This window comes from Panthera onca, chromosome A1, assembly GCF_046562875.1.
Source record: "Panthera onca isolate mPanOnc1 chromosome A1, mPanOnc1 haplotype 2, whole genome shotgun sequence".
In the NCBI taxonomy this organism is placed as follows: domain Eukaryota; kingdom Metazoa; phylum Chordata; class Mammalia; order Carnivora; family Felidae; genus Panthera; species Panthera onca.
In genome coordinates, this window is record NC_138339.1 from 81,160,186 (window position 1) to 81,232,274 (window position 72,089).

General features: G+C 37.7%; 1 protein-coding gene and 1 pseudogene across 1 annotated transcript; one reads left to right on the top strand and one right to left on the bottom strand.

Moving 5' to 3' along the window:
- Positions 1–12,886: 12,886 nt before the first annotated feature.
- On the top strand, positions 12,887–57,049 carry PCSK1 (proprotein convertase subtilisin/kexin type 1). Its single transcript, XM_060635338.2, has 14 exons — positions 12,887–13,305; positions 16,174–16,278; positions 19,630–19,740; positions 21,696–21,842; positions 23,137–23,213; positions 28,651–28,739; positions 31,675–31,847; positions 32,881–33,093; positions 35,597–35,697; positions 45,175–45,408; positions 48,137–48,294; positions 49,610–49,743; positions 51,281–51,442; positions 53,934–57,049. The coding sequence occupies exons 1-14, from the start codon at positions 13,126–13,128 to the stop codon at positions 54,309–54,311; spliced, it is 2,262 nt and encodes a 753-aa protein (XP_060491321.2). The 5' UTR covers positions 12,887–13,125; the 3' UTR covers positions 54,312–57,049.
- A 5,491-nt stretch (positions 57,050–62,540) lies between these two features.
- On the bottom strand, positions 62,541–62,638 carry LOC144613181 (U6 spliceosomal RNA; annotated as a pseudogene).
- Between the last annotated feature and the right edge of the window lie 9,451 nt (positions 62,639–72,089).

Here is a 72,089-nt window from a genome sequence, read left to right on the forward strand (position 1 = left end):
TTATAAAAGGTCTTTAAAAATATGGAAAAGCAAGTACCAGAACTCTATTAGAGATCTTTCTCTGTTTCTTTCATGTTTATTATTGAGAGAGAGAGCAAGAGAGAGACAGAGCATGAGCAGGGGAGGGGCAGAGAGAGAGGGAGACACAGAATCTGAAGCAGGCTTCAGGCTCAGAGCTGTCAGGACAGAGCCCCATGTGGGGCTCAAACCCATGAACCATGAGATCATGACCTGAGCCGAAGTCGGACACTCAATCCACTGGGCGACCCAGGCACCCCAAGATATCTTTCTAAATTAAATAAACTTTATGCCTGGCAACAACAATGAAAACTATGTTATATAAGGCTTACAGACAAATCATGATCTCAATGCACCTATTTTTGATGAGAACTTAAAAGGACAAAACCAGAAATACAGACAAGGGCAAAACATACCTTCTTTATATAAATCTCCCTCGCTAATCTTTACAAGCTCTAAAAAGGGTGAGGTGGGGTGAATAAACTCTCAACTCCTGTGACTTCTCCTATGACTACTGTGATTCAGCCAAGAGAAATTATTAACCAACAGACTTCATATTTTTTTTTACCTTCATTCCTTATATTGCTTAGATTAATTTGGAATATTTGTGAGGTTCTATGTGTTATTAGGTGCTAAGAGTATTTTGACAAGATTGAGCATATTCTAGCAAAATAAAATGGAGAACTGAGACAACCAGGAAGAAATTCTAGACCTAATATTTCACTTTCCCTAAAATATGCAGGAACTGAGACTCAAATGTTCTCAAAATTCTCTGCTTTATTTTACTTCTAGTTTTTATCAATGTCTAAACCTTGCAGAGGAGTGCAGAGAGCAGGCAATTTTCAAGTAAATCTGATTATATATATTCACAGTCATGCCTTGGTGCTCAGTAGAATCACCTAGCATGCTCTGTGCCACACCAATTGAATATTAATCTTAGGGTGTGGCATCAGTGCTGTTTAAAATCTACTCAAATGATACTAATGTGCATTAAGAATTGACAACCATCATTGATAATCAAATCTATAATTCAGGCTAAGAAAACACTTTGAAGCCTGTGCTTTGGATTGTCTATTTATATTTCTTCAAAAGCCAGTTATTGCTAGGTATCTACATTTTTTTTTGAAACCATAGATATAACGCCCAAATAGGTGATCATACTTTGTTAGTTTAAGTGGTTTCACATTTGGCAGTTGTCTCTCTTCACTAGTTTCCCAGCGCTTAGCTACAATAAGGTGGGGGTTTGGGTGGGAAGTGGGAACTAATGTTTTTCTTGGAGTCACTGGTTGTCTTCAAGCAAAAGATTAATATATGTAAGTTTTCTGTTGTGTTGTATGAATAATGATCTTCATCTAGTTATGCATCTTTACAGGGAAGACTTTGAAAGTCATTGTCAGGGCAGACCAAATTTGGGTCTAACATTAATAAGCCCTGGAAACAAACATGGGCTATTTTCCTCCTTGTAGGGTTAGAAACCTATAGTGATGTGTGAGCAAATGATCACTTCAACCTAATGATTGTCTTTCTAATTGGTTCCGGGGAATTTATACATATATTTTTTTCTTTGAGTAATTACTCTGTATTTTTCCCCCAGGTTCAGTGGCATTTTCTCTAAAGAGATAATAATAGAGCTATCCTAATAGTGGAAAATAACCTCAGGCAGTCTATTTGAAATGCTAAGAATGGAAGAAAGGAAGGAAGGAAGGAAGGAGAAGCAAAGAGAAGAAAAAAAAAGAAAAAAAAAGAAAAGAGGTTATGATGACATGCCAATTACAAAGAAAAAAGGAGGAGTCGGTTGTGAGGGTATGTATGGGCCAACTCCAGGTAAGGGTCTTTCACATGTGTCTCACGACCTTTCAGGATACGTTTGTTAAAGTCTGCAGATTCCTAGGCTCCACAGTATCTCAAAATCATAATGGAAGGAGGGATGCTTAGGAATTTGCATTTTAAACACGCTGCCCAGGTGAATTTAATGCATTATAAACTGTTTGGAAATTATTAGCCAACAATAGACTGGGTACTAATGCCAAGGAAGCTATTAAGCTTCATCTTCCAAAGCAACAAAGGGCAATAATATTTTAAGATAATATAAATCCAGGGACATAGTGCTTCTGGGATTAATCTCAGAAAATGGGCAGTTCTCTTTGATGCAAAGCCAATAAAGTGACAGAAGAAGACAGACCAGTAATCATGACAGCCTCTACTGAGCACTTACTGTGTGCCAAACCCTGTTCTTAGTGATTTACATGATCTAGCCGCTTTCAGTTCTCATAAACGGTAGTTAGTAGTATTTCCCCAATTGCAGAGAGGAGCATGCTGAAGCTTCAGGGTAACTGAATTATGCTAATTAACATTGCTAGTAAGGGACTGAGAGGACTCACACCCTCAGCTGCTCAAACTATTAAACCTCAAACTATTCCATGCAAATAGACATAGAAGCACTATAGACCTGACTTCTCTAAATTTAGCTGTCAGGTTAATTATGTAAACTCTCTGGTGGCCTCCCTGCCTGAGACTTCCGGTATTTGTCTGTGAAATGAGAGTGGGAAAAATTATGCAGTGAGAATCCAGTAGATGTGAAATCTTTGTGAAAAGTATAATGTACCATATAAATGCCTGTTACTGTTATACTTCTGTAATCATGGCTCATGTGAGCCGGATCTAGACCTTCCCACATGATGTTAGGAAATAAAAATGAGGTAATTGTGTTACTATTCAATCACACAGAATCACAGGCTGGCTCTAATATCAGGAGGATGAGGTGAAGGGATAAGTACAGTTTTTAAAAAGGTTCCCCCTTTTGTGCCTCAAAATCTGATGACCCCTCTTGATGCTGGCTGTTGGACACACTGACTCATGCTGTCACACAATACATTTCCAGGTACTTGACAATATTGAGTCAACATAGTATCTTATTTTTTGTAATGTGCCATTTTTAGAGAATGTGTTTAGAAGGAGCAACTCTCTAGGTCCTTCCATTACCTTTAACTCAGTCACTGTTTATCTTCCACCATGAAATCAAATGCCAAATGTTCCAAGAGGAAGGATCTGTTACCCAAAGTTGGCACTGTAAGCTGTGGGTAAATTACTTCACTCTTTTGCATTTCAGTGAACTGGAGCTAATCAAATCTGTCCTGCTTCTCTCGACAGGCTTATGAGAAAAATCAACTGAGAATATGCAAGACTATGATAGAAAAAACTAAAAGAGGAAGGGGAGCATATTGGAAACTAGTGAGCAGGTAAAGAGGAGAGAGATGTGAGAAGTGACTGCCAGAGCTAGGCAGTTTTAAGCTGAAATCACCTCCCTATCCAGTGTGCTTCCACAACCCCACATCCTCCTCCCCATTTGAAAAAACTTTTATTACAAATAGGTGTTTTCAGGGTGCTATTTTTCTCAGTAAAAATAACTTATTTATTTGCACAAGAAAATATTATAGGAATGTTATATATAATAACTGCATCAAAAAAGTTACTATTACAGCCCTATTTTATAAATGAGGAAACTAAAGCAACGAAAGGTCAAAAACATGTACAAACATCCACAGCTATTAAGTGGCAGAACTGGGATTCAAACCCAGTAAATCTGGCTCCAGAATCTGTTCTTAATTCTGTGCTTTTTTTTTTTTTTTTTTGAAATAGTGTTCATCTAGAGTTGGGGCCCAGTTTGTCAAATGATGTCAATTTTCTAGTCAACTTTCAACTAATCTTGCAAATAAAATTAAAGCCACTGCTTCTGCTATGCCCCACAACAGAGCACAGGAAAAAGATAAAGTGGATCACCATTACTGTACCCTACAAAGCATTTCTCATGCCTATCCACCGCCCCCCCCCCCCCTTCACCAGCTTTCCCAATGCCTAACCACCACATTTCCTCATGCACAGGTATGGAGCCCACCCTAAATCTCTCAGGAGTCTGAACTGGAGAGTCAGAAGAACATAAATAGCTTTAAATTGACCTCTTTGCCTTGTTAGCATCCCTCACACCATACCCCCCCAACCCCAACACACGCACACAAGATACACCTTTCCTAAGTTCATGGGCTAGGAACCAACTCTTGCCACCTGTTAGTTTCTCCCTGAGAACTAACAACCCAGACCTGGTTAATTCATGTTTGCTTAAGATATTGAACCCACTGGTCTTTGTCTCTTTCTTGCTATGTCTAAAGAGCTATGTATACAGCAGGGCCAAGACCGAACAGTATAGGAAAGAGTCTGCAGGTGGTTCTGGGGAAAGGGATGCAAACACAAATGTTCAGAGTAAATAGAAAGATACAATAACTGAATGGAGTAAGTCAGGTTTAAGAGAATATTGTCTTCAAACACTTGGTTCCCTCCACTGTGTTTTGTTTTCCCACTTTCGATAGAATTAAGGATACCTGAACTCAACCATAAGAAGAAAAAGTGGAAGGTAAACATATCTGCAGAAATTGACACTTTAAGAATGGTGGGGATTCCTCTTCCAAAGGAATTCAAACTCATATTTTCCATATTTTTATGAGACATCTCCTGAGTTTATCAGAAACTAACTTAGAATTCTTTAACCAATTCTGCATTCAGGGATTAGTTTTCTCTTTCTGGTAGGTGGTACACAAAGAGGCCCAGAGGGGGAGAGCAGATATGATCAGCTGGGAACTTAGTTGTCTGTGCTGGGGTGGGAAGCAACTGAACTCCCCCCACCAGCTGTGGGATTGCTCATCTTTAGGCTTTCTTTCTAGCAAGGCCACTGAGGAATAAAAACAATGGACTGAACCCGACTTTACTTCTCCTCTCCCTCCAGTGAATGTTAGAATTAATCTGCTTATTGTTTAAACAAATTTCAGTCCTTGAAGGATTGAACTGATGCTGTTGTAAATAGGCAGAAAAAGCAGCCCTCAAACAATTGTCTCTAATTGTGGTTAAAGGAGTGGGCCAATCTTGATCCCAAATATGACAGGCAAGAAATACAATCAGCAAGACTGAAAAGCAATCTCCTGACATGTAGAATAATAAGTAGTTAGGGTCATAAACCCAAATATCTATGGAAGTTAAATTACATTCATTTTATCTAAAAAATATAAATTTGGAAATTCATATACTGTGGTTCTCATCATGACTTCACCAACTATTTTTGCACTGAAATATTCTTTCTCAAATAGTAATTTGATAGTGGAAAATAACCTGGCCAATGCCATCTTGATCAAATAATCAGAGATAGCATCACTATGGGGCACCTGGGTGGCTCAGTTGCTTAAGTATCCAACTCTTAATTTTGGCTCAGGTCATGATCTCATGGTTCCTGAGATTGAGTCCTGTGTTGGGCTCTGCACTGGCATCAGGGAGCCTGCTTGGGATTCTCTCTCTCCCTCTCTTTGCCCCTCACTCACACTGTCTCTCCCTTTCTCTCTCGCTCAAAATAAATAAGCTTTAAAAAAATAAAAAGAGGTAGCATCACTAGTAATTAGCCATATGGATATCTATACCTTCTGATAAAGGGCAGGGAGAATGAGCATAACATCACTTATTGCTAAAAAATGCATAACTCCAATCTAATAATGAGAAAACTTGAAGAAAGATAAAGATTAGTTAATAGTATTCTATCAATATTAATGTCCTTGTTTAGCTAAGTGTACTAAAGGTAAGATGGAAACCTTTGAGGAAGCTTAATAAAAGATATATAAGATCTATGTGTACTATTTTTGCAACTTTCTATAAACCTAAAATTGTGTCAAATTAAAAGTGAGAAAAATTTTTTTCATAACCCTGTCTACTTTAAATAAATTTAAAGAATTTAAGTCTATTATGTTATATTTATATTATTTTATCTAAATTAATTCAAATTGAGATTTACTTTAAAATTTTTGAATGATGCTTAAATGCATGAACTATAGAAGGGATAATATTCAGGATGGAAAAATAAGGATTTACATTGCCTGTTCTTTACTTGCATAGTGATTGTCGTTCATGTTTCTAAACACTTTTATTCTATTATTATAGGGACCTCCACCCTGCCCCTTCTTTGGGGAATTATTCCGTGAAATAATGATGTGTCTTCAAGTTCAGTGCAACTAATGCCATCCTCCCAACTTTCAAAAGTGAGCTTGGCCACATGACCTATATATGGCCAATCACAATATTAAAACTTCTTGGCTAAAGTGATTGGTCCAAAGTGAACATATTGACCACGCCTAGAACCTAGAGTTCTTCTCTGGGATTTACATATTGAGCATGGAAAAGAGATCCTCCTCTTCTCTTTGAATTATGAACTGGATAGCTCCTGATCCCAGAAGTGACAATAGTTACATATTCACCCAGTAGAAGAGCCTTAGAAATGAAAGCTGCAAAGATACAACAACTGAGAAGTGAGGAGGGAGAGAGAGGGAGAGGGAGAGCATGAGAGAGAAACAGAGAGAGAATGGAAAAGTGAAAGATAAGGAGACACTCACTAATGCTATTTAAGTCTCTGGGTTCAGTGTCCTTGGCCAGCTGTTTTTTCATGCTTCAATTACATAAGCCAATACATTTCTTTTTTCTGCTTAAGCTAGATTCAAGTATGATACACCTCTTGGTCTTTTGAAACCAAAGTAATTTTGATTTATACAAGATGACTTTTGTTTTGATAGATGAAAATATTATATGTATCAGATGATACTGTTTATACCATTACCACTTGGGGCTGATTCAAGAGGAGGAGACAGGTAATATGGGTAAATTTCCATTCAAGAATGAATTCATTCTAAAAAGGAGGCACCTGAACCCAGTGCCAGAGATCACTGAGGAATATTAGAAAGCAGAACAAGGATCAGTACTCAAAGACTGGATATGATAAAAAAAAATTCTCTTTCAAGAATAAAAAGAAGGCAAATTACATGAACTAGATCAGTGGATTACCATTAATTTCATAATAAATTATTAAAATTTTGGTTTCTATTACTCACAATATAAATATTGATCACTGGCACCCAGCATTACATAGAGTCAGTCATACTAATGCCAATGAGAGTTATTCCTACAGTCACTAAATATCTGGACTTCAGCATGTCATGTGGCAAGGTCTTTCTGCTATCCTTTTGAACAGTCATCAGTAAGATAAATTATTAACTTTTTCTTTTAAAAAAAAATTTAATGTTTATTTATTTTTGAGAGACAGAATGTGAGCAGGGGAGGGTAAGAGAGAGAGAGGGAGACACATAATCTGAAACAAGCTCCAGGCTCCGAGCTGTCAGCACAGAGCCCGATGAGGGGCTCGAACCCACAAACCGTGAGATCATGACCTGAGCCAAAGTTGGACACTTAACCAATTGAGCCACCTAGCTGCCCCAATTAGTAACTGTTTCTAATGTATAATAATTATTAAGTCAATTAACTTGTAGGGAAGTTTCTGGTGGCTCTATCTTCTGTCCTGTCTTTGCAAATCTTTTTATTAATAGCCTGAATGAAGATACCAGTAGAAAACTGACTACATTTACGTATAGCATAAAGCTAGGAGAGAATAACTGGATAGTAAAGTCAAGATTCACAATATCTTGAGAGGCTGAAATTAGTTTTATACTTAGACCCCTGCCTCCAAACACACAGATAACAAAAACATAAAAACTGTACCAGTCTGGGGGAAAATGTGACTTAGTAGCACATGTGACAACAAATAAAGATTCTAGTGGACTATAAGTTCAATAAGAAAAAAATAAAGCTAACCCAATTTTAGGCTATTGTGGCAGAAGAATAGCTTCCAAAAAGAGGTGAAATTCTTGCCCTAATCAGCACAGGTTTAGCCAAAAATACTACATTTCATTTTACATGCCATGTTTTTAAAAAGTATATGTAAAAAGATTCAGATAAGACCAACCAGGGTGCAAAATCATTAAAAAAAAAAAAAGACTGGGGATGTTTAACTGAGAGTAGAAAAATATTAGGCAAGACATAATAATCTGTCTTCAAAGTTTGAAGAGCTGTCACATATGAAAGAGATTGAGACTTATCAGTGTGGTGCTATAGGGCAAAATTAGCATGCTTGACTGGAAGTAGGTAATGCGAGAAGATTTATGTCATTATAAGGAAGGACTCTGTAACCATTTGAGCCAATCCAAACTAAAGAAAGGACTGTTTTGGGAGACCATGAATTACCTAACTCTTGACAGGAATATTCCCAAGGAATATCATGTATTTGGGGTGGGATCAATGCTTTTCAAACTTGAATTGCATGTGAGTCACCAGGGACTTATTAAAAATTCAGATTCTCATTCAATAGTTCTGGGATGGAGGTTGAGAAACTGAATTTCTCACAAGCTCCAAAGCAATGCCTATCATGCTAATATATGGACCACACTCTGAGAACCAAGGAACTAGATAACTTTTAAGATCACTTTTCACTACTACCATTCTCATAGAAAATGCACTTCTGGAACCTAGAAAGCAGTTCTATCTTGGGCTTTCCATATGAAAGTTTCAGTGGTTGAGAGTATAAAGGAAGCAAAAGCTTGTTTGGAAATGGAACCAGGGATATTCCAAAACTCACTCAGTAATTGCATATTTTAAAAGAACCTACTCTAAAGAAAGAAAAATTGTTAATAAACACTTATATATGACTGTGTTCAATTATCTACTTTTACTATAAATGACCCATCATTTTTAAGAATTGGAATCAATAGCATTTATTTCTTCAATGTTAATAATTCAATTCTGTATTAAAGTCAAGACTTTAAGTGTTTGTCTAGTTTCTTCAACAAAAGTCCTTCATAATTATTCATCCATCTCATAGCCTTCCAGTGTACAGTCTTTGCTCCATTATTTTCTTGCCTCCATTTCTATAGATCAGAACTTTCCAAATGGTGTCATTACAGATGTCCCTCAGGATATTTGGTCTTCTCAACTTTTGGGAAGGCCAGGGAAAAGAGCTCTATCCTGGGCTTCTGAGAACAAGACCCAACTGGATTGGCATTTAGGCAATCATAATTAGCACTCATTGGTCTAGTCTCAAGGCTGTGAGCTCAACCTAGCTATGAGTCTATCACCTTAATATCTATGTTAGCAACTTGCTGCAAGCATGTCCCTTTTCATCATGAAAAAGGGATCTGTGGATTTGCTGAAGGAGTGATTAACTAGCATAGCATACCTACCAAAATTTGGCCACAGGAGGACAGATAATGAGAAAGAAAGTTAAGAGTTCTTGTTAGGTGTATCTTTAGGCGTCTTCCCATACATTAAATACTTTTATCAATTTGTGGTAATGTAGGTGCATAGTAACATCTCTAAGGGACATATATTTTCTAATTTAGAACTTCAATATTAATTTTTCAATACTTGACATATAAATTAAGGTAAAATTTCAATCTATAGCACCCTCATGAAATTCCAAGGGTAAATTTGGAAAAGAAAAAAAAAGAGTTGCTATATTTAAAATAAAGTGTTGAAAAAAATAAATAAAATGTTGAAAAAATTTTAATAGCTATAAAAGTTGCTTCAAAATTTTTATTCTCTACTTGTGCAAGTAAAATTTTTTATAGACAGCAGCTATATATAAACTTGAAAAGATCACTGTTAAAATGTTTTGATTAGAAATGATATATAAGTTTTCAAGCACAAAAACTGAAACAAAAAGTAATATCAATGGAAGTATTTTTATATTTCTAAATTTAAACTTATCTACATTCAATTTTAATATCCTTCCTCAAATATTCTAATTTATTTTCTCATCAAAATTGCATCATATAAAGACAATGTAATGAATCTCTTTACTGTGTCCCATACATATGCTCCCAAATTTCTTTAGTGTACCCCAGTACTCCATATAAATGTTGCTATTTTCTATGTCGGGAAACACTGCAATAGGTAGACTTACTTCCACAATATGTTCTGTTACCAAATATTTTCTACTTTAATTGCAAACAAATTAGTTGCATACTTATCTTAATATACAGTTACTGTTACTCAAAGGAAACAAGTAAGTTTGCATAACAACGGAAAAATGTTAAACCTAAGTTATTTCCTTACTCCTTCTATGCCCCTTGAAAATACTGGGATATTGTTTTGAAGAGCTAGCAATGTTCTTTTTCTTGACCTGAATGGTTACACAGTGTTCACTTTTGATAAATCATAGAGCACATTGTTTTGTGCACTTTAGTGTACATATTTTATTTCACAGTAAAAAAAAACACATTAAAAATTTGTTCTCTAAGACTGAAGAGATATGGTGACTATGGTTCTGAGTATATTTTTACTTCCTGCTTATACTAGCCTTGCTTTTATTACTGTCCAAGAAAAGTTAATAAATGATTAACCATATCAACAGGCAGTTGGGAGCAGTCATGAAAGGCATGACACTCACTGGATAATTCATAATAGACACACAGTTTTCTTTAGTTTCTGAATTATCCTGTTTTCTACATAAATTAATAAGATGAATCAAATGCTATTAAAACCAACTTAAGGGAAATAATTTGGTCTTTTAATTCATGGTATAAAATACAACATTGATAGGCCTGGAGGTTATTAACATGATGCACATAGCCGGATTGGGTTAGCACTTGATATGACAAAGATGAATTCTGCATCTATTTGCATGTTTAGCTTTGGCAAACATTCATTTCTTCTGCATCCCACAAATTGTGGCAAATAAGGTCCATGAGATAAAGTGACACAATTTCAAAATAAATTACTGATTATATATATATATATATATATATATATATATATATATATATATACACACACACACACATAGAGAGAGAGAGAGAGAGAGTTTGGATGGGGATATTCTGTTTTTGCTGTGAGAATTTAATTTACCGTATTAAGTATATCATCAAATGTTTACTTCAGATCTGTACAGTGCTCCATTTAAGACAAATGCCTCATTAATTAGACACTCACTGCCAACACTCTGATTTACTAGATCAATAATAAGAAAGGGGCAAATATGTTCCTGTTCTAACCATACCTACCTTTATTGAATATGTGCCAGGGGTTTCTTTTGCCTTACTAGCACACAGTTAGCATCTGTCTGCTGTGAAAATGAAACACCCTAGAGAGCTTGAGGCCACTCAGGCTGAGATATGAAGGGGGAAAAAAAAGAAAGCTTACCCAGCCATCAACACTCACACATGTGAATTTACAGAACAGGTAGAAGAGCTATTAATCTGAGCCCATTCCACAACATCTTGTGTGAGGGTTACACATTATTATTGTACACTTAACTGGATCACATGGCTTATTAACCTTGGCATTTGGCATTTTTGTTGAGAAGCTTTATGTTTAAAGAAATTATCAACTTAGTCTACATTTTTGCAAACATGAGCAAATGAAGAATTAGCACTACGCAGTCTCATCCTCCACCAAGTCTCATTTGCTTTCTGTATAGAGTATCTCTCACTTCCTTTTTCCTCAATCTCCTATGCCTTCTTTCCAATCTTATCCCTTTTCTTCTCCATAATAAGCTGCGCCCCCCGGTGGTTGGGAGCTAAAAAAAAAAAAAAAAAAAAAAAAAAAAAAAAAAAAAAACCACGAAAGAAAGAACGGAAAAGAAAAAAAATAGAAGAAAAGAGAAGAAAAACCTTTCTCAGACAAGACTTTTAATCCTCCACAATTTTACTTTTGGGTTGAGTTCAACAAGCTTCCCGGAGCTCGACACAAGTAGTCACGATCATGAACCTAACCACGCTTCCCCCCTGCAGTCAATTTCCTATTGTTCTATTTAGAAGAGGGGAAAGATACAGATGAAATGAGAAATAGCTTGATCCTGGCTAGTTGCAAAACGACAGCAGTTTTTGAAGCTCTGAAGGAAGGGTAGCACTGACCACAGACGCGTGTGGCGCTGTCCATTCCTTGGTGCTGAATACTACACACCGGGTCATTTCCAGCCAGCTCAAGCCCTCAATATCAAAATAGGCTCAGCTACGGTAGACTGAATTCATTTCCGGGGGATAGGAGGTGGGGTGGGGTGCGAGGGGGTCATTTAGACTTTTGCTTTTTCTCTTTCCAGGAAAAAAACATTCTTCCACAAAGTGACACTGTGCATTTTATGGAAAAATAATGGCACAGCTTCAGTTCAACACCAAAGTGAAGACCTCTACTGAAGGAAGAAAAAAGGAAAGTTCAGAGTTAATAAACCTGCTTTTTCTCTTCCTGAGTTAACACAACAGGTTTTGGGTTCCTAGACCCCCTTGTTGATGGATAAATGAAATAATTTTCTGTTAAAAAATCATGTCACTAATCATTTTCAGATAAGCACAGTAAAAAAGGGGTGATGCTAGGCTTTGCAATATCTGGAATAGAATTCTAGAATTCTAGATATTGTTTTACTGAGTTGAGAAACAGAGGAGAGGAGGAAGTAAACTTGCTTTTTAAGGTGGTTTCAATGGTTAAAAAAATATTTTTAAAAGTATCGCTTTAACAATGTCTTCCAGACATGCTCATTTTCTTAGGCAATTTAAATCAGAATCTGGGCAATAGGAGCTTTTCTTCTTTCTGCTCTACCAGCCTCTGTCCAATTTCGGATTTAAGACTGCTGTTCTTCCTACCAAGTGCTGATGTCCAGAGGGCTATTATAAGAATCCACCCCTTGCCCTCCTCCCAACCCATGAGATAATTAAGTAAATATCAAGAAAACGGACAGAAGGGAGGGAAAGTGTGCTTAACTCCCAGCCTTTGGTTCTTAGTAGTTACATTTAAATGGGGGCACTTCTCTTTGAGAAGTGAAGGTGTTTCTCATAGCTACAGAATTTACAGTCAGTCAGGGAGCCGACTTAACTGATCCCAGCAAACGGTTCCTTCCTTTTCTTAATCCTTCGCTGCTTATTTTAGCCGCTTCTCCACCCCGCCGGGAATACCATCCAGATCTTAGTCCAGGTAGATCTGACGTCAAGAGATGGCTTTCGTCGATTTGACGTGTAAACACTCATTTCCATTCCGGCTAGGAAGGGCTGGGGCTCCACTCAGCTGGGAGACCAAAGAGCGCTTGCCACCGCCCAGCCTCTACTCGCGCGCCTCCTATCTCCTAGCAGAGCAACCCCGAGCGAGAAGTGGTCTAGAGTCCGAGGGTGAAAAGGGCGAGTCTTTCTGGCTTTTCTTCTTTCTTGCTTCTTGTCTTGCTTCTTTTCCTCGTCTCCTTCGACTTGTGTGAGAGCGAGTGTGTGAGCCATGGAGCGAAGAGCCTGGACTCTGCAGTGTACTGCTTTCGCTCTCTTTTGCGCTTGGTATGCATTGAACAGTGTAAAAGCTAAGAGGCAGTTTGTGAATGAATGGGCAGCGGAGATCCCCGGGGGACCGGAGGCAGCTTCAGCCATAGCCGAGGAGCTGGGCTATGACCTTTTGGGTCAGGTAAGAGTTTGCACTTTCCAGAAACTTTCTGGGGCCCAAGGGGACTGGCGGGACTGAAGCGCGATCTCCCAAGTGGGAGCCCCAAGTCGCACTCTCCTGAACCCATTGGCAAAGAGCCGGAGCTTCTGCAGCTCTCGCCCCTGGCGCGCTTGGAGAAAGAAGGCTTGCATTATTTATTGTTTGGGCTGGAAGCAGCCAGGCAGAACGAAGCCGCTGCAGCTGGGTAGAGCCTATTCTTGCTGCCGTCCGCTTTGGCATTTAAATCCATTCCCGCGTGGTTTGGGAGACAAATCCCTCCACACTTGTTCACCGAACTTGAGATGCACGCGGGCTCTTACCGACCAAGCGCCCCCGGGAGAGGCTTACTGCTCTGCCCCCTGGGACTCAGCTGGTCTGTGCGTCAGGATCCGGCTGTTTCCTTTTTTTCAATATGGCAGCATCAGATCCAAGTCCTGATGCATGGGGTCAAGCAAGCTTGGTGATATCCGCCGGCAGCCTTTCAGGCACGCTCAGGGAGTTGGGAGAGCGCCTGCGGCAGAGACTCGAGACCTAGAGGCTGGGGGCCTGCGGAATAGCCTGGGGAGCCGGTGGGAGAAGAGGTAGGTGAAAGACAGGGGACCAACTCTCCGCGCCTCTACTGGGAGGTCCGAGTCTTCACTGGGAACTTGTAAAGTCCGAGCTTCACAACTTTGCTGGGTCAGTCTCCCTGAAGGGTCAAGCTGCCAAAATGACTGTGGGGAAAGGTTATCTTTTTTTCTTGTTCCTCAGCCAAATGCCTAATAGCTTCCCTGAGGATTTCAGCCTGTGATAAAAACTTGCCTGTCCAAGTGAAAGCTGGTTTAATAGATAGCTGGGGGGAAGGGTAGGGCGTAAAGCATTAAGAGAGTGACAGTTTAGGTGTGGGATTTCCGGGGAATCCCAGGGAGCATGATTTCTAATCTAAGCTTTCATTTTCTTTGGCTTAGAATCAAGCCCTCTCCCCTTGCCTTGGAAGTGTGCTTTCAAAACGGGGGAGGAGGGAGTTGTAAAACATTTTGGCGCGGTTTTTTTTTTTTTTTTTTTTTTTTTTCTGGAGGTGGTTTTAGAGAGGCCGCTGAAGTCACGGATGAGTAATCGTAATCGGTGTAGGCGTTAGCGAATCCATAGATCAAATCTCCTGGGGAATACGACTGTCCTTGCCAGAGGCTTCATTCTCCAATTTTATGAGCTAAATTGTCTTTAAAATGCCCAGCAGAAAAGTCAATACGCAGATTGACTTCTCCATGTCCTAGTAGCAGACTAAGACTTTTTGCTTTTGCCCAGACTCTGTTCTAGGCTAGGCTCCATGTTAGGGGCTGAGGAATAATAGGAAAAGAAACTTTCAAAGAATCAAGAATCTAGAGGAGACCGTTTAGGAACAAATAATTGGAACTGCATGTAACTGATGGAGAAGTTACACCTGGATTCTTAACATTTGTTGATGGAGGGATTGAAGATGGAAAGGAATTGGGGAGGAGTGAAAAAATGACTGCCCAGTGGAGGAAACATTTCTGAACAGAGTTTAGGAAGACTCAAAAGTTGCCAGGAGAACATGTTGAGATCGGAGAGGCACTCAAGGCATAGAAACCAGATTGTGGCAAACCAAGAAGATACAAATAAAGCAGCTTAGAAGAAACTGCAGGGAATTGTTGGCATCTAAAACAGAGTGCAAGCAGTAGCTGGAATTGTACTGGTAGCTACTGTGGACATTATGGAAATCTTGTGCATCCTGTGGTGGGTAGCTGGGGACTTAATCCTATCTACTCTGGGCAGTTAAAGAGCACTGGTAACTGTGTGGAAAGAGATTGAGTAAGAGTAAAAAAACAAAATCCCTTTTTTCTTTACTCACTGTTAGCTCCACACATACATCCTAACCCGGACCGTTCATTATGGGAATTGCTTTCAAAATTATAAATCCCAAAACCAAACAACAACAAATCAGCATTCTTGGTAGGATCTCCAAAGAAAGGATGGAATAGTCACAAGAAGCTTTAAGAAATAGAGGGGGGAAGAAATCTACATTTACATATGATTTGCATATGCTATATTTTCTCTAGCCACTTCCAGATAAAATGGTATTACTAATAAACATTTTAAAAAAATAATTCTTTGTGAAAGACAGTGCTTTCTTGATTCTGTTTATTTCTCCCTTTGTTTACAGTAATTTAGCATCACTATCCTAAGCTCCTGAAGGCCTCAGGGTAAAGCTAGAATTAAAGAGGTGACCAGAAGCAAAACCAGTTGATAGCAGAAAAAGAGCTAAGCATTGGTGACCTTTTTTTATGGCTACTCTTCCCTCTTCCCAACTCCATATATGGAAAGCCTTGAACTAGTGTAAAGTCAAATAGTCTCCAATAGTAGCTTATAACAATTATGGCTATAGATTCAATAGCTATATTTTACAACAACAACAAATCATTTTAGCTGGATGTAACACTGACCATATATAGTACTCAAAGGGTTTACCAGATTTCCACAAATTATTCTTCTCTGACAGGATAAATTTGATAAAATGGGTATTTTTTTTTTAAAGAAATGTCTATCTACACAATATTGTCTCACACCAAAATAAGTGTAGTTCCTCTGAAATCTGTGAAAAAGAAGTATCACCAGTGCCCAAATATACCATGAGCTCAAGCGATAATATTGTGAGCTCCTCTCACTCAACACAATGACAAGAGAGGGAAGGCTTCTATCAGTGTTTTCCTCATAAAGAAAAAAAAAAAGTTAACTTCAAGCACAATGAATGAGCTTAATAAAAATTGCCTGTCTCTAAGTTACTTGGGTTACAAGCTAACCCATATGTACTTATTTTGGAAAGTGAATTTTTATTTTATTTTTCTTTCACAGATTGGATCACTTGAAAATCACTACTTATTCAAACATAAAAACCATCCCCGAAGGTCTCGAAGGAGTGCTTTTCATATTACTAAGAGATTATCTGATGATGATCGTGTAAGTGTTGTGCATTTGTCTTCAAACTGGTAACCTGACTTACCTGTTTTATGATTTCCGACAAGAGCAAAAAGCACTTTGCAAATATGAATATTTTTTATTGTGATCACAAATATTTATCTGTAGTGCTTCTTGTTGTTTCCATAGGGTTATGATTGCACATTATTAAAACTGGATTGGATAGACTGAGTTAAATAAAATTTATGTACTATATATATTTGATATATTAATATATTAAATCGTATTTAATTTTAATTTATTTTAATTTATTTAATTTAATTAATATATATGTTTAAAACACTAACTCACAAATCTAGTCTAAGAGTATGAAAATGAATGGTGAAAATTAGATGGCAGCTCTAATAAAAATGTTTGCCAATACAATCAATTAACAACCTGTTATTATATGCCTATTATGTACCAAGCACTTTGATATCCAATGTGGGGATGCCAAAGAAATGTAATGCATGATCGTTGATTTTAATAACATTTCAGAATAACTGAAAACACATTCTGCCATGTCTTTGATTTCATTATATGGAGAACTAGTGTTTATGAGGGCACTTTAAATCCATGCCTTCATGAGCCAAATGTTTCCACAAGTATTGTATTGTTTCACTGAAAGCATTTGATTTCTTTTTATCCTGGTTTGTATATATATTCAATGATTAGGCAAGAGCAGGAAATGTCTAGAATGAGTCTAGGTAAATAGTGTGAGGATGATTTGAATGTATACCTAATGTACCTAATGATTTTTGAAGTCTGTTTTCAAGGTCAGCAAACATATCAATAGAAATGTTGACTATATCAGGAGCATCAAAATTTGCATACAGTGTTGCATTTTCTCAAGAATGTGCCATACTGGTAGAAATGTAACCTGGATGGCCTGTTTTCTGTTATTATGATATCTGTTGTCTAGGACACTCTAGAGAATTACGGAAGCTTTGTGAGAGATAGAATACATCCTTTCAACTTGCTAGAAAGAAAATATAAGTACAGAAAGGTGATAGAACTGTTGAAAGTACATGGAATTTATAAACCCTGTGAAATAATTTGCTATTTTATTTGTTTTGAAACTGATAGAATTTTAAAAGGAAGAATAAAAAGACAAATTATGAGGGTAAGGAATGACTGGGTCTGGGTTACCAGCAACCACACCTGGGCAAAGAATGCTGTATGAGTACATTGTATAGCGACCCACAGCTCCTATGCACCTAAGGCTAGCCTTTACTAAGGTTAATGGCTAGATGTGTGAGACCAATTCAAAGGCTCAACATTACTTGAAAAGGTTCTTGTCCAGTGAAGTCTTCCTTTTGCCATCCCAGAGCAGGTGACTCATTGTATGGGCTCTGTAAAGTAGGACAACTTCCAAGACTCTGGCTAAGCTTAGTCCTTGAGCATAGCAAGAAAGAGATTTCCCTGTCTGCCTAAATGCATGCCTGACATCAATGCACAAGAAGTCAAACTAACTCCCTTCTCATATTCACAGAAGAAAATTGGACAGAGTGGAGCATACCTGTTATTATTACTGCAAGTGTCTCACTAAAGTGAACAGATAGCCCAGTTCTATTCTTTAGATATTGTTTAATAGTTGTTTTGGAGGGGAATATCTCAGGAATAATGAAGAAAAGCTAAGAATTTAGTCTGCAATATAACTTCATAAAAAAGGGAGTGTATATAATATTATGAAAAATTATCCACAGAATAAATTTATTTTAGGAAAAATCCTAGAACCCATAGAAGCCAGTAGTGGAAAGTTGGACTAGATGATCTTTAATGCTCTTCCCATATCAAAAAGATTATTTATAATTAAGTACATGATACCTATTATGTACATAATAGAAAGACACCACCAATTTCTTCTATTCCATTTGTGCTGTTCTTATAGAGACTAATATGGGATTTGGAGTTAATGACATTAATCATAACACTGTTTCCAACAATTGGATGTTTATCTGATCAGATGGCAGAGTACCTCTTCTTATATTCCATTTTTTAAAAATTGCTTTTGATTTTCATTTTATTGCCTTCTTTTTGATGGAGGATAATATTCTTTCAAATTAGCCCTCTGTAATGCAGCAATAGGCTATCGTTACAAGTCTTTTAATGAAATCTCCAACTGTAAGTGACTCTCTTCATCAAAGACTAGTACTTGTTCCCTAGCAGCCAGCTTCCAAAGACCAACTCAGATGACAGGCAGTATATTCCAAGCATTGAAGTATTTTAAACCAAAACAATTAAGCTTGAACATACAGACTCTTTAAAAATAAATCACAGTGACTAATTTCTAGCTTTCAAGTACCTCCCAATATTTATTATAGGTTTGCAGTAGATTTTTCTAATTACAAATTCAGGACAGTCTTAGTGGATAGTTTTATTCTTTAGCTGCAAATTATGGTTTAGTTTTTATTTTTGATTCTGACTTGTGTCAGATTGTTCTCACATTAAAAACATCCCACCAGACACTGGACTATCATCACGTGTATGACAAAGAGAATGTTTTGGGTAGGAAACAGTCATGTTGCCCAGCGAAATAAGAGCATGGTATTACTTCATAATGAATATAACCATAAGGCAGTCCCTCTCCCTCAGGGTCTCAAGTATAACAGGATTATGCCATAAATGTGGGAAAGGTAATTTTTGTATTGTCAAATCTCTATGCATAATACATGAGACTAAATTAATGGTAAGTGTGCATGGTCAGTAGTACTCATTCATCACCCTCGATCTGTTTCTCATATTAAATACTCTTAAGCAGGAGGCAGAAGCACAGGGGAGCCAGAGTATCAGATTTGCAAAGACAAAGCACCTTTCTTGTCATGCATAACATTTGCAACTTCTACCTTTTGCATGTAAAGAAAAGAGAAATTAAGCTGTAAGAGCACCTTAACAGCAGTCACTGGAATCTCTTAGCCTGTTGACTCATTCCATGAAAATGGACAAATTTTCAGCTACAAAACTCTGAGACCTCAATAAAAAATGGGTATTATGGTCCATTTGCTGATGAAAGCAGTCTGAACTTTTACTTCCACTGGAATCACAGCGTAAATAATTTGAGGGAATCATCACTTCACTGACTCCTTCTGACTCCACTGACTCCACTTCACTGACCTCCCCCTAAAGGTACAGTTTACTGTAATAGAGGAAATGTTCATCTCCTACTGCCCAGTGGGCAATCCCGTCTTCTCACTGAGCTGCCAGTGTTATCTGTAGTCAAATGAAAACATTTTAGAGCTGCCTCACCTCTGATGGGGAGGGTACTGTAACTAGTTAAAGGGAAGATGGTTACACAAAGGTGGGTATCTGAGTGCTGATTTTCTTGCTATGAATATTTATTTTAACTCCTTGTAGGTGTTATGGGCTGAACAACAATATGAAAAAGAGAGAACTAAGCGTTCAGTTCTAAGAGACTCAGCACTAAATCTCTTCAATGATCCGATGTGGAATCAGCAGTGGTACTTGGTAAGTACTTCCAAAAAGACTGTATAGGACCTGGGATACTTATTTTATTAAATCTGCACAATAGATTTTTTTAATGATGGAGAATTCATCAGAAGGCTATATTACCTGGAAATTAGGGCTGATGGGAACTTCCATCATCTGGATCTCCTGTTTTACTAGGTGAAAGTGTCTGAAACACAGATATTTAGCTGCTATGAAAGCTATGATCTTTGAAAGCTGCTATGAAAGAGAAGAAAGGTTGCTACTTTCTTCTCTTAAGCTTATCTGGAGTAAATGCAGAATTGTGTCTTGCAAGTTAAGGGTTCAAAAACAGTAATCGTGGCAAAAATCACATTTGGTCAAAGTTACTCTTGAGAACCTTTAAATCATCCAAAAGGTAGAGTGAACATGATTCATTATATATGGTCCTGAGTGGCAATTCTTACATGCTAACAAGTGAGAATTTCTGAGCTAAGCTAAAGGAAAGAATACAAGGAGACAAAAGACATCTACATGCAGATGTATAGACTTATAAACTGTTTTGCTTTTAAGATGCCAAATCTTCATTGGTATGTGAGTGTTGAGTAGAGAAATTTTAAGTGTTCTTTCTTACCTGCAGAATATTCTCCCTTCTGTTTTAATATTAAGACTCTATGGCAGTCATACATATTGATAGAAGTGTTCTTTTGTTGAGTATTATAAAATATAAGTTTTCATGACAACCATAAGCTAAGGTTACACATCCTTTTTGCATAAAAGTTGGGAGAAGGGATCAATTCTTCTTGACATTCTCTTAACCTAGGTAGTACTTGCTCATTGCATTGAAAGAAACTCATTAACATTTGTGTATTGACTATGCCAAATACTATCCTAAGTGTTTGACATGAATTAACTCCTTTAATTCTCACATTATATTGTAGATACGATGCTTATACCCATTTAGCAGATGAAGAAACAGAGACAAGGGCAAGTTGAGTAACTTGCCAAAATCATATGGTTACCAGTGGTGGGGCCATAATTCATGGCTCCCAAGGCCATACTCTTAACGACCACACTGTATGATTGTTCTTGCAGTTGACACAGAGGTCTTCTTTTCTGGCTTTGTCCAAAAATCTATCTGTAGTTCCAACCTCCTGTGATTCAGCTTTGTATTGGCCTCGTAAGAGTTTTCCCCTACTTCTTTCTGAGGAGCATCAGCCAGGGCACAATTCATTCAGACATTTTTTGACTGTTATTATTTATAAATTTTTTACTGTCCCCTTCACCAGAAACCTGGTACTTTTCTAAAACATCTCCCTTATATGCTTTCCCAAGCTCATATCTCTATTCCCTTGCTGTCCAGCTGTTCTCCCTTATAGTCCCATACACTGTAACGATCAGAAAATTTATCTGAAAAAAGAAAACTCCACATCTCCTCTCATAGATACTCACCCTCTAACTCACTCATACTTGGAAAGAGGCAATTAAATTGCAAGTCCTGGTGAGACAGCAGCCTCCTGGGCATTCCAGGTTCTGCTTTTTCTTTCCGAAAAGTTATTAAAACATCCGTGAATAACTGTCAACCAAACAATGTAAAGTGGGTTCAGTGTGGCAAGGGAAGCTCAGGATTTGGGGAGAGATGGAAATATGGGACATCACATAAAACTTTGGTAGATAAAAAACCTGAGCATATCATTATAAATGAATGAAACTTAGGGATCAACTTCTTAGAAGCCATGTAGCTCAGTGAGAAGGGGCACAGGGTGATTCATCCTTTTGAATGATTTTTCCATTAGAACAATTGGGAAAAGAACAGCACTCTGATGATTCACTTTGCCCTACCATCAACTTTATTTTTTTATTTCACCTAATTGCATTCTTTCTAAAAGTAGAGTGACCCTAGGAAAAAGAAAGATGGGTCTTCGGACTAGAGCTTCAGTTTTCATTTTGCAGTAAGCAAATCATGATTTTACCAATTCTTTGTTTTTCTTTACCAGCAAGATACTAGGATGACTGCAGCCCTGCCCAAGCTGGATCTCCATGTGATACCTGTTTGGCAAAAAGGCATCACAGGCAAAGGAGTTGTTATCACAGTACTGGATGATGGTTTGGAGTGGAATCACACAGACATCTATGCCAATTATGTGAGTCTGGGCCCTCCCATGACTGCAACTTAGGGAGCTGTCTACACAGACACATAGTTAAGGCTTTCCTTTCCTCAAGTGGAAGACTTCTCGGATACTGGCCCTAGGAATTATGGGCCAAGGTTTTGCTATTTCCCTCACCCTCCTGCCAGTACATATGAACTTTTTTTTGTATGAGTAGGCACTTAAAGAATTCAGTGGAGCCAAGGATTGTACAAAAGCTTGTGTGCTGGGGAAGGGGAAGGCACCTATACAAATTAAATTATTAAAAGCCATTCAGACTCTATATCACTCAGTATCTAGGGCATTAAAGCAATCAAAGAAAGAATAATGCCTTAGATCATTTTTCACAGTCTTCTTCCTCACTCACATCCTTTATAGGCGAATATCTCTAACATTGTACAATTATGTGAATGTGATTCCTTCCATGCAAATTCAAATAATGCAAAAATGGCTCTCAGAGAAGAGAAAAGTTTATCTTAAATGGAAAATAAGTAAATGAAAACTATTTACTTAATTGTTAAGTTCTAAGTGATATCTTAGGTCTTTAGATCAGTGTTTCATCTTTAAAATTGTCCCATGTGTTTCTCTCACCCTTTCCATTCATTCAAAATTCTCCAGCTAAAGAGCAAAGGAAAATTAAAGGAAAAGAAAGGAAGAAAAAGATTAGTAGAAAGTAGGAATTATTAAAAGATATGGAAAGTGTAGAGAAGAGGCTATAGTGGTAGTAGAATTCCTCTATGGGAGATGTTTAAGTGTAGCAATCTGATTGGAAAAGGAGGTGGGACCTAGAAGCATGCCTTAAATTTCAAGCACACTTTATTTAAGTTAGATGCTTAGTGTAATTGGGAAGGCTGAAGAGATCACTGTGGACCTGAGCTCCACCCCACGGTCACCTATTTGTACCTGTAATCATAAGAAAGATGAGTATCCAAGTGTTGCTAATTAGCTCTATAGCTTAGTTGTCATGCAACTTCTCTGGGTCTCAGTGTTCTCACTTAAAAAATGAGGCAGTTGAAATAAGTTAACTCTGATTCCTTCCGGTTGTAATATACTATGAGCTTAATGAGCTAAGGTTTGGTGACATTCAGTGCTAATTGTACGCTTGCTCACTCTTCTGTGTATATCATCTCTGCCTAGTTTATGGGTATAATGAATGATCAGAAACTGGGTCAGAACTTCTGAAATGCAGACTTTTGAGCTATCAGCCAGGATGGAAGGGGTAGGGGTAGAAGGCTTGGGCGGTGTTAACTTTTTTTAATGATGCTACAGGATTATTTTTTATTCTCTTTAGGATCCAGAGGCTAGTTATGATTTTAACGATAATGACCATGATCCATTTCCCCGTTATGATCCCACAAATGAGAACAAGTGAGTAAATGTGGATGGGGGGGGGGGGGGTAGGAGGGGGAAAGTACTTTAAAATGCTTTTATCTCATTTGAGAAAATTATACAATAAATATGAACCATATTTCAGCTCTCAGAAAAGTTTTCATGCATACCAATCCATATCATAATATTTTGTTCCTTTTAAAACAGAAACCAATGCTTCTATTTTTATATTTCTTTTGGCTTACAGGACCATAGTTCAATTAAACTTTCTTCTTATGTTGCAAAATGCTCCCCTCAAATGGCACTGAATAGTTATGGCTTTAGAAAGAATGTTTGGGTCATAAAGAGTAAAATCCTCCAGCCCACCCTCCCTAACCCCATCAATGAATGCTTTACTATTTGCAACATGTTTGATGTTAGTTGTGAAAATAAAAATAGAAGACAAAGATAACAATTCCCCATGACTTCTTTTAGTTGCCACAGCCATGCTCGTCAGTTCCCTCAGAAAAGCATATCAGACAACAAAAGCCAGATATCAGACAACAGAAATACACTCTGAGGCCTGGCTCTCAAATCCAACACGTTTTCTGGGGCATTGGACTAGTCAGTAACCTTTCCCAGAGTTTCTGCTGCAGATTCTAAAGCTAAAGGGAAGAGAAAGACAATTACCTTCTGACTCCTAAAATAATTCTCTGTAGCAGTCACAATGTGATGAGGGAGTCCAAGAGCCAGACCTGCCAAAGCAAGAGGCCAGATAAAACCCAGAGCCAGGAGACTTTCTAACCTTTCCTAGCTGCAAAGAAACTACACCCTCTAGCCACGTGGCCTCAAATGTCCATGCCCATGTGAGAACTCATCTTTGCACATGTTATCTTCATAACTTCAGGAAAACTTTCACACTTTCTTCTTCATTTGCTCCACGGAGAAGAGACTTGCACCAAAATAGATCAAAGCCAAGGCAAAATCAGGGCTTGTTGCTACAAATGGGATGGAAAGATGCTACATAAAGTGGTTCTTTTTTCTCTCTGTATGACTTTCTTTCTCTCGGACTATTACCCAACTTGGGTCAATTGAGCTCTCTCTCACTTGCTCTCTTTCTCCCTCTTTCCCTCTTCCTTTAGCTCTTATTCTCACTCAGAATTCCTATGTGGCTGGTGCAGTAATGTTGATCTAAAGTTTTTCTTTGGATGATCCCCTTTCCAGAAGTTCAACAAACACCAGGAAGAGAGCTGAGGCTCATGGACTTGGCCTCAACTTCTGGGTGTATATTTCCTCCTTGGATAAAAGGGGAAACTTGGGGAAGGTTCCAAGATATTGCTTCTTTCAGTACCATTTACTTCCAGAGTTTATTTCTTAAAGATGCTAACTGCAAATAATGCTGAAAAGTTAAAATATTCCCATATCAATACAACAGGAACCACAATGGGTGCCCTCGGAAGAAAGTGAGATATCTCAGGAATTTATGGCAGGGACCCCAGACAAACTCGGAGCTATATTTCTGAGCCAGGACAGTACAGGGCCAGGAGAAATATGTGATCTTTTGGAGCATGATCTTGTAATATTAGCCTGGCTGGTGGTCATTGCTTTGCCAATTATCAGTATAGAAAGTGACCTTTAGGAAATCACTTACCTCTCTCTGCCTCTATTTTGCACTTTTATCTCCCCAAATGGGTGATAATGCACTTGCTCTCCACTCTCCTGAAAGGAACTTCCTGAGGAAATGAACAATAGCTTCTTGGAAGAAAGGGGCACCCTTCTTAGAATGAAGTAAAAATGACAACTCTCCTTCCACCCCCTTGGTCAAGACCAAAAGAGAAATCTTCTCTCAGCCATATGGGTGCAGCTGAGGAAACTGTTAGCTGGAAGTGTCAGCCTTCTTCCTAGGCAGCATATTCTAGGTCTGGCCCCATGATCCAATATGGATGATAAATTGTGTAGTGGCTGCATGATAGCTGAATACTTGGTGAAATGATATTCTCTAGAGTTTCTCTACTCATGAGAAGAGGGACTCAGATTGCCCTTTCCCCTCCCCTACAAAGGAGGAGTCTCATATCCAGCATTTATAATAGCCACATTTCCCCTAATTCATGGAGGTCCAAAGCCTTCAAAGAAGTTGCCCATATGATGGTAATTATTTTATGCCTAAAAACCCGTGAGTTTCTAGAGCATAGCCTGCCATGGACCTCCCACACAGCATAGAGTTAGTGTGACATAGCCAAACAGTTAAGAGCATAGGCTTTGCAGCTGGATTTAGATTAAATATTAGATCTGCCACTTAGTAGTTGGATGGCTTTGAACAAATTACTTAACTTCTTTTGTGCCTCAGTTTTATCATCTATTAAAAAGGGATAATAATAGTATCTACTTTGTTGGGTTATTATGGTGTTTAAATGGGTTTATATAGGTAATTGGCTTGTATAATATCTGGTACATAGAAAAAGTTGTGTTTGTTTTGATGATGATGATCAAGTTTTCTCATTTAGCAACTAAGACCTCCTTCCAGTAAGAAATCAACATGACAAGAATAATATCCAAGAGGAGCAGAAGCAGAGACAAGTCAATTTTCTGAGCCAATTCAGGATCTGCTCTTTGAAAATGACACAATAAGTAACTATCTCTCAGGGTCCTCTTGACTATCAACCAAAAAGGTAGCATCCCTATCATTTATCAAGAGGTATAATAAAAAATAGAGTTACCCTTCTAGCATGTTGTCAGAAATAAATCCCTTAGGTTTAGAAAATGAATGGCTCCATTTTGCCTTGGACTTTATAGCATTTAGAGACCTATTATCTCCCAATTCCAAGGACATTATCTCTCTAAACTATCTGTGTTGCTGCTCTTCTTTATTACTATGTAAATGAGATTAATAGAAGCTGCATTTGAATTCTCCTCTGCAAATCAAAAGAGGAATCACTAAATAATAAAATCCCCAAAGTACAGGTAACTCTTACTATTAAGCTGCCATGAATCTATATTCAGAATTTCAATACCAATTACAGATTATTTTTCTAGTTAAATAACATGTGTGACAAAGATGTTTTAACCAGTATAATATTAGTCTTTAAACTATCTTGTGGAATAATTTTTTAAAAATCAACTTGTTTAAACGCCAGTTACTACCATTGTTCTAAGATAATAAAGGGTTCTTTTATCTCAGAGCCTAATTTAAGGAAAGAAAAAAAAGCTGCAGGTCTACAAAGAATGACATAGTACCACTTTGATAAAGCCTTCCCTTTTTCTAAAAGTGTGGAGGTGGGAAGTGAGGGCAAGAGGAGGGAAAAACATCTACCCTTTTTTGTACCATGATCCTACTGGACCTTTCAAGAAAATAATGTTCAGTACACAAGGAGAGAGAAATAATAGGTGGTGTCACAGTGTATCATTTTTAGGACAGAGGTGCTGTGCTGGGAATGTTTGCCAACAATTGGATTCTATTGGCTCAGGCGAGAGACTTTGCTATCCTGGCCTTATTCCCATTCTGTGTAAATGGAAACACAGGTGGTGGACTTCTAGGAACACACTTGTCAGAAGGTGACAACTCAGTTTCTCCTCCTACAAAAGCAAAGAGGGTTAATCCATCAAAGCATAAGCTTCCTTTTATATGTTCAGTGTGCACACATTTCTCAGAGCATGGGTGGTTGGTCAGGACACTTTCAGTTGCAAGTGAGAGAATCTTAACTCAAAGATTAAGTAAAATGGGCATTTTAGAAAAAAATTACTCAAGGGATGGTCTAGCTTCAGGCATTCCAAGATCTGGGAGCTCAAATAATATGCTGTCAGGACTTCAATCACTGTCTCCATCTCTTAGTCTCTTGCCTCCAATTAGATTCATTCTCAAAAAGTAAAAGAAATCTTGCCTGGCGGCAAGCTCCACATGGCTCACATGGAACTTAAAGCTGAAGAATTTAGAGAAAGACTAGAATTCTCTTCCCTGGAATGTGCAACAATCCTTGAAAGCTGTCTGGGAAGAGGAGCCTCATGAGAGAATCAAAAGGAGTGAGGGAGAGCTCCTTCCCAAAAAGGACAAAATGCTAGGAAAAAAAAAAAAGTAGCAGATATCTGCTACATTAGGAAAGACCTTGAATTAAAGACAACTACAGGGGCACCAGGGTGGCTCAGTCTGTTAAGTGTGGGACTTTGGTTCAGGTCATGATCTCACGGTTTGTGAGTTTGAGCCCCAAGTTGGGCTCTGTGCTGACAGCTCAGAGCCTAGAGCTTGCTTTATATTCAGTGTCTCCCTCTCGTCTCCCTCTCTCTGCACCTTCCCACCTCACATTCTGTCTCTCTCTGTCTCAAAAATAAATAAAAGTTAAAAAAAAAGATAATTATATTGTTCTGACTTAGGATTCCTATCCAGTATTAACATGAAGAAGCAGAAATATCATTTAGTAAAAGGAGACCAAGAAATGAACTTTGGTACTTTAGAATAAAAGATACATGAAAGATAATTATTTTGGATAGTCAATTTCAAATTTTTATATTCCATGCTGAGCAAAATAGATGTCTACTATAATAGTGTCTAAAAGTAGCTAGTTGACAGAGTTGCTCAGACCTAACTCTTCCCCTCTTTTCTGTTAGCTCCTCCAAAGTATCAACAGCCTTTACACTGCTTCCAAAATGCAGTAACATCGTGAAATAAATTCACATTAAAGTTCTCTTGACTTATTGACCCTCCTGAGGTTAGGGTCATGGTGGGAAAGGACGATTATTATCCCCACATTTTCAGAATTGATGTTTTAATGCTAGAATCTGCTCTGTTTTAGAGATTGACATTTCCTTCCAAGTACTCTGAAATCATAAATTACCCTCTTTGCCTGATTACAAAACCAGTCTTCTTCAGGCTTCCAGCCCCAATCAGAGTTACAGGAGAACCCTGGTTTCCCAATTAGCCTGAAGTGTCCTATTAAAATCTCAAACTCCTCTTGGTACCAGAAAACCCTCAGTTGCTTTAGTTTGGTAGTATATGGTTAGAGGAAGGGAAGAGGGCTTAAGAGGAGAATTCTGTTCTACTTACCCTACTAGGACTGGTCAGAATAACCTAATCCAAGGAGGTCACTAGAGATGGAGTGAGGAGCTACTTCACCAAAAAGTATGGAATAGAAACCATGATTTCTAAAAGTGTCAGAATTGCTCACGATAGTATCCATAGCTAACACTTCCTGAATTCTTACATTATACCAGCCACTATTCTAAGTGCTATACATGCAATATCTCACATGTTTGCAACAATACTCTTGAGAACAAATGACTTACCTAAGGTCACACCACTAGTCACTGGTAGAAGCTGGAATTTGAATCACATACTTCAACTCCAGTACCCTTTCATCTGATACCTGCACTTCAACAAATACTGATGGGAAGGAGACCAGCAACAAAGGTTGACAAAAAAGTTAATATGACCATGTACCATGGATTCGTGTGCAAACAACAGTTTGCCCTCACTTATGTTTTATAATATCTATTTTTTAATCTTCAGACATGGGACCAGATGTGCAGGAGAAATTGCCATGCAAGCAAATAATCACAAGTGTGGGGTCGGAGTTGCATACAATTCCAAAGTCGGAGGTAAAGCAGAGGGTTGCTCCTGCAGTTCTGCACTTCAATTTGACTCTTGCATCACTTGGTGTAAATGAGGTGGGAAGGGGGGCTTTCAACAACCAGAAGAAGAAATGAATTCCATGTAGAATGTGCTGCAGGATTTGCAAACAAATCAATGGATCTGGATTCCTAAAAAATGATAGCCGAATACAGCCTGTACATCTTTGTGGGGAGAAAAATGGAAATGTTGAAAAGCTTTTGAACCAAATCTAATTTTCTCTGTGTGCTAATTTACAAGGGTTTGTTATTGAGTACTTGCTAAGGGAACAGAAAGAGGAGGTAAATTTAGGAAAAGACTTTCCCTGCCTCTCAATTCTGTAGTTCTTCATTTCAGAGCAAATAACAGTCTTAAAAAAATAAATGAATACGTGCTTGTTATATGAAGAAGCCAAAGGTTATCTTTGACAGCACGGATTTAGAGTCCCTAGCTGTTTCAGTCAGTGCCTCTATTGGGAAATATACAGTAAGTTCCATCGGGGCAGTTTAATAAAGGAATTATTTGTAAGACTTAAAGGAAGCCATTATTATATTATACACTTAATATACAATAATATATTGTATATTATAATATACATTATATTGTATATATTATAATATACAATATAACTAATAGGAATTAAAATAAAAACTTGAAAAAAAAGAGATAAGGGAAGCCAACAAGGGCTAATAAATGAGAGCAGATGTGATGACCTTTGGGCCTAAAGGAGCATGGGAAAGGAGAGGTCAGTGGCAACTGTAGAGAGAAAGTTGTGGCCATAGGAGAGAACCACTGTACAGGAGCTGTAGCCCTGAGTTACAACAGAGCTTCTTCTAGGCAAGGAGTGTCCCAGGGACTGAGTCGCCCATTCTCCTCCCACCCCCCATTCTCCTGCCTGTTGGTTGAACCCAGTGAGAAGGCAAGAGAACTCATTGGTGAGATCCATATCCCTGTGAAGAAGGGTGGACAGTAGACCTACACTGGCTCACATTCTCTCTCCTCTTCTCACTGTCCTTACCTTGGTCTTTCACAGGCTACAAACTTTGAGTTTAGTTTGTTTTCTAAAACTGCTATAAAAAAAAAGATCAACTGTAGAACATGCCAATGATAGTAAAACTGCTTTAAACTCGACCTAAGGATGTCTTGAATTTGATTATGATTTCCTGTTTAGAAATCAAATAAATACACATCCTGGCATGGATAATGAATCACTAATACAAAATACTATTAAACTCTGCGTCATTCCTGATTTCTTTGATACTAGCATAGTCAAAATGCCGTGGGATTTTTTTTTCCTTTTTAAGTGCCATGTTAATTTAAAGAAAATGAAGACAGGGGCACAAATTAGGTAATCACTTAGAGAAAGAATTCATTTTTTAAGATGATGTACTATCTAGCTATAGTTTGTGAGAGAATTTTCTGATCCCTTCATTTTATTGAGGAGTAATCAGAAACAAGTTTCTCAAGGTAACAGCTATTTGTGGCAGTGTGGAACCAAAACACGACTTCCGATTGCAAGTCTACTGAGATTTTTTTTCATCATTCCACCCTTTGGTGATCTAGTCCCAAATGCATTTTTTAATAATACTTTTCATTTATTAGGGACTTACTGTATGTCCATCACTGATCCTATAATACATTGTAGGTTGTGTATTCTGTTAGTTAACAGGTTGATTTTAGGTGCCAAATTTCTGGGATTCAGGTCTCAGCTCCCCACTATCAAGTTGTATGATCCTGAGCAAGCCATTGTGCCTCTCTTACAGTCCACCTATAAAATTGGGAAAATTATAGCATCTACCTTAAATGTTGTCAAAAGGATAGAAGAGAGTCCATATGTTCAAGGCCTGTAGAATGTTAGCTGCGTATAGTACATCCTCAATGCATGTAAGCTGCTATCTGTTATCATTCCCATTTTAAAACTGAAAAAAAAACAAACTGAGGCACAAGAGGTTGAGTGGCTTGCACAAGCACAAGATCACAAAGCTAGTAAGTACAGCTGGGATTTTTCTTTTTCCAAAATAAATTTTCAAATAACTTTGTTTTAATCAATGTGACTTTAGCTAATTATGTTAATTACATATTCTTTTACCTATGCTCCATAGTGAATAATAGAGTACAAATCTAAGGCTGTGCAGTTAACTACATTATCAGCCTGAAGCCAGGAATAACCAGGTATCTGCTCATATTTGTCTCAATTGCTTTTGCCTTCCTGGCTCTTGAATACATGAGTCTGAAAATGCATGACAGCCTGTTAGAAAGCACAAAGAACTACCATGTCTGCTTTCTCCTGATGAAAAATGATTCCCCCTTAGGAGCAAAATCCATGGCAATGATTTCATCCTTGAGATTATTTAGAAGAAAAGGAAGCATGTTCCTTGAGAATATTTCTTAGCAAACATATAAAAGAATGGCCTCTGGGTTATTTTTAATCAGTGCTTAGAAACAAGAGTTCTTTCCCTATTTGTTAGTTTCCTATTGTGGGTAGATCTTTTCAAGCTGCACAGTGTTCCATACAAAATCCTTCATACAGCACAGGATGGGCAACAGTTATTTGTGGTATAGTCATGAACAGACATGTCAAGGTAGGGCTGTTTGTTGGCTCCTTCTGAAAGCTATCCTGTCATTTTCAGGTTATTGAGGTAGTGAAGGGAGGGGAGGTATTTTGTAATCAATAACAATCATGGCCACTGCTTAGTGCATATAGTTATTTCCAAAGGGAAGATAACAAAGTTTATGGACGCTGTGACTTGTATCTTCCTTCTGTGCTCATAGTAGCCTGGTCATGGGCACCTGAGACATGCAGTGGTTACCTTCTTTTTAACTCTTTTGCAAGTCTTTTATAAAATGAATATTAAGGCCACTATGCCATTCTACATGTTCATGCTGACATCCACTTATGTGTTTTTTGTTTGACTTTCTGTTTAGGCATAAGAATGCTGGATGGCATTGTGACTGACGCTATTGAAGCCAGTTCAATTGGATTCAATCCTGGACATGTGGATATTTACAGTGCCAGTTGGGGCCCTAATGATGATGGGAAAACTGTGGAAGGGCCTGGCCGACTAGCCCAGAAGGCTTTTGAATTTGGTGTTAAGCAGGTGAGATACTTAATATAGATCTACCTGAAATGAAACCTGGCCACTTGGATATGAAGGAAAGGGAAGAACACTTAGATTATATCAAAAGAAATGACTTTGAATTTCTTATTGTTGCTTATAATTTGAAATGCATTTAGAGAGCCAAATCATTCTTCAGAGGGATGGAACTTAAGGGTTAGGGAAGTTTTCCCTAATTGGGTCTGACATTCAATAGAGATTCATTACTCTTAGAGTATTTACTTAAAAAATACTATGTATATGTCCTTTCTCATTTTTCTGCTGCTTTTAGATTTTTACACTAGGTAAACTACTACCCAGACTTCTTTCAAATCTCTAGGGACATATCCTTAAATATAGCTACATGCTACTTCCTCTTTTGTATGTGCCTGGTACATACTTGTGCCTTGATTGTGTTGCTCCATTTACCGCATTCTTACCAGGATTCTAAGGCCTTGTTCTGCACAGGATAAAACAAAAGTAGAAACTTTGGAGAGCACAAATTGAGAAGTCATAGAAAGAGTAGCCTTGACGAGTTTCATTCAACTGAAGAGTCCCTTTTAATGCAGCTGCAAAACAGATCTGAATAATGTCTGATTTTGTCATTCTATCAGTCAGCCAGAAGATTTAAGCAGAAAGAGAGGAAGTTCAAAGATTCAAACGCAGCAACATAAGCCAAGGAAAGAGTGAGAGAATACAAGCGAGTGCTAAAGGCCAGATTGTGAATCCTTACAATAAGGAAAAGAAAGAAAGAAAGAAAGAAAGAAAGAAAGAAAGAAAGAAAGAGAGAAAAGCACTCACTGACTCATCCCAGAGAGGGCCCAGATGAAGGAGGAATAGCAGAGCCATAGGCCAGTGGCTTGTAATATGAAGTCTTGTGAGATTTCCAGCACGGATGCTGGAGCACCTGGCATTGAAACAGACTCCAAATAAATGTCTCTGGGAACTTCATGCATGTATTTGTTGGGGATTTTATGGGGATGTGACAGTGATCCCAACAGATGATAGATGTGATATAGTCTGGCTTTTCTTTTAGGGAAGACAAGGAAAGGGCTCCATCTTCGTCTGGGCTTCTGGGAACGGGGGACGTCAGGGAGATAACTGTGATTGTGATGGCTACACAGACAGCATCTACACCATCTCCATCAGCAGTGCCTCCCAGCAAGGCCTGTCTCCCTGGTATGCTGAGAAGTGCTCCTCCACCCTGGCCACCTCATACAGCAGTGGCGATTACACCGACCAGCGAATCGTATGTTGCTTTTGTCTAACTCCTCTGCTTAGGTAGGGGAGCAGGGCTTGCATTCGACAAGATCCTTTGGTCAGTACCTTTGGTAAAATTGCTTGGCTTAAGCTTGATGACTCAGCTGGGGAGATTCACACTTTGCTCACCTGAAAGGCTGGCATCTATTGGGGAGTTTTCTCTCTCAAGGATAATGATGCCTCTGCCAAGATGATGTTGCCTCTCTGTCATCTTTAAACCCAGCCCTGGGAAGCCACTAAGTTGTCATTACATACAGCCAAGAATCAAAACATCTATTCTGCTTGTGTGATGCCTCCCTGAGAACAGCCTTAAAGGAGATTACAGGGTTGTAGGGGCTTCACCGCCCTTGTACTTATTGATCCTTTAATAGCAGGGATATGGTCTAACATGCCCTTTAGCAGATGATAAAAATACAGAACATACAATAGCTATGTTTCCTATGAATGGATAACCTGCAGGAAAATAACGATCTAAATTTCCCCCGAGATGAACTTCTCAGCATCTGAATAAACAGCTCAGGAAGGTTATATGCTCAGAGAGCATCTCCAGCCCACACTTTGCTGTGGCTTCACTTCCGTGAGTCAGACTGCCAAGGGCAATTATTGGATTTCCCTTCAAGGGCACAGTGATGAAGGGCCATTCGGGGGCTTTGCAAACAAAGGGAAGTACTTTTAATTTTAAACTGTATGGTCCCAAATTTAACTCCTGATACAGAAAGAACCATCTAGCTAAAGTATCTAAATTCTAATCTGTATGAAATAATAGGTCATGATTCAATTAGATTGTAGGTGAACCCCATAATAATTAGACACTAGAATGTGTGTAAGATTCATATTAATGGTGTCTCAAAAAAAATTGCTAGTTCTCTTTTCCATACAGGATCACTATTCTGGAACTCTGCCTGCTTCTGCAACTTACTCTAGTTTACACAGTAAACCTCTAGCCTCAACTTGAAACATTGGCCTCCCTCTCATGCCCTTATATTCAATTACTCAAATAATAGATGGTGATATTCTACCCAGAAAATCTTTATGACAGGTATATTTTATAGCCTTTGAAAGAGGCATAGCAGACATGTATCCCACTTATATTCAGAGTCCCTATTGTTGTCCCTAGGGGTATCTAAAGTTGCTTATCAGAAAGTGGCCTGTTACACATTTCAGTCACCATTTCATAGACTGTCCCTCATCTGAGCTATTATGCTGTGAAGTAGGAGGAAGAGTTTCCATCTTTGTAAAGTTCTCTCCTTAGGTAAATCAGCCATAGGAGAGACAGCTGGTGGATTCTATTTGAGATGGTTGCAATAACATAGCCTTTGTCTTACGCAAACCTTTTCCTCAGCACAGTCATCTCTGGGGGCTTACTTGCGTCAATAGGGAAAAAGGACAACCTTGCTTCCGCAGCCCTCTAAGGAGCAGAGCCACCATAACTTGAGAAATTCAGAGACTCAAAGTGGGAAGCCAAAGGAGGTGATAATAGAACAAATTATTTTTTTACACCTCCCTCCCACACATTGAAATCTCTAGCTAAAAACGATAGTGCAGGAGCCTGGGTGGGTGTCTTGTTAGTAATCCTTTGGCCCAACTACTTGCTCAACCAGCAATGCTATGGTCCTTAAGGCAGACTGATTGGAAGTCTTTCTGGTTTCTTCCCTTCAGTCTTGGCAACCTCTTCATTAAGATAAAATTAGCCTGGGTAATTCCTTACGTGCAGTAATATTGTGTAAGAATGCTTTCACAGACAGGATCTCATTTCATCCTCAGAATATGAGTCAGGAAATGTCAACCTCATTCTACAGATGGGGAAACCACATGGGGAAACCATGTGCCCATGGGACACATCTACTGAATAGCAGTTTTACAATTTGTAACCATATCAGAGTCTGACACACCTTTCATTTATTTGAAAAACACCATTTTCATCATAGTGCAAATATGGACACTAACTCATGGCCATCAGATGATATCAACAGTGAGTGCACACTACATACATACTAAGCAAATTTGTGCAAGTAGTTCAAGTGGCCAAAATCAGAATGGCTCTACATCCTCGTGCTGAAGAGACAGTCAGATGTCAATCTGAAGGCAAATGGGAATTTTGCATGAAGCAGAATTTCTAAATATGCCAGACTAAACACAATGGACCTGATGATTAATGGGCCAGCATGATTCACAGTGATTTTGAAACTGTCCCTTCTTTACAGACAGTATTTCGTTTGGGAATCTCAGAAAATATTCATAGTGGGAGTACTTCATCCCCAGAAAAGGCATCTTGATGCCAGAATTATACACAAGTTGTATATAGAGGAGAGTGAACTAAAATATCAGCAGATGGCAAACATCCGCCTATGGTTTAACAGAGGAAGTAGGGAATCGAATCAGCTGAGTTTCCTGATCGTAGCAGATGCAGCCTTAGGTATGGTTAACCCCCAGGGATGGAGAACACTCCTCACATGCTCTCCTGCATTTCTTCCCTTCCGGATGCCACCCAGACCAGTGCCGACCTGCACAATGACTGCACAGAGACCCACACGGGCACCTCAGCCTCAGCACCCCTGGCTGCTGGCATCTTCGCTCTGGCGCTGGAAGCCAAGTAAGGCCCAGAAAACTTCTAATCACCTTTATTGCCTCTCCTTCTTTTTAATAACATATATTGCTTTCTCAATTATGCTTACAATAGGAAACTTAGAAAACTATTAAAATATAAGTCCTCTTCCTGTTAACATCTCCATGTAGATTTAACACACACACACACTTACAAAATTGGGAACTTAGTATACACGTAATTTTGTAATTTTTAAAATCTACCCTATAATATATTAAGAGCACTTTCTCATGGCTAAATCAATGTTCTTTGACCTTTAAAAATTCATGCTTTCCTCCCAATTTTTCTTCCACTTAGCTGCAAGGCCTTCTCACTTCTGTTTGTTCCCACCAGGAAAGACTTTGTCCAGATAATTTCCTGTGGGCAGTATTAGGAACAATAAGCTTATAAAACATCCCTCTTTTTTCAGATTATATAAACCAATCCTAGAGCTGATCTAACATATCAGGAAACATGAAAATTAAAAACAGAATTATCTGTTTGTAGTATCCCATTATATAAATGCGAATTATATTAAAGTCATCTAATCATGTTTAGATACACACTGTGGTCCATAAATATTGGTTGTTATCTCTGATAATTTCCTCAGGATAAACACCCCTGATTGGAATTTCTGGGTCAAAGGGCATGCATGTTTTAATGATTTGGCTACATACTGACAAGTTACTATCTAGAAAGACCATATCATTTTACATTACCGTCAATACTGTGTCCAAGTGCAAGTTTCCTTACCAAAGTTACTTTTATTATCTTTTAAAATGTTTGCTATTTTAATAGGGCAAAATGGTATCTCAACTTTATATGCTTTTATTTCACTAGTGATGAAGCTCAATATCTTATATTCTTTGGCCATTTATCACCTGTGATTGCTTGTTTATGACCTTGATTTTGTTTTATGACCTTAGTTTAGAAAAGCTATTAATGCTTGGTTAGCTTGACATTTACCTTTTAATTTTACTTATATGTAATTTTTATTGCAATGAAATGAGTATATATACACCTATATTTGTCAGTATCTTTAAGACTTTTTCCTTTGCTTTCATGCTCAAAAAAATATTTACGACCTCAAATTAGATTAACATTTATTTATATGTCTTTTATTATGATTCCTTTGCCATATTTAAATTCTAAATTCCCCTGGAATTTTACTGTATGATGTTAAAAAAGGATTTGGCATTATTTTTTTCCTCATATTGGTTACCCAATAGTACAACTCTTAATACAAAGGAAAAAATCTAACTGTTGCACACTGTGTATCTACAGCTTTTTATCTGTCCTTGTTTCTGCTTTCTGGTGGCAAGAAAACTTTCAATATCAAGTCAGGTGCTCTGGTTGCATGATAGAGGAGGTGGTTAAATTTGCAAGTTACTGTTATCCTTCCTAATAAGACGGTTATCATAGAAGAACATCTGTATTCTCTAGAGAAAGAACAAAGCATTCCCCTCACATCATATTCAGTAGACGAGGTTCATAATAGCAGAAAAATAGAACACCTTGGCCTGTGCCATGGCTGGAAAAACTCTGAAGTTGCTAAGTATTTGTTCTGGAAAGTCCAACGTAGATCCAGGAGCCCTGGGGCCACCTGTGAAGTTGTGGTTTCGTCGTGGTATCTCGACGTGGCAATGAGATGGCCACAGTGGCCAAGCAAGACAGGCCTAGGAAGTTTTGCACAAGAATTTACCTAGTTGGAGAGACTGGGAAGATGTCTGGTAAGGGAAGAGAAAATCCAGGGGCTCAGTCAGAAACAGGGAAACTTGAAGCTCTGGGGCCCAGCAGAAGAGCTGCATTGAGAATCTGAGTTCACTTGTAACAGGAGAGGAATGGACAGAAGGCAGAGTCTATGAACACAAGGTCAGACTCGCATCAGCAGATTCAACCCAAATTCAAGGAAAAATAATCTAAGCACTCAAAAGTTCAAGGAACACATGGCTTCAAGTTCTAGGCATATCCCTACCTCAGGCAAGTTAATCTCCAGTTGAGGGCTCAATTTACTATCTCTAAAAGGGAAGGGTTAGATCAGATCTTTTTTTTTTTTTTTCCAAATTTCTTCCTTTTTGAAAATTGAAGGTGTCATCCAACACGAATTACTGAAGTTGGTGGTGGAACATCCAGAGTCGAAGAAAATAAGGTCAAATGAAAGCAAGCTGTTTCACACAGATGGTGAAATAGGCTGATGATAGTTGTGATTTGAGAATATAAGCTGTTAGTTCCAGGAAGCTGTAAAAAAATTATCCTTAAAATTTTAAGTCTTTTCTACCCAACACTTATCAGATGCATGTAAATAGAAGTATCCAGACCTAACCCATCCTTGTCTAGTGACCAGTATAGTAGAAACACCTATCTCAATGAACAGATGTAATATTAATTTCATGTAAGAACTGAAAATTAAAATTATAACCTCTGATTTCTAAAATTTCAAACTTTTTTCTGTGCAAGAAGAAAATGATCTAAGAATGATCTAGCCTCATTAACTTCAGTTAATTTTTAATAGAATATTTTTTAAAGCAGGAGCTTCATGGGTTGCTATGAAATAACATAAATAAGTTACCAGCAGTTCATGAACTTCATTGAAACTAGATGCAGAATTGCTTATAAGTATGTGTATGGCACTTTCCTGAAGGAATGGTTTGTGGGTTCCATGAGCTTCTCACACCGTTCATAATATAAGAGATACTAGGAATCCATGGTGCATATAATAAGAATTTAATTCCTTTCATTTTGATTCAATTGTCAATAAGATAGACATACTCTAGCTTACATTTTATATACATCCTGACAAAGTACATGGAAATTAGTGAGACATCTGTTCTCAAATAGACAGGTTTCTGAACTCTATTCAATTGTCTACACCAAGATGATTATTTCAGAAACTCTGAATGGCAGAATTTCTTTTTTTTAAATATGAAATTTATTGTCAAATTGGTTTCCATACAACACCCAGTGCGCATCCCAACAGGTGCCCTCCTCAATACCCATCACCCACCCACCCCTCCCACCCCCCATAAACCTTCAGTTTGTTCTCAGTTTTTAGGAGTCTCTTATGTTTTGGCTCCCTCCCTCTCTAACCATTTTTTTTCCTTCCCCTCCCCCATGGCCTTCCGCTAAGTTTCTCAGGATCCACATAGGAGTGAAAACATATGGAATCTGTCCTTCTCTGTATGACTTATTTCACTTAGCATAACACTCTCCAGTTCCATCCACGTTGCTACAAAAAGCCATATTTCATTCTTTCTCATTGCCACGTAGTACTCCATTGTGTATATAAACCACAACTTCTTTATCCATTCGTCAGTTGATGGACATTTAGGCTCTTTCCATAATTTAGCTATTGTTGAGAGTGCTGCTATGAACATTGGGGTACAAGTGCCCCTATGCATCAGTACTCCTGTATCCCTTGGGTAAATTCCTACCAGTGCTACTGCTGGGTTATAGGGTATGTCTATTTTTACTTTTTGAGGAAACTCCACACTGTTTTCCAGAGCAGCTGCACCAGTTTGCATTCCCACCAACAGTGCAAGAGGGTTCCCATTTCTCCACATCCTCTCCAGCATCTATAGTCTCCTGATTTGTTCATTTTGGCCACTCTGACTGGCATGATGTAGTATCTGAGTGTGGTTTTGATTTGTATTTCCCTGATGAGAAGTGACATTGAGCATCTTTTCGTGTGCCTGTTGGCCATCTGGATGTCTTCTTTAGAGAAGTTTCTATTCATGTTTTCTGCCCATTTCTTCACTGGATTATTTGTTTCTCGGGTGTGGAGTTTGTTGAGCTCTTTATAGATTTTGGATACTAGCCCTTTGACTGATATGTCATTTGCAAATATCTTTTCCCATTCCATTGGTTGCCTTTTAGTTTTGTTGGTTGTTTCCTTTGCTGTGCAGAAGCTTTTTATCTTCATGAGGTCCCAATAGTTCATTTTTGCTTTTAATTCCCTTGACTTGGAAGTTGTGTCAAGTAAGAAATTGCTGCGGCTGAGGTCAGAGAGGTCTTTCCCTGCTTTCTCCTCTAGGGTTTTGATGGTTTCCTGTCTCACATTCAGGTCCTTTATCCATTTTGAGTTTGTTTTTGTGAATGCTGTAAGAAAGTGGTCTAGTTTCATCCTTCTGCATGTTGCTGTCCAGTTCTCCCAGCACCATTTGTTAAAGAGACTGTCTTTTGTCCATTGGATATTCTTTCCTGCTTTGTCAAAGATTAGTTGGCCATACTTTTGTGGCTCTAGTTCTGGGGTTTCTATTCTATTCCATTAGTCTATGTGTCTGTTTTTGTTGAATGGCAGAATTTCTAAAAGTGCCTCTAGACAATCAAGATTGGGATAAATCATTTAACCAAGGGTCACTCCTCAAGGATCAACTATGGAGAACAACTGTGGGCTAAATTTATCAAGAATAATAACCTTCAGTATTTGTCAGGTTCTTACTATGAGCTGGACACTGTGCTAACCTCTTTGTATACAATACTAATTCTAGCCCTTACAACAGCCTTCTGAAAAAGAAATTATTACTTGCATTTTATAAAAGAAGAACTTGAGGCTTAGAGAGGTTGAGAAATGTAACCAAGATCCCAAAAGCAGATTCAAAATCAGATCTGTCTGACCACAAAGCCTGTGCTATCTGCTACTACATATTACACTGCCTCCCACAGGCCTGCAAGGGAGAGGAAATGTTGCATGGCAGTCCATCAGACCCTCAAAGAAAGAGGTGTTAAGAAGATTGATGCTGATAAAGGACTGTCATAACTCATGTGCTTGTGAGTTTATCATAAAAGACTCCTTGCCACAAGAGGATTACCTATTATACTACATTAAACATTAAACATGACATAGCTGGAATGCCAGGGAATGGGAAGAGGAGAACGGAGGAGAAAGAATAGGTATTGGCTCAAATATGTGTAGAGGAATGTTTTTCTTTCCTAGAAGAGTGTTTCTTGAACAGCAGCATAATCCTTTGGGATTTATTTAATAGGCAGATTCCCAAGTCCTAATGCCAGTGCTCAGATTCAAAAATATCTGGTATTTGGCCTGGGAATCCCCATTTTTAACAAGGATCCCAGCTAGTTTTAGTGCTGGGAGTACCTTAACTAAATTTCAAGAAACAACTTCTGTAAAGAGTTACTTTACAATTGCATTTTCCTACAATCTCATCTAGGTATGGTTGTAAAGATGCTCAATAGGGTACTTAATTGGCATAGCTTCAGTTATTCTGAGGAGAGAGCAGAGGAATCAGAATAATTTTTAATAAAGAACAAAAATTCTGAAGTAAAATACTGACTCCTTTTATACCTCTGGAGGTATTAAACATCCAGATGAACTAATCTGTTTTCATTAAAGGCTAGAGAAAGGGAAATAGGATTCGATTTCGATGCTGCAATGGAACTTTTGGTTAAAACACATCAAAGAAATCCTTGACTCAGTGGGTTGTGAAATGTTGGAAAGTGTCCAGGTTAGAAAATCTTTAATATCTAGGTTTGCTTACATGTGATTAGAGGCTGAACCAGGTAGCCTGTAAGATTTTTCACTTTAGAATTTTGTCTCTAGATTACTTTACCTACACTAATTAGAAGCAATGCTTAATTTCAATGTTTAATTCCATATTCCTTATTTTCTATAAACATATCCTTGATTAGCAACCTAATGCAGTTTTTAAAAATTTAATTATTGTGGATGCTGTTGAGCACTAATTAACAAAGGAAGGCTGTCAGGAATGAGATGCACTATTGTTAGCAGTTTCTTTTCATTTATGAAATGCGATCACATAAATGGAGAATAACCCTTTAGGAAAACAAGCTTAATTTTCCTAACTGCATGACAGTGAAGTTCCCCTGAATCTTTTGCAAAGATTAGGTTAAAATTTTTTTAAAAATAAAGCCTGCACCTAAATAGAAAATAAATTACCTGCTACAGAAAGTCTATGCTTTATGTTTGATTTCATAACCCTGCCTTATATCTCCTTAGTAAACTTCCTCACCCCAACCTCCATATACACACCTGCTTGCACTGATGGTCCAAATGAGAAATTGATGTGTTTCCCACTGACAACAAAGGTTAGAAGCTTTTACCTAAAACTTCCTTTCAAAAACTGGAAGGAGGTGCTTGGATGGCTCAGTCAGTTGGGCATCCAACTCTGATATCAGCTCAGGTCATGATCTCATGGTTTGTGAGATCAAGCCCTGAGTCTGGCTCTGCACTGACAATGCAGAGCCTGTTTGGGATTCTCTTCCTCTCTCTCTCTCTCTGCCCCTCCCCTGGTTTATCTGTTTCTCTGTTTCAAAATAAATATATAAGCTTAAAAAAAACTGGAAGGAAGCAAGAATTTCAATAAAATGCTTAATAGAACGGAATTGGTTCCTATACTGAGAAAATAGCCATTTCTGCTAAGATAATTAATTTTTATTAGTTAATTAGTCAATTAATATTCCTTAGTGTGGGTTGGCCAACTTGGAAACACTACCTAAATAAGGTATTTATGATACTGGGCAGATAGGAGGTATGAATAGGAAAGAATTCTGGAGATTATCATACTCAACCCTCTCATCTTACAGATGAGTCACCTCAGGCTCAGGGAAATGAGGTGACTTGCTTGAGACAGCACAGGTCTTTTTGGTATAAAATATGGTTTGATGTGCTTTCTATTACTCCCTATTCCAACCCCATGATTTGAAAAGACTTTCAATTGTCTTAATTGGTTATACGCTTGTATGCTTTCTTCCAGTTCCTATTATTTTAGCTATGACATAGAATTAACTAGACAGTTTTTTGAAATATAAATATCAAAATCATGTCCTACCCTCAGATATTTTGATTCAATAGGTTTAGGTGGAATTCAGGAATTTTCACTATTCACAAGTATAACAGGTAACTATGATGCAAGCAGTCTGGGGCCCATAAGAATCAATGAACTGGAGTCTTTCTGAGCACTCCATCAGTCACTCACTAGAGTTAGGTGTTATGTTTGTCAGGAGCTGAAATGAGAGAGAGAACTAAGCTGCTGGGTGTCAGAATAGCAGATTAAAGCAATAAATACAAAATGAAAGAGTTAAGCCTTTAACTGCTTACTACAATGTTTTAAACAAGAGTCTAAAATCTGAAAAAAATGCTAACTCCTCCTCCTATTCCATTTTCCTCCATGGAAAAGTGTGCCAGTTGAATGGCAGGTAAAGTAGCACAGACATGGGGAGTCATGTCACTGTTGAGGGAGCCCAAACATAAGGCCCTGCTAGTTTTATTGACTGGGGTGGGGATGGGGCAGGAATGAAGGCTGAGAGTATGGTACTGGGTACTGAGTCAGAATGGGCAGAAGTATCTTAAGGTGTCCTCCTTTCTCCCCATAAGGAGGCCTTGGGTAGAGTCCAGAGGTCTGAAGAAGACCTCTACCCTTGGCCTCAGATAAGAAGACCTAGGAATGAAGGCAAAAGGGGTGGTAAAGTAAATATACCTAACCAGGTAGGGGCCTGAGTCCTTGATGGCAACTCCTTTTAGAGACCACATCTAGGCTGGTGTGGGGAGGGAAGTTTCTCCATAAAGCCTGCCAGGTAGAGCCTTTGTCATGCCTCTAAAAAACCTGAAAATCACATGTGGAATTTTAACCAAGAACCAGACTCTTCAGTGTTTAAGGATGTGTGTTGCCTCTTTCTTGTCACCAGGGGACTGTTTAACCAGTACATTTTGGGCTCTGAGGAAAAAGATAGCAAATTAAGCCAGATTCCCCTGATGGTTGTTTCACAACCTAGTGCTAAGATATAAAACTTGAGGACAAAACTCTTGGGTATTTATTTATTAAATAATGCTTGATTGGCTTGATAGAAACAATGCAGGTCTCAAAGCTAAGGAAAAGCTTCCGATCCTAAAAGAATCTAATGACAAAATGCCACAAGTTTAAAAATTATTAGGGCTACTTAATACTTAGGCACATTCAGTCATCCAACCAACAAATATTTAACTCAGCATATCGCCTGTGCCTGGCATTCTTCTGAATGGTATACATCAGAGAACTAGATAGATAAAAATGTCAACCCTTCCTACATAGCTATAGCAGGGGAGACAGACATTAAAATATACAAAACAAATGAATTACGCAGTATGTTAGAAGAGTACTATTAAAGGTGGGGGGGGGGGGGAAGAAGGATAAAGGAGTTCAGGAGCATGTGAGGAGAATTGAAATTTTAAAAAGAAAGATCTGGGAAGGCTACATCTTTATTATAATAGATCCAAAAATCCCAAGTATCTCTGATGTATCTTTATATTGCTGATAAATTAATCTTATCAAGACTTCTAATTATGCCGTTTCCTTGCTCAAAAATCCTTGATTCCCGGTTGCCCAACGGATAAAGCATAAGCTCCTTTTCCTGGCATCCAAGGTCCTCACCATCCAGCTCAGTACCCTATCACCTCTTCCCTGTTCTAGAAAACCAACACCTCACTGTATTCTGGTCACATCCTATATTTTCACCCTTGTAGGTTTTGTTCTGTTGCCTCATCCCTTTTCTATCTCTTCACTTCTTGACATTCTACCCAAACTTCAAAGTTCAGATAAAATATTTCCTCCTAGCAAAGCTTTCCTAGATCTTCCCATCCCCAGAGCTCTTCCTTCTCTAAATTCCTATAACACATGATGCCATGAATAAAGTATTCAACAGGTACATTACAGTTATAGAAAAGCTTACTTCTTTTGCTGGATTGTGTACTTCTTAAAGATAAGAATCACCTCCTTTGATATCTCCACAGTATTCAGCATAGTGTCTTGCAAGAGTAATGTTAAGTAGCTAAGAGTTTGACAATTTGTTTTAAATTTTAATTCCAGTGTAGTTAACATACAGTGTTAGATGAGTTCCAGGTGTAAAATATAGTGAATCAACAAACCCACATACGACTCAGTGCTCATCAAGATAAGTGTATTCTTAACATTGATATATAAAGAAAAGAGGCAAGATATTTAAGACTATGGAGCCAAGCTATGTCTTTAAAATCTGAGTCTTCCTAAGAAGGAAGTCAAAGCCTCATCTGTGAGTGCATAATGTGGAAAGTGCCAAGGCTGTGAATAGACAGCAGAAAACAGAGACACAAAGGAAGTTTTGTCATTTAAAATTTTTGTTCCAGTAAAAGTCGGGGACAAAATTACATATTTCTACAATATTGAAACCCAAATTTTACTTATAATAGGAGCTTAATTTATATGGTATGGAGAGAAACTTTCAGTACTGTATTTTAAATTCCAAATGAAAAGATACACCAAAAGAAATACAACAATAAAAGTATAGTTGCAAAAAGGACTTCATTATCTATAAATAGAAGATGCTTGTTTTTACTTTTTTTACTTGTTTTACTTACAAGTAAAACAAGAAGATACAAGTAAAACAAGTAAAACTTTACTTACTTTGCTTACAAGTAAAACAAGAAGATACTTGTTTTACTTTTTCAAGGATACATCATTTTTTGTCCCTGAAAAATATTTTGGGTCATTTCCCCTCCAGTCCAAATCTTACATGGCGAGACATGCAGCACTTGGTTGTCTGGACCTCTGAGTATGACCCACTGGCCAATAACCCTGGATGGAAAAAGAATGGAGCAGGCCTGATGGTGAATAGTCGATTTGGATTTGGGTTGCTAAATGCCAAAGCTCTGGTGGATTTAGCTGATCCCAGGACCTGGACCAGTGTGCCTGAGAAGAAAGAGTGTGTTGTAAAGGACAATGAATTTGAGCCCAGGTAAGTATCTGCAGGAATTTTAAACAAATGTGTGCCCATGGCACTATTTGATTATGATGTTTGTCACTCTGCCCAATGTTTTTTCTCACCTACCCTCTGAAGTAGATGGAGGGAGCATTTGCCATAGTTCCCTGTGGGCCCATGGGAATCATCGAAAGATCAGAAATCTGCAAGTCAACTTAGCATATTTCCATTTTCCTTTCCTAGCCTATCTATATTCATTGTTTTATATATCACTAAGAAAACTCATTGCCAATTAAACTATTACTAGCTATTAGTTTTAAGATTAATCCCAAAGTCAAAGATGTTAAAGTATTTTTAAAAAATGTATCATAGAATTGATTATATGTAATACTTACCAACCAATATTATCCAAAACCCATTTCCAGAAGAGCCTCTCTTCACACTATAGTCCTATGTGATTCATGATTTTTTTTTTTTTTTCCATGAATGATCGTTTACCATGCTGCTTTTACATAAGAACACATCCAGCCTACCAGATCTGGCCAGAGAAGCAGAATCTGGTATAACTATTTTGTTGATTCTTTCAAGGAAACCATGATTATATTAAAGATCTGCTCATTGGGGTGGCTGGGTAGCTCAGTCAGTTAAGCATCTGACTTGAGCCCAGGTCATGATCTCACGGGCTGTGAGTTTGAGTCCCACACCAGGTGAGTTCTAGCCCCACTTCAGGGTGAGCTTGAGCCCTGCCTCAGGCTCCGTGTAGCCTGTGTAGGATTCTCTCTCTTTCCCTCTCTCTCTGCCCTTCACTCACTCGTGCTCTCTCTCTCTCAAAAATAAACTTTAAAAAAATAAGTAAATCATACATTTCAAAACTAAAAAAAAAAAAAAAAGACACACTCACAAAAAAATCCGAGAGTGGGAGCCTTGGGGAACATTCATTATGGAGATAATATCATTTCTTAAGAGGGCCCATTTCAGTAATGGACCACTTTTTGATGGGTCCAAGGCAAACCTGCCTAAATTCTATTCCACAGCAAATAGCACTATATTCTTGTATCTCTGTTCCTCACCAAATGTTTTCTTTTCTTTTCTATTTTGTTTTATTGTAGTAAGAACTCTTACCATGAGACCTACCCTCTTTAACTTTTAAGTATACAATACATTATTGTTGATTCTAAGTACAATTGTTGCACAACTGATCTCTAGAACTTATGCATCTTGTGTAACTTACATGCCCATTGATTAGCAACTCCATTTTCCCCTAGCCCCAGGCAACCACAATTCCACTTTTTGAATCTATGAATTTGACTATTTTAGATACTTCATTTAAGTAGAATTTTATGCAGTATTTATTTCTCTGTGACTTCTTTATTTCGCTTACCATAATATCTTCAGTGCTTATCCATATTGTTGCATATAGCAGAATATCTTTTCTTTTTAAAGATTATATGTGTTTTACCACATTTTATTTAACCTTCCATCTGTTGATAGACATCTAGGTTGTTTCCACATCTTGGTTATTAGGAATAGTGCTAAAAAGAACATGAGATATCTTCAAGATCCTGTTTTCAGTTATTTTGGATAAATATCCAGAAGTGGGATTGCTGGATCATTTGATAGTTCTATTTTTAATGTTTTGAGAAAACTTTATGCTGTTTTCCATAGTGACTGCACTGTTTGTATTCCCACCAATTATGCAAGGGTTCACATTTCTCCACACCTTCTTCAATACTTGTTGTCTTTTGCTTTTTTGTTAACAGCCATCCTGACAGGTGTCTGGATTTGCATTTTCCTGATGATTAGCAAAGGTGAAATTCTTTTCATATGCCTGCTGGTCATTTATAGGTCTTTTTTGAAAAATATCTATATAAGTACTTGGCTCACTTTTTAATCAGCTTATTAATTATTATTATTATTTTTTGGTTATTGAGCTGTAGGAGTTTCCTTATATTTTTTATAGGTTAACCCTTTATCAGATACACGGTTTGCAATATTTTCTCCCATTTTTTAGGTTGTATTTTCATTTCGTTGATGGTTCCCTTTGCTATGCGGAAGATTTTTAGCTTGATGTATTCCCACTTGCTTACTTTTGTTTTGGTTGCCTGTGCTTTAGGTGTCATAACCATTAAATCACTGCCAAGACCAATGTCATGAAGTTTCTTCCTATGTTTTCTTCCAGACTTACAATTGCACATCTTATGGTGTTCACTCCATTTGGAGTTGATTTTTGTGTATGATGTTAGATATGGGTCCAATTTTATTACTTTGCCTATGGATATCCAGTTCTCCCAGCACACTTTGCTGAACAGACTGCTCTTTCCTCATTGACTATTCTTGGCATCCTTGTTGAAGATCAGTTGACCATATAATCTTGGGTTTATTTATAAGTTCTCTATTCTGTTATACTGGTCTATATGTCTGTCTTTATGCCAGTACCATACTATTTTCATTACTATAGTTTTGAAATATATTTTGAAATGAGGAAGTGGAATGCCTTCAGCTTTGTTCTTTCTCAGGGTTACTTTAGCTATTTGTGGTCTTTTATGATGCATAAAAATTGTAGAATTTTTTTTACAATTCTGTAAAAACCTTACCATTTTCTACACATTATTTCTAGCTACTCCTGAATTTTGTTCTACTCATAACAGGGAGAGACAACAAGCTTAGCTGAGTATCTAGTCAAGACTGATGTGTATGTATTTGCATAAAATACAAAGAAGAAGAGATGTACTTTATCCAGTGATTTTGTTCAAAATGTATTTAGAGCCCTGAAAGGTAATGGAGAAGTTATCATTGAAATTCCAACAAGAGCTTGTGAAGAACAAGAAAATGCCATCAAGTCCCTGGAACATGTGCAATTTGAAGCAACTATTGAATATTCCCGAAGAGGAGACCTTCATGTTACACTCACTTCTGCTGCTGGTAAACTTTTTAAAAATTTCAAAATTCTATTCTAAATCATTTAGTTAAATTTTAAAGAGTATATTGAATGATTTTAAATCAATGATTTTTTATAGGGCTGAGTTTCCCAATAGATGTTTTCAAGACTTAAGAAAATATGCTTATTTTTTAATTTTTTTGGCATCAGAACTCTGCCAACTCATTCCTACTGGTTCTTAGATAAGCAGAGAATGAGGTCTATTCAAATAATACCAATTAATAAAACTTTATGGAGTTACACATTTTCAAACTGTGCTCATTTTCCCAGGTCACTGATCTATCATTCATTTCTCTTAGGCAACATATTAGTGAAAGTTACTCTGATAATTAATAAAGCTGACAAATATATCAGACACAAATAAGGAATCAACCAAAAAACTAGGACTTGTGACCCATGAAAGAATATTGAGAAGACTAACAAATATTCCATGATGGCATTGCAAAGGCCATATGATAGAATATACAGGCAATTGCCCTTTCCTGAGAAAGTACTAACTCAGATGAGATCATGGATAGGGAAGAGGTTGTAAACCATAAACTTTAATCCAACCAGGAAATGCTATCCTAATACTCTTTCATTTTTTAGTAGGATTCACTAGACTAAATTCAATTTCTATAGGTGAGTTATGAGGAAAGATGAGCTCCCTCTGTCATCTCCTTCTAGGATATAAACTTCTTAGACTATAGACACTGTTGATTTGGAGTCATGCTTTCTAGCTATCTTGGAGTTGGCCTGAATATGAGTGGAATGCTTTCTCATTGATGGCCCTACAGATCACTTGACCCTTTCATCTAGATCTACAAAGAACTTGGATTTCAAATTTTAGAGTTAAATCCCACTACTAGTTTTTAGATGACAAGACATTATGAAATTAATATAGCTTTATTTTTTTATGCCTACACTAGATTATAGGCACAGGCACCAAATAAATTTTCAAGACTTCCTCTTAAATTTCAAAATGATAGTTCCACTAAAATGTATTTTAGGTCTCTGAATCCATAGTTTGTAAATGTAGTTCTATGAGTTCTCCTTATTCAAAAAAAAAAAAATCAATATACTCATTATTATTTTACCAAAATATTTACTGAGAACTTATTATATGCCAGGCAATATGCTAATTTCTATGGGTAAAAACATTTTTTTTATAATGTTTCTATCCTGATCTTATACAAAAAAGGGAAAATTAGGAGGGCAACTCTCTCCCAGTTTTCATTTTCATTTATTAGTTGCTAAAGTGTATCCTACTCTCAGCACATTTAGAACATTCATTAATTTGAATTTGTCCCTTGAAAATAGGCACCAGCACTGTACTGTTGGCTGAAAGAGAACGGGATACATCTCCTAATGGTTTTAAGAATTGGGACTTCATGTCTGTTCACACATGGGGAGAGAATCCCATAGGCACCTGGACCTTGCGAATTACGGATATGGTAAGTATGAATGAAAAGATATAGAAACACAGGCTCACTTTTAAACATTTTCAAGTACTTTGAAGATTGGTATCATCATTAATCAAGGTCCTAAGGCGTTCAGGTCACTCTCTAGTAAAAGTAAAGAAAAGGTGTAATGTTTCAATCCCTGCCCACTTGGCTTTATAGACTGACTGACTAAATAAATAATTAAATAAATAAGCCATACCATAATAAAGAAAAAAAAAGATGTATTAATAATGTTACAGACTACGTGACAAATCCAAGTGTTCCAATGTCAGAATGCAGCCAGCCATATGACCTACTCAGACACCAGAATTACCTCTATTTACAAAGACAGTTAAATGCTATACCAGCCTTGCTATGACATTCTGCTGGGGTCACATGAAGAAACTCTTACCACTTCTTACTATAGTGGCTATTGACTTGTTACACAAGAAATCTTATTTAATATGACTTTTTTGTTTTGTTTTGCTTCAGTTATTAAACAAACTGAAAAGCATTTCTCACTTCTCTTTCACTCTGTTTACTAACACTCTGATATCTTTCTAAAATTGTAACTCATGGTAACAAAAATAGAGTAAGGAGTGTCTGAGCAAAAAGCTAAATACAGCTGAATTATCTACTTTTGCATCATTTCTCCAGCATTTTCTACAGGTTGAGCACATATACAAACAGTGTTTCAGGTCTGAGTTCTCCCAAGATAGAACTGTTCAGCAGCATCAGATTTCAAAGTCTAGATAACTCTTTTAAAAGAAATTATTTTAAATTCCTAAGGATTTCCATTAAATTAATACAAATTCTATAGTCATTGTTACATTTTTCTCTCTGAGAATAGCTTTCTCCTACAGACTGCAAAAATTATGATTTAGAACCAGAATCTGTAAAAATTCCTGCTCTCATAGGGAGAGCAAGAAAATGTTCTTAGGAAGTAGTTCTATTCTTGAACTTGTCCTCTGTTCTTTAACTCAATTTCATCTTTAAAAAACTAAGAAAAATCTGTTTACCAAGATAAGACTATTTTATATCAAGTCTGTAAAATCTGAGCCTACACTTTCATATTCTTTTTAGATATTTTTAGATTTCAGCACATTATTTTTGGCATAACTGTTGAGCCTCAGAAAATTATTACTCTTCCCATAAATCTACAGTTTTTAAGTGCTGATTAATACTGAAGTCTATTTATAATACTCCAAAGAGGCTTTTTCTCCATTGGAATGTTTCTACAAGCTGATAATTACTAAATATAATTCTATTTATGGAAAGTACAGTCAACTTTCCAAGAAAAGAATAGAAAAGAACATTCATATAAAGAGTTTTGCTTTTTTAATTAAATGAAGCAAATAATCAGTCTTTAAATCCTCGAACCTATAAACTGTCCATTTTCATGACAACAGTGAATCCAATGATTTACTTCTTTGTACATAGTGCTCTACACATGGCATGTACAGAATTTTTAATAGATTTTACAGATACTTTTAAGGAGTTTGAAATTTCTCAGAATACACCCTAAACTTATGTGTATGCTTATTCGTAGTCTGGAAGAATGCAAAATGAAGGAAGAATTGTCAACTGGAAGTTGATTTTTCATGGGACCTCTTCTCAGCCAGAACACATGAAACAGCCTCGTGTGTACACATCCTACAACACCGTTCAGAATGACAGAAGAGGGGTGGAGAAGATGGTGGATCCGGGGGAGGTCTGTGTGGCTCTGTTCTCTTGAGCATTCTTGGCACATCTTTCTTTGAACTGTAGTAGACAATGTAGTGAGTAGAGCTGTATCTAATTTTCAGACAGAGAGAAAGTCAAACGTGAGTGGGGAGAAAAGGGAGTGAGAGTGCCAAACTGTTTGCCATTAAATAAAACCCTCATATTATTTAAGTTTATTCTTTTGTCCAGAATTTAGAGATTAAAGTTGATGAATTCAAAGGTATGAAATTCTCTAACATGAGAATTTATAACATATCAACTTACATGTATCAAAATGTATGACATATCAAATTATAAAGAGAGCTATCTTTTTAAAAATTAAAAAAAATAAAGCTTATTTATTTTTGATAGAGAGAGAGTCAGTGAGTGAGTGAGTATGAACAGGGGAGGGGCAGAGATAGAGGGAGACACAGAATCCAAAGCAGGATCCAGGCTCTGAGCTGTCAGCACAAAGCCCAACGCAGGGCTGGAACCCACGAACTGCAAGATCATGATTTGACCCAATGTTGGACGCTTAAGTGACTGAGCCACCTAGGCACCCCTAAAAAAAGAGCTATCTTTATGCATGATCACATATGCCTAATGTCTGTATCACACATACTTTTCAAGTATTTTTTACATTGTCTCATTCAACCAATAATCCCTGTAACCTAGAGAAGACAGACATTTAGCATGTCCATTTTCCAGAAAGAAAACTAAGGCTCAAGTGACCAAATCCTGTAGGCTTCTCTTTACTAATTCCTTAACTGACACTTTTTTGGCAGCTCTCAGGGAAGCCACTGAATCACAGTCTCAATTTCTCTGAGAAAATTTCATAGGATAGCTAGTCAGTCATTCCTGTTCCTACTGAGACTCAGCCTACTGAGGCTGCTGGCTTTTCTCTTATCAGACAGAGGGCATACACCACATTTTGTTTATCTCTTAATCCCCCAGCATCTAGCACAGTGCCTCAGATGTAGTAGGTAGGTAATCAGAATTTCCAGAATGACCTTTCATGAAGTCTGGCTCAGTGATGGGTATTTTGGGAGATATAAAGATGTAATTATGTAAGAAACTTATAAACTAGTTGTATGAAGTCCTCAGCTCAGATTCTGGTTCCATTTACATTCTGCAAAGCAGCTTACCCCCGCCCCCTTGGGGGCCCCCACCCCAGAGGCCTTTTCTTCACAGTCCCAGAGGCAAGTTGACTTTATGGGTATTTCTCCCTCCAAGATTCCTTAAGGGGTATGAATCAGACCCTACAGTTGTTAAAAAGTTGAGTTACTTCCACACTGGTTGACAAAGAGCTGCTTCTCTGATATCTCCAGTTCCACCCCACGTGGCTTATCACCCTGGCCTCTCCCAAGACCCCTTTATAAAACTCAGGGGCTGAGGGGCACATGGGTGGCTCAGTTTGTTAACTGAGCCACCCATCCAACTCTTGCTTTCCACTCAGGTCATGATCCAAGGTTCGTAGGATAGAGCCCTGCGTTGGACTCTGTGCTAACACCTTGGGACCTGCTTGGGATTCTCTCACTCCCTCTCTCTCTGTAACCACCCCCCTCAAAATAAAAAATAAAAAATGAAATAAAATGAAATGAAATAAAACAGAACAAAACAAAACAAACTCAGTGGCTGAAAGGGTAGCTGATGACAGAACAAGGGGCCTCCAGGAAACTTCATTCACACGAAGCATTGCTGGTGTCTTCTGTATGAGTTATTAAATATTTTAATATCAATTTCTTCCCAAAACATGGGCAGGGAGGAAAGGCAGTGGGAATGGTAAACTGTTTACTTTCCATAGGATGAAACTGTATTATTTTAAAAAATATTTTCTTTCATTAGAATTAAAATTAAAATTAAGGAATTCAAAATTATTAAATTCCCTAAAATGAATTCTACTATAGAAGGCTGACAAGTACAGCAGGCCAATAAGGTATGAATACATATACATGATCCCATTCAGTCTTCAGAACCACCAGAAATGAAAGACTCTTGTTCTCATTTTACAAGTGAAGTTCAGGGAAATTAAACAGGTGCCAGGAGAACATGAGTAAATGCAAAAATGAGGACTGAAGCCCAAGTTAGTATGTCTCTAAGCCTCATGCTGTCTCTGCTTCTCAAAGGGTTTCTTAAAAAGTGTGCAGTGAGGGGCGCCTGGGTGGCTCTGTCGGTTAAACGTCCGACTTCAGCTCAGGTCATGATCTCGCGGTCCGTGAGTTCGAGCCCCGCGTCAGGCTCTGGGCTGATGCCTCAGAGCCTGGAGCCTGCTTCCGATTCTGTGTCTCCCTCTCTCTCTGCCCCTCCCCCATTCATGCTCTGTCTCTCTCTGTCCCAAAAATAAATAAACGCTAAAAAAAAAAAAAAAAAAGAAAAAAAAGTGTGCAGTGAAAAAAACAAACAAACAAAAAAAAGTGTGCAGTGGACATGTGTTGCAGCTGGCTTGCCAGGTTCTAAATAATGAATCTTCTTCCTTTTGTCGGTGGCGTTCTGTGTTTTAGGAGCAGCCCACACAAGAGAACCCGAAAAAGGACCCCCTCGTGTCAAAAAGCCCTAGTGGCGACAGTACAGGGGACAGGAGGAATGAGCTGGCAGAGGCAGCCCCATCCGAGGCGATGCTGAGACTCCTTCAAAGTGCTTTCAACAAAAACTCACCCCCAAAGCAATCACCAAAGAAGCCTCCAAGTGCAAAGCTCAACATCCCTTATGAAACTTTCTATGAAGCCCTGGAAAAGTTGAACAAGCCTTCCCAGCTTAAAGAGTCCGAGGACAGTCTATATAACGACTATGTTGATGTTTTCTATAACACGAAACCTTATAAGCACAGAGATGACCGGCTGTTGCAAGCTCTGGTGGACATTCTGAGGGAAGAAAATTAAAATAAGTGTGGAGTCCTGAGTTGGAAATATTCATGCTTCTTCCTTCCCCTTAGATTTTGCCTGTGTCTGAAGTGGTTGTTTTTGCCATTGATTCTTATGCTTATGATATCCTTTGTGGTACTTTTGCTTTTGCTCGCCCGACTGGGCGTTTGAAAGGGATGAGCTCAAGTAGAAAATCCAACTTTCTGAATTGATAATGACTCTTTCAAAACACATATTCCCTGCTTGCACAAGTGAGATGCTTTGTTCTTTCTGGAGCTACAGTTCATTTCATTTGTGGTCCTCATACCACATTAGAATGCCTCCTTGAGCCACGATTTCATTTCTCAAAAGAAATGCCATCGCCTGGGTAACATATTAATTTGAAGAAGTAAATCTGCAAAGAATGAGAGGGAAGAAAACTGTTCCTACAACTTGTCCCTTGTCTTTGCCACACGGTTCTTTGAACTGTGATGCCATAGGTAGGTTTGGAAAGTTTCTAATGAAAGAGTTCCCGATTAGACCCATACCCTTGGCTTTTCTACCCCAAAGTACGACTCATTCAGGAAATGACGATTTCGTCATTTGGGAGAGAAACTGAGTAATTTAGATCCAGAAACAATTCTCAAAATTTGTGTTATCTGGTTTGAGCAGTTTTAGAACATTTTTCTTTGTTTGGTGTGCTACGCAGAGGCCTCTGTGGACCTAAAGGTGACTAGGACTTAAGGTGTGTGCTCTGGCCTTTCCCTATTTCCCCTTATATTTTCATTACCTATCTCATTCCTCAGCCACAATCTGAATACTGAGAGAAGTAATTATACTACTTAGAATAAACTTATACTCGGGATTTGGCAAATCCCTTGTCATATTTTTTCACAATAATCACAGGAAACCACTCATAACACCAGGAACCAATGAAAATAGGAAAATATTTATAATGGGGAGAGCCAAAGGTAGGTTTTGTTTGTTTTTAAATTGTATTCATTAGAACAGGTTTTTCTGGATCCTTAAAACTGAGTGTTCATTCCTTGCCACTAAAGGCTCTTCCCCAGTCTTACAGCTGATAGTATCCAAAATCTTACCAAATTGCTTCCAATATTCAGCTCAAGAGGCCACAAGCTGGCAGTCCATGGGCCACATTTGTCCCTCAGGTAGATTTCCTTTGGCACATCAAATGATTTAAACATATGAGTGGTTATTAAAAATATGAAATTTCACATAAAGCTTGATTCTCAGAAACATTTCCCCTCCTGGCAACAGTTGGCTAGAGCTGAACAGCAGCTGCCCAGAGAGTACCAGGTCCCTGAGGTGCCCTGCTCCATGTTGCTTAAAGTGGCTACCTTACTGGTCAACACCCAAAAAGCATTTGATTTTTCCCACTGCTGCATTAAACAAACTTACATAAAGTATAAATGCATTAAGGAAAAAAAAAAATCCTCTACTTCTTCCAGGTAGGATCTGTGTGATAATCATAATGAGAACTTGCCATGATCTAGTTAATTTATAGGTGAGGGGAAATGATATTTTAGACCCCTGAAAGTACCTCTGAAATCCAGTTTGACATATTCATTTAATCTCACCTTCCCTGGATTCTCATTTACACTAACTCATTAATGGACAACCTCTAGATTCCCATTCTCTATGTGCTCACAAAAGCTCCAGTCACCTACGATGCAGGCATTCTCCCACTGAGTCTGCTGTTTGTAATTCTTTCTTAAAGTTTGAACTTCATAATGTCACACATGAACTGGACCAGGAGCTTAACTACATTGAACTAGACTGGGAAGAGAACACTAGAGTCTGTCACTTGCTATGGTTTGAAGTGTAGTGAATAAGACGATGTTTCACCTCCTCGTCTACAGTTTGCATTTGTGCAGAATAAAAGTATGTGCAGAGCAATCACCATGATGCTTCAAGGATGTTCTCCTAAAAGAACTCCAGTATCACACTATCCTTGGAAGTTTCACATGTTATTCAATATAGAGTATTGGACAGACTTTGAAAATTGAAGTAGATCAAAAAGTATTAAAGCCAAAAAGGACCAACGAGTTATTAGATAAGTTTTCAACTAAAAAACAAAGCTAAGGCCCAGAGAGGCCAATACATAGTCATAAACAAAACCTCATCCTTTCCCCTTTCCTACTCTCATGCTAATTGTATTAAGCTTTTTTTTTTTTTAATCCTTCTAATAATATCTTTTCCTGGTTGAAACCCCCAACCCGCTCATTGGATTGTAGCCAAAGGTTCACTCTAGAGAAGCTTTAATATTTAAATAAAGTCATGTTTGAATGTTTCCAACCTGGAATATATTGTTCAGACATAGAATATTTTTGTCAGTCTTTCTTAGTGCCTGTGTGGATTTTTGTGAAAACGTAAAAGAGGAAACTTATATAATATTTCCCTCAGAATTTTAAACTATATTTTCTTTACAGGTATTTATAATGTACCAATGCTTTTATCAGGATTTTAAAAAGCATAATAAATTATATTAAAGAACCAAAACTTTCCTGAGAATAAGAAAGTTTCATCCAATAAAATATTTTTGAAAGGCATGTTCCTCTGTCAGTGAAAATAAACGTATAATATGTATGTGTTATGATATTAAAAGTGACATTTGTCTAATAGCCTAATACAATGTGTTTAACATGTGTGGTCTTAGCATTTTTAAGAAAACTCCCAAATTATACACTTGTATTAACCAGAATATGTAAAATATGCTTATACATCTGAAGAATAAATGATTTCTCACTAAGTTAAAAAGGAAAAAAATCTCATGTTTCCAACAAAAACAAAATCTCCTTCTCTATGTTTCTAAAATGAACTATAAAAAAGAAAAATTGAAGATGTACATTAAGAAGATAATACCTTTTAGAAAAAAAAAGCTAATTCCTTTTGAGACAAATGGACTTTCTCAAAGTCAATTTAAGAATTTACTTCAACAGGTATGTTTCATTTTCCTTCATAGCTCAGTTTCTTACTATTTTTTCATTAAAAAATTTTTTTAACACTTATTCATTTTTGAGATACAGAGAGAGACAGAGCACGAGCATGGGAGGGGCAGAGAGGGTCACAGAATCCGAAGCAGGCCCCAGTCTCTGAGCTGTCAGCACAGAGCCCGTCGCAGGCTCAAACCCACAAGCAGTGAGATCATGACCTAAGCCCAAGTCGGACACCCAGCCGACTGAGCCACCCAGGTACCTCTCTTACTTGTTTTGACAACATCCCAAGTTATTTGACTGAGTCTTCACTGAAGTGTTGAGGAAAAAAAGCAAAGCACAAACCAAAGGGACTTACTATGTGTGAGAGAAAGGACTTCAACACTTCATCAAAAATGACTTTTTTATAGGCCAGATACAGTAGCTCCACATTAACCACCCCCCCTCTGCCAGAGGCCAAGGCCACTTATCAGAAGTTCCCAACTTCCAAGTTTAATCTCCCATCTTCAGGCCCACATTCCTCTCTTGCTTCAAACCTCCATCCCTGGAATGGCCACCCAGCCACTTCAGAATCTGTCTTCTTTCCAGGGGGTGGTTTTCCCCCAGATTCCATTCCTTTCTTCTGAGTTACAAATATTAACTCAAAATAAAATAATTTTTCCAGAATTCCAGAAGAACTGTTCTAACTGGCTTTTGTCCTCAAAGTCCAGCAATCTTTAAAGTCTACCCACCAGGAGGGCTGAAGATAGCTCTCTGGTTACTTTTCAATGCTCATTTGGTAACTATTAGATTAGCCATGTATAGGCTACAAATCCAAATCCAAATCCAAATACACACTGAGATAAACATTAATTCTTAAATACAATTTCAATCCCTAAGAAAGAAGAGTAATGTTTTCCTAACTGCCTCATAATTTTGTAAGGCTACAGTACTAATACACATGATGATGATGACGACGACACTTTTTGGTCCAGCATTCTCAAGGCATGTGGAGGGAAGCAGAAATCACTTTCCTGGTTTCTATGCCAAACTTCTGCCATGTGTGTTGCTCCATCCCCTTGCCCCTGTGGGCCAAGGGTAGTTTCCTGGGCCATCTATGTTAAGCTTGACCCTGTGATTTGTTTTGGCCAGTGGACATGATACAAGCAAAGACCTTCAGCGTGCTTATACCATTTGGCCTGGCTTTTGCTTTTCAGTCATCTAGTGCAATGAGAAGAGTGTGCCCCAGGGAACTACTGCCTCTTCAACCTGTTTCCAGAACAAATATATATGGAGCAGGTCTACATTCTGGATCCAAATCGAGCCAACTCACAGCATGAAACAGAGCTGACCAGATGAGGACTACCTAAAGAAGCTGAACTGTTACCATGGCAGTTAGGAGAATGAGAATAAATACTTGTAAGCAAATGAGTCCTGAGATAGTTTGTTATGCAGGCTTACGTGCAACAAAACTGACTAATACAATAAAAATTACATTTATTCATTCCGCTATCAGTACCATCCCTTTCAAATTGTGCCTTCTTGAGCCTAGAGCACACACACACACAAAAAGAGGCAGTATTAAATCATACACCTCTTAATGCTGATTCCATAGCTGAAAAAGGCCTTGCCCAAGCTTTGAAAGTTTCATTTTTAAAGGTAAGTCTCAGCTTAGTTCCTCCTGAAATCAGAGCTGAGATCATGAATGACTTTTGTACAGGTAATTTATTTTGCAGGTAATAGTGGAGAGCAGAAGTGACTCACACATACTTGAGAGTAGCATGGAATAATACTGATCAGCTCAGGGCTTCCCAAAGACTAGAACTGATGTTTCAGCTGATAATGGCATTGGCAGAAGATAACTCAGAACAGACACATAGGCTCCCCTTACTCCCCCATCCCTACCCAATCCAGTGCCTCAATACTTAATATTATCTTCTCTCCAAAGTTAGATGCAACCCTAGGACAAGAGAAGAAAACTTGATTGGCTTACATCAAGTTCACACTATTTATTAGAAAGGGAACTCTTAATAGAACACAGTTCTGTTACAAAAAAAAAAAAAAAGAAGTAATTTTTGCTCACCTGAGTTTTGGCTTGCAGTCTGTATTTATACAAACAGTTTATATTGCCTGTCCATTGCTACACATAGATATTATGAAAGCATTACTCTATCCTCAATGTAGGACAAGGAAGTGACTATAATTTTTGTGTCTACCATTCTCAAGGCATGTAGAGAGAAGCAGAAATCACTTTCCTAGTTTCTATGCCCAACTTCTACAGTGTGTGTTATTTCCACACAATCTGCAGCCTGGAACTCCACAAAGCACTTTTACTCTCCTCTATACCCACATACCCACCACCTCCACCTAAGCCCATATTGTAAGTATCTTCGTGAATATTTACCTGGGGAGGGGGCCATAAGTTCAGAAGGAGTTCTTATTCATAGAAGAAGGCAGGGGAAACATTCCCAGATTTGTTCCTGCAGCGTGGTCGTGATTGTTCCCTTCCACCTTTGGTTCCTTTATCCCTGTCCCTAGGTGTCCCCGTGACAGGCGTTCTAAACATCTAGATGATGATTAGATGTTTCTAATCATTAGAAGATGATTCTAGGCTTTGCCTTAAATCCTTTACAGTTACTTCCTGTATCATCATTTCTCCTTGTCCGGATACCACCAGGACCCAGCCCAAAACTTGTACTTGGAGAGGGTCTAGTGCTCTCCCTATTTCATGCACAATTTTCAGTTTACAGCAATGAGTGTCACTTGGATATTCCACAGTAGTGTGCCAGTTTGTTTGGAAGTTTATTTTGGAATGCTTCTTGGATAGTACAATTTTTGGGCTGAAATTTTTAAGAGGGACTTGCAGTGAAAGAGAAATTCATGGGCTTTTTCAAGTTGTCATGTCAGAGGGAACCAGAATGAAGAAAACCCACATGTAAGACGTTATCTTTTCCCACAGAGTTCTCACAGGTGGGTCAAGCTCATTTTGTTTATCTGAACATTCACTCCCTGGCTCCGGTCATTCTGTATCTACTAAACATGCATGAATGGCCCCAAATATGCTGCCACTTTGTTATGATGTGATTTGCACTTACACAAAGCAAAAAGCCATAAGCCTTAAGGTTATCAATTAGTTGCCGTAAACGATGTTGTTCCAATCATTAAAGGGCAAAAAAAAAAAAAAGTCTGACAATGTAACAACACAAAGTGGCTAGGGGTGTGGGCTCTGCAGTCAGCCACAAATCAGGCTGAATCCTGGTTCTACCATCTCCTACGTGTGTACCTTTGAGCAGGTTATTTCACATCTTTAGGCCTTATTTCCTCATCTATAACAATGAAGTCTACCACATACAGGCTTGGTATTAGGATTAAATAAAATAATGCAGATAATTTAGTGCAGTTGCTGTACTAGTAAATGTTCAATAAATGTTCATTTTTATTATTAGTGAAACTACTGCTCTTATTAGTATTGTGGTGTCATGAAAAGAAAATGGACTTTAGAGCCAAATAGATTCAAATTTGTAGCTCTTATCTATAAATTCAATAAAGAAGACAATATTACACAAAATTAGAATGAAAAAGAGAGGAATACCATAAATTGTCACTGGTCAAGATGGTGTTGCCTGGGGAACTGCCATTCCAATGTGAACTTTCTGCTCCTAAGGTCACAATGAAAACCATTTAATTGTAGTCAATGTAGACCAGACTGCAATGACAAGGGAGTTCTCAAAGTGACAGCTGAGACTAAAAGAGTAGTCATGAGGGGCCACGGAAAGCCAAAAGTGACAAGAGAAAGGAGGTATCGGGAAAAGGAAATCATTTGTTTAATTTTGTCTTATGCCCAATCTTCTTTTGTGTATCAATTGGAGTACTAGTTTTCGAATATAAAAATTTAAAAATCATTGAGAAGTGCGGATATTAACAAAAATGAAAATCAATGAGTCCTTAACTATATTCACAGTACAGTGAGTGCATTTTCTAACTGCACTCTCTTAGAATTATAAAACAAATAGAAGATAAATAATTGTCCTTATTTTGTAGAGAGAAAGTTGAGGCAGTAAGAGGTGATGTAGTTTGTTCAAGATCACACAGATACTGAGGGGTGGAGTTGAAATTTTAATCTAGCAGTTATTCCAGAATCCAGGTTATATACCTAATATTAGCAAGATGAAAAGGTGACTTAACATTTTAAAAGATATTTATAGTATGAAAATCAAATGAGTACTGTGTATCTTATACTACTGACTTTTCTCTACTATTTGAAATGAGAAATAGCTTTTATTATTACTACATTATTACTACAATATATTAAATACATATATCTTATGTTTTCAGAGGCATGAGTTAATTCGTGAGAATAGGATATATTATTTCTAAAGTTTGCATTATTCTGCAAGTGAAATATTTTTACTTGAATCTCTTGAAACTGAGATTCAGAGAGGTTAAGTCACCTGCCCAAAGTCACACAACTAGGCCAGGATTTTAAAACTGATCGGTCTGACCCTATATTTTCACTATGCCAAACTGTTTCACTTTTTAACTTTAAATCTAAATTGTTTAAAAATATTTTTTTTTAAGTTGATGCCTTAAAAGACAATCTCATGGTTCCAGAAACAACTAGATAGATTTTATATTGCTTCTTCCCTTCAAATTTTGAAACTCTAATAAATTTAAAAGTGATAGAAGGAGTTGTCCTTGTCAGTCATCACTCTGTGACCTATCTTGAAATAAACCAAAACTCTTCTTAGGGGAGCAATAGGCCAGCTCGACAGCTCAGACATCCTTTGAATAAAAAATCAACCTCATATGAATTTATACAGACCCAGAGCTGCCAAACCATATTGAGAATTGGGACATTATATTCTGGGCACAAAGTCTGAGTTTCTACTATGTTGAACCATTTTATTTCTCTTCCCATTCCTTGGCCTTTCTGTGCTGATTCCAATTTGCCCTTTTTTTCCCCAAAGGGGAAAACATATTGATCAGTGGGGTATGCACGTGTGTATGTGTGAGTGTGTGTATTGAAAAAGGATTCCCTAGTCATGTACATTTGTAAAACACTGACTTAAAAATTGATATTTTCATATTTCTTCATTGTATTTTCCAGACGTCCTTTTAGTATACTAGTATGAATTGTGACTGTCCAAGATGTGGATGAATTTCTCCAAACAGAATCTTTTTTTCTGGGGAGGCATTATTTTCCAGCTCTCTCCAGTTAATCATTTCCCAACTTGATTCTGGGTTTTATCACAAGTTAGGCTTATGATCACCTCGTGCCTGATCTTTTCTTTTTTTTTCTTTTTTTCTTTTTTTTTTTTTTTCTTTTTTTTTTTTTTTAAATATGGAACGCTTCACGAATTTGCGTGTCATCCTTGCGCAGGGGCCATGCTAATCTTCTCGGTATCGTTCCAAGTGCCTGATCTTTTCTGAAAGCTTACAGCTCATGCCTTCTCCTCCCTCAGTGCAAAGTGCTGCAGTGCCAGTCAGCTGACAGAAAACAGGTGCCAACTGTTGGCAAAGAAATGAGTCAGAGTCTATCAACCGATACAAGAGGATAGCTGGAACCCATCTTTTTGAGGGAAGACTACTGAGATGTGGGGAAAAAGAGGGAATCTACCAGTCACTCGTGTCCATAGTAGATAGAGTGGCCACTGTCCCAATTAAGCTCAGTTTATCTCTGTGTCTGAGCATAAATTAGTATTTCAAAATACCTTTTAGGACAATAGTTATAACAAGTTAGTAGTTCATACATATGGCTTTCCTTCTTGACTTGCAGATGATAATGAATTTACCTAAATTGTTTTCTTGCTACCACAGAGAGTCTCTGAATTAGAAAGTAGTTATCTATTTTTGTACCTAATTTCCTACATTTGAGAGTGAGTGCTGGGGAAGATTCTAGAAGAAGTATTGCTCCTTTTTAAAAAGAGATGCAAAGAAGGAAGTCTCTCTTCTTCATCCAGACCTCATTGTCCTGGATCTAACCAGCTATCCAGACACCTTCCCTTACGTAGTAAATCGATTTCTGGAGGAGCTCCCTAGTTCCATAAGCTTCAGGTCTCATAACACCTGGATCTGCCTCCTCTTCATCTTCCTAATCTAAGTCACCAAGTATATAAACTCTAGTTTTAATCTACCCACTTGTCTCCATCACTAATGTCACTATCCTGGTCCACACTACCATCTTCTTTCAACAAAGTTCTCACTTTCATACTGTGATGTTTCTAAATTGTGTCCTATCACATCACTCTCTTCTTTAAAAACCACTATACTCAGGGAAAGACCAAAATTAGCCTGGCTTGAAAGCCCTAGAAGTTTTAGCTCTAACCTGCCTCTGTAGCTTCATGCCATTTTGCTGCCTAATTCACTCTTTGGCTTTTTTCTTTTACTGCAATGTCCCAAATGAGTCTTGGGGACAAACTATTCTGCAAGAAATGCTCTTTCTCCATACCTTTTCTAGTTAATTCTTTTATATTTCCCATTCAGAGCTCAATTTACAAATCCCTTTACTGGGGAAGCCTTCCTGACCAGTGTGCCAGATTAAGTCAGAACCTCTGCCAAATGCTCCCATATAGCATTCATCACAAGGGTGATCACATATCTAATTGTTTAGGGTCTGTCCCTGTGGATGGAATGTGATTTCCACTGACATCTCTCATGTTAACTATTATATCCTCAAATATTAAAATAATGTCTTAAAGAAGAGGTGGATACTCAATCAATACTTAGGAAATGTTATATTGAGCATTTGGTGTATCTACAGGGCAATGTTATGCTTTGAAAATTAGAAACTCGGGAGCTAGATTCACGCTTCCCAAGCAGCATGGATAGCTAGTGTTAGCGTTTCCTTCCTAGAGATGCAGCATAGGTACTGGCTCCAAGGTGAGCCAAGCCGAGGTGATTTCAATTCTGATTCTGTGACTTACTACCTGGGTGATACTGAATGACTCTTCCTTTCCAAGTCTCAGTTTATTCATCTATAAAATGGTGAGAGCAATTACACTTACTTCATAAGGTTAGTTGTTTGCTCATTGGCACATATTTATTAAACACCTACTGTATGTCAAGTGCTCTGACAGAGACCAGAAATAGAATAATCTGCTACATGGACATAGCCTCCCCCCTCATGGACATAGCCTCCCCCCTCATGGACACTGTTTTTATCCATCTCTGTATCCGAAGACCTAGCACAATGCCTGGTATATAATAGTTTAATATGAGTTTGTTGAATTCTCTGAGTTTATTTTCCCATCCATTTAATGTATATTTGAAATGAAATTGCCAAGGAGTAAAAGTAGAGAACAGTCAAGCTGATATTCATGGAGGACTCAATGGGTGGCAGGCAGAATGTCGAGCATGGCTCATGTGTTGTTTCACTTAATCTTCATTCAGTGATGTAGATAAACTTATCCTCATTTTACAGAAAGGGAAGTGGAGTACAAACAGCTCAAGTCGCTTGATCAAGGTCAAGTAAATGGTGAAGATGCATCCAAGTACAGGTAACTTCACTATATTGATTGCATCCTTAAGTTATATGAAACTCTAGGTGAGAATCCAAAGTCCCAGGGAGAGAAGAAATGGGAATAGAAATTTAAAGCTCACAAAGGGAAACACTGACATCAGAAAAGCAGCAGGAAAATATCTTTCTTTTCTTTCTCTGGCTATTTTCATCCAGCTGCTTAGTTATCAAGATCTTGTATAACCTTTTCCCTCTTCTGTTTTTAAGTTTTACATTAAGTAATAATAGACTTAACTATGTTAGACTATATTGTTTTAACCAACTTTACATAATAGGATTCAGTGCTTCAACTGATAACATAAGAATGCTGCATAATTCTAAGTATTTTAATAAGGAAATGCACTTAAAACCAAATTATAGTCAGCTGATCATTTCCCAAACTGATTTCAAAGTACCCTGATGAAAAAACATACTATAAGGTAGACAAAGAAACCAGTCATATGTCAAATGTATTAAATACAAGGAAGCCAGACAGATGATGAGTATCTGAGATTTGAAAAGCACACATGTGACATGGCAAAGCAAACAGCCTCCCTAGGAGACCAAGGGCTGCAGTCAATGTCATATGTCAGCAGCCAAATCTAGCAGTCATCTGTGCACATGAACCAAGTATTAAACAGGCTTTTAAAGTTTTGGTTTTCTTTTCGACTTCTCTTAATTATTTATTTGACTGTCATTGGTCATTACGCCCAATTTTACATTCAAATCAGAAGGTCATCCTAATCTATTGTTGAATGTATTTTTTGCTTGGTATAGCCTCATGGCATTCACATGCAAAATTCCCCAGCAATAATTTATTAGGGTAGCAGTTTTTAAGGTTTTTTGAAATTAAGTCCCCTTTACATTCAATATTATTAAGGATCCCACAGAATTTTTGTTGATGTGGGTTATACCTATTGAAAAAATTAAAATGGAAAAAATCTATTTATTAATTCAAAAATTATAATAACAAGCCCATTGAATATTAATGTAAATAACATTTACATAACATATTTTTATGAAAATAAATATTTTCAAAACAAAAAGTTACAACAATGGCATTGTTTTATATTTTTGCAAACCTCTTTAATGTCTGGCTTCATAAAAGAAAGTTTGATTGTGTTATCTACTTCAGCATTCAACCTACTACAAAATGATGTTTTCGTTGAAGTTTATTAAGAAAATGTAACCTCACATAGACATAACTGGAAAAGGAAGGAGTATAGTTGTAGATATTCTTGTTTGATACTACACCAAGACTCAAAAAGTAGCTTCTTAAAATGTAAATATAATGAAGACTCTAAAATCCTATCAAGCTTTTTGCACTCTCTTAAACTAAAATCTGATGGTCTATCCTGAACTTTGAATAGAAGTTTTGCCCACGCATAATTTCATAACACTGTTCATTGTTACTTGGAAAACAGTGATTCCATGAGTAATCCAGATATTCCATGTGTTGGCACATTTCTTCACACTATGATATTTTTTAAAAAACACATTAGTTAATATCATCAACAATCTCATATAAGTCTTTAAGTATTAAGGAGTAGTCAAGCTCGCTTTATTCATTTGCCTGAAAACTTCTGTGAAATATCCAGGCCAGAGTAACCATAGTTTGTCTGTCAGTCATGTTTTTCAAGTAAAAATAGTATGCCATGAAAACAAATGAAAACAAAAACCCAATTAGTTCAAACTGCAATTCAAACAGTTGCACAATTGCTTTTCTTCAAGACAACCATGAAAACTTGGTATGCAGCAAAGTGCTTTATATAGATTTCCCATTTTGTCAACTAAATTACTAAAAAGGTACATATTCAAGGGTCAGTGTTTTAGTGCTTCACCAGGGTATTCTTGAGTGCCATTGTTTTTTTGTTTTTTGTTTTGTTTTTAATCTATGAGTGTGTGATAGTGAGGCAGGCAATGACTACTAGTACAGTTTGGTGCCACTGCCTTGATTCTTGCTATCCTGCTGACCATCAATGCAAATGAAAACAAAGTGAAAAAGGCAACTAGTATTATGATTACAATGAAATAGTTTTGGCTTTGCAGAAACCCTTAAAGGGTGTCAAGAGTTTGGGGACTATAAGGTATCTATAGACTATACTTTGAGAGGACTCCAGGATTTTCAGTACTATGAGATTGGGCACCCTTGTCTTGTTCCTGATCCTAAAAAAAAACAAAAAAACTTTCAATCTTTCACTGCTGAGTATGCTGTTAGCTGCGGACTTGTTACAGTTGGTCTTTCTTATGTTGAGGTATAGTCCTTCTATATTCAATTTGAGGGCTTTTTTTTCATGAAAGGATATTGAATTTTGTTAAAAGCTTTTCCTGCATCTATTGAGATCATTTAATTTTGATCTTTTGATCTTTCAGTCTATTGGTGAGATGTACCATATTTATTGATTTGCATATGTTTAACCATCCTTGCATCCCAAGGATGAATACCACTTGATCATGGTACATCATATCTTGACAAGACAGGACTCAAAATGTGGAAACTATTAAGACCAAGAGTGTTTTCAAAAGATGTTGAGCAGCCATGGGTGCCTACTGTAATCACTGACACAAAGATTATTCAGATTAAAGTAGATAATATGGTGAGCCACAAAGAAGGCTTGGGACAGTATTCTCATTGTCTGGTATTCTCCTCACCTGAAAAGGGCAAATCAGAAATTATTTCAGTGCATGGTTCTTTCCATTATACCTTCTCTATGTCAAAAATTCCAGAATAGATTTAATATCCATAGGCATATAAAAGATTTTTCTAGGATATCCTTTTCAAAAGGACTGGCTTATTTTCTGGAAATAGATCTGTGTTATGTGGTCCTAAACATTTCCTACTGTTTTCTCACTTGTCATATCAGCAAAAATCAGATAAATATAGGGGGAGAACATTCTGAATCCAAAAAACTCTGCATTTGGATTGCAAAACAAATGGCTCAGACAGACATTGCTTTGGTACCATGGACACTCATATTTTTTCCACCAAGTACATTTGAATAGCAGGCAATTATCCAATTTTGAGTAGAGTGTAATAGGTTCTCTACACGAGGTGCCTGGTCTTACTGTTTTCACTAAAGTTTTACTGAAGTTATATATCAACTTGATTTGCTAAATTGAATAGCATATCCTACTATGCACACTCTGATTAGACAAAATATCAACTCTTTCTAGCAAAAATAACCAGTTCAAGAAGATAACACACAGAGTCGAAATTTTCTAGAATCGTGAAAGATTGAAAGTTCTCATTCAGGCTTCTTCCTACTACTAAAATAGGAAAAGAATCTCTCAAGGTACTTCCTCCAGTCAATCAAAGAATGAGAAGACTCCAACAACTCATTCCATAAATATGAAATCACATGTTCCATGTCCAGCACAACCAGCCTCACAGATGACTAAACTGCTATTGTGCTTTGAAATATTACAATTCCTTTCTTAAATGTGAAGTTATTCACGAGTCTGTCTTCAAAAGGACTAGCTGTTCCTATTCTCTATGGAAATGTCCACAGGGCCAGAAATCTTCCAGTATATTAAACAATTTTCTGAAAGCCTTAGTAAGAGAGAAAAAAACTTTCTATACCTCAGTAAGAAAGAAAAACCTGCTGTTCCTGAAAAAGACAAATAGCTATACTCTCTATGGAATATTTTTGGCAAAAACTGAGAAGATTAAGTTGATCTACCGACATTAGAGAGTTCTACTGCCTTTGTCTACCGATTTTGGCAGAGGAAAACACACCTTGCTACAGAATCTGAGATATTTCATGTCCTACCCTGCACTTTACCTAAAGAGCCTGTTATCCATTATAAATTGTTCCTTAGTGTTCTCTGCCATCTCATTCCCGTATCACAAGTAGAAATGATCCTGAAGCCTTAATTGGTTTTCATAGGTCATCATCACTGTCATCCAGTACTCTTTGAGAAGCAAAATTTTAAAAGGCAAGTAACGTAATCAGCTGACAGTGCTCGGCTTTTCCTTGTAAGACAATCCTGCCTGGCAAATGGAAAGTATTATAGTGGAAAGATATGCATGCCTGAATTCAACCAGATGTTAAGAATTTTTTTCATTAGAAAGAAAGCAAACAAAAATTGAGGATTAGCTCAAAAGAGAGAGGGTTCATGTCCCAATTATCAAACAATTTCCTTTTTAGCTATGCCTGGACATTGCACTAAATAAATTCAAAATGAAATGCCAAAGCCAATGAGCAAAGAACTACTGAAGTTCAACTTAGGAACTGATCATAAAGAACAAAGAGAAGGATGGGCTCAAAGTGGGGTTTCAGAGATGTGGGGAACTGAGAACAACTGTAAGCTTACAGGAAGCCTCATGTAGTGACTCCATTCTTGTTTCGCAAGAGCTGGGTAAAGACATAGATTGTCAGGAAATCAGTGAAGTTCTATTTTGTGGGATTGAGTATGAATTTGTGAGACATCCAGGAGTTAATTTTCTAAAAGGATGATGCAGAAGGTGCTTTCTTTAGTGTGCACTGAAATTAAAATTGAAAAAGAAACTTAAACAAGGGCAATTTCTTGAAAGGAAAAATCAGAAAGTGAGTTAGAGGAATTTATAGCAGTGATAACAAAGGCAACCAAGTATAATCCTGCTGTGTTTAAGGATTTTTTCTACTTATCTTCATTTTTGTCATATTTTCAGCCCATATATCTGCTGTGCTATTAAAAGACTAATACAGATTGGCCATTTAGGCTTATGACCAAAATTCCTCCCAATGCATGTATATAATTTGTTCATAATCTCAGCCAAAGGGTATTTATTGAGTACCTACTGTGTGCTAAATGCTATCATATGCAATAAAGACCCAATACTCAAAATGGTTCCTTCCTTCCTGGAAAGTATAGGTCAGTAGATGAAAGAGAGACAGCCTCTTTAAGATAATTGAAGGGACATGCTATTTCACACCCTGAGAATATGGTCACCTTATAGAATACTTTATCAGGATGTTACTGGAAAAATTGTTTCTGAAAGAAAAAAGAAGGGATAGAGAGGAGCAGTGTACCATCAGAAAAAAAATAAAAGTGAATATGCTAAGCCTCTGACTCATACCTCATTGACATTTGACAGCAATCTGAGTGGACCTACCCCCTCCCACAGGATTATTCAAGTATCTACAGGCAGTGGGGATTTTATTGAACAACCTTGTTAATGATGACCTTCCTGGAAACTTTGCCAGAATCTCAGAGGGTTTTCTCCCCCTCTACCTTTTGAAGCAATCATGTTTTATCAGCTTTTCTACATAACGACCTATGGAAATGAGCCAACCACGGAAAAATTACTCCATTTACTTAGCTCTGAGCTACAGATGGCCTGGTGAACACTATGAGCTAATGGAAAACTAACACATGCTGGTCCAGGTCAACAGCTGTTTTCATTGTACCTGCAGCCTGGGAGACACAGGTGTATTTCATGGGCCTTATGTAGATTGCCATCTGCTCAATAAATGTTTTACATTTCCTTTAAATATGAAGATAAATACCAGGAATTGGAAGTGTAAGTGACTGTATTATGAACATCAACTTTGTTTCTTTTAGTCCTACATGGGTGGAGAGCCCTCCAATTTGATTTACATTATGAACAGGTAAATCTATAACTTAGTACCTCAAGCTTTCTCATTCTTCGATGGGAGAAGTAGGGATATGTGCTTCCTTCTATCACTTTGCTTGAAGGTTTTTATTTATGTACTCAAAGTTTCACTACAACAAACCTCTCTAGAGTAACAGTTTTGCCATATAGTAGAAGCAATCTGGGTGGGCTCTTATAATCCAAACTCTTTACCATATCCTCAACCCAAATATGGAGACAGCACAGACAAAGCAGCATTACCCTCTGTTCCTAGGCCTACCCATTACTGTGAATCAGTGCCCTTCTCCCTATGAATTTCAGTAGTCAGCATATATAGACTGGATGTAGTTGTAGGGGTGTGAGTTGAAGAACAAGGCTGGCCCTGGAGGGGAGGTTTGGCATTTCCAAGTTGTTCTTTTCAGTTTATGAGGGTTCATATTGCCTATTGACCCAAGTTTGTAGCCTTTAGCTGAAACTGCAAGATAATAAAAACAATTTCATTCAATGCCCTGTTATTTGTGTTTGCTTGTTTCTTCTCGCTCTTGCTTCAGAAACACCCAACAGAGACCATAGACTAAAATAGATACAGGTTTATCTTCAGATCATCAGGTTTACACAAGATTCTGGTCCTGGTTCTCTGACTGCCTAACACAGTCTGTTCTTGGGAAGTCATTTAAGCTCTCTAGGCTTGAGTTTCCTCACTATTAGGTTACTTTTATAAAATAAACTATAAGAGATACTCAATACCTCCTAAAATCACTTCCATTTCACTAGGAACATGATGATAATCCCTAGCTGTTTGGATTTTCTTTTATTTAGTTTGAACTATATGAAGTTGTATTTTGAAGGTCAAAAAACAGTTGAATAGCACAAGTTTCCTATGATTTAACCTAACTTATCACATACTTTTTTATTGATCACCTTCTATTTACAAGGCATTATCAGACACTGGGGATACGGGAGTGAACAAAAAGGGATAAAGCCATGTTTTCATTGACCTTACATTCTAACTGGAGAAGACAAAGAATAAACAAATTAACAGCTGAAAATATGATGGCGGTGCAGTAAACAGTGCTAAGAAGGAAAATAAAGCAGGGTAAAGAGACAATCACTTGACAGAAGGAGTACCAAACTGAAAAAAGGGGAATTGAGTGAAATTTACCTACTGTGCGTTGACTAGTTGAGACTCTCAGTTATCTTCCCTTACTCCCAGATTTCTGACAGTGGTGTGACTAGACATCATAAAGGAGATTAAAAGGAAATCCTTCTCTGAAGAAAATGATTGCTACAAGAAAAAAGATCTGAAGAGATGCACGTTGTGTATTCATTAACAAAATAGCTCAGCCAAGTTATATTAGAATGAAGCTCAGTCCCACAGCTTCCAAAAGAGCTTTCTGGTGTCCAGTTTAAATATGAACAGGCATCCAGGACTGACACATATTTGAGGACAGCCATTAATTTCAAGGTTCATAGAGAAAACTGAAAAGCAGAAAGAGTAATTAGAAGAAACAAAGTCTTCATAAGGAGAAAAAAATGTCAACAAGTTTCAATGTTCTGGGAGAAGAAACAGATATTTAAATGTTTAAAAAACACACAAAGCAAAGATGAAAAATCAAAAATAGAAAAAATAGGGGCACCTGGGTGGCTCAGCCAGTGAAGCATCGGACTCTTGATTTCAGCTCAGGTCATGATCTCACTGTTCGTGAGACGGAGTCCCACGTCAGCCTCTGAGCTGACAGCAAGAAGCCTGCTTGGGGTTCTCTGTCTCCCTCTCTCTCTCTGCCCCTTCCTCGCTGTTTCTCTCTTTCTCTCTC

Excerpts from the sequence above, each read along its gene's own strand:
- PCSK1 (XM_060635338.2), top strand. The coding sequence starts at position 13,126 with ATGGAGCGAAGAGCCTGGACTCTGCAGTGTACTGCTTTCGCTCTCTTT. Across the intron at positions 19,741-21,695 it reads GGAATCAGCAGTGGTACTTG|CAAGATACTAGGATGACTGC; the intron begins GTAAGTACTTCC and ends TTTCTTTACCAG. Across the intron at positions 48,295-49,609 it reads TACACTCACTTCTGCTGCTG|GCACCAGCACTGTACTGTTG; the intron begins GTAAACTTTTTA and ends CCTTGAAAATAG.